Source organism: Mesoplodon densirostris, chromosome 2 (genome assembly GCF_025265405.1).
Source record: "Mesoplodon densirostris isolate mMesDen1 chromosome 2, mMesDen1 primary haplotype, whole genome shotgun sequence".
Taxonomy (NCBI): Eukaryota; Metazoa; Chordata; class Mammalia; order Artiodactyla; family Ziphiidae; genus Mesoplodon; species Mesoplodon densirostris.
The window spans coordinates 145,270,679-145,340,744 of NC_082662.1; the positions used below are offsets into that span (position 1 = coordinate 145,270,679).

At 49.7% G+C, this 70,066-nt stretch overlaps 3 protein-coding genes across 16 annotated transcripts in view; 1 reads left to right on the plus strand and 2 right to left on the minus strand.

The window, feature by feature from the left end:
* The first annotated feature begins 5,239 nt into the window (after positions 1–5,239).
* Positions 5,240–7,299, plus strand: MYOG (myogenin). Its single transcript, XM_060088467.1, has 3 exons — positions 5,240–5,710; positions 6,483–6,564; positions 7,178–7,299. The coding sequence occupies exons 1-3, from the start codon at positions 5,240–5,242 to the stop codon at positions 7,297–7,299; spliced, it is 675 nt and encodes a 224-aa protein (XP_059944450.1).
* Positions 7,300–15,224: 7,925 nt separating this feature from the next.
* On the minus strand, positions 15,225–50,765 carry PPFIA4 (PTPRF interacting protein alpha 4). Of its 10 annotated transcripts, none has more exons than XM_060088470.1 (29): positions 50,532–50,765; positions 48,390–48,491; positions 47,832–47,996; positions 47,443–47,517; positions 47,122–47,211; positions 46,353–46,544; positions 45,907–46,053; positions 45,503–45,610; positions 43,548–43,631; positions 43,107–43,238; positions 42,675–42,737; positions 41,893–41,984; positions 39,924–40,032; positions 38,156–38,364; positions 36,417–36,657; positions 35,920–35,955; positions 35,569–35,702; positions 35,100–35,266; positions 33,122–33,215; positions 32,547–32,628; positions 31,814–32,014; positions 31,047–31,109; positions 30,414–30,440; positions 28,063–28,238; positions 23,261–23,358; positions 22,336–22,511; positions 19,587–19,655; positions 15,876–16,053; positions 15,225–15,274 (listed from the first exon to the last, which is right to left on the minus strand). In XM_060088470.1, exons 1-29 carry the CDS (start codon positions 50,763–50,765, stop codon positions 15,225–15,227), a joined length of 3,594 nt encoding a protein of 1,197 aa, XP_059944453.1. The 10 variants fall into 10 exon arrangements, with proteins under 10 accessions (XP_059944453.1, XP_059944451.1, XP_059944456.1 ...); XM_060088468.1 differs by having other exon boundaries at positions 45,503–45,637; XM_060088473.1 differs by lacking the exon at positions 45,503–45,610.
* A 14,775-nt stretch (positions 50,766–65,540) lies between these two features.
* The window catches only part of TMEM183A (transmembrane protein 183A), a 13,796-nt gene continuing 9,270 nt past the window's right edge, over positions 65,541–70,066 (minus strand). For 2 of the 5 annotated variants that reach the window (XM_060088480.1, XM_060088479.1), the window contains exons 6-8: positions 69,344–69,424; positions 67,589–67,744; positions 65,541–66,241 (exon numbers count right to left, since the gene is read on the minus strand). In XM_060088480.1, coding sequence (XP_059944463.1) covers positions 66,056–66,241; positions 67,589–67,744; positions 69,344–69,424 — 423 coding nt within the window. In that variant the 3' untranslated portion in view covers positions 65,541–66,055. Of the gene's footprint in view, positions 66,242–67,588; positions 67,745–69,343; positions 69,425–69,953 lie in introns of those variants that run through there. The other 3 variants (XM_060088483.1, XM_060088482.1, XM_060088481.1) reach the window with 2 other exon arrangements.

The following is a 70,066-nucleotide window of genomic DNA, read 5'->3' on the forward strand; positions in this document are numbered from 1 at the left end:
CCTCTCAAAGGGCCGTTTGAATCATTCAATCCAGCATCTTGATTTACAAACAGGGGAGTTGAGAACCAGAGAGGAGAAATGACAGTAATACGCCCTGACTCCTTATCCGGGGTTTCTTCTTCCTCTTTCCCTGAACTTTCTCACAGTATTTGTCTCAACCAGGAGCTGAAGTTCCAGACCTCAAAGAGATTTCACAAGAAATCCTCACCTATATTTCCAAAGGCCCTCAGGTTCACACTGCCACACACTCTCCTAAGCTCTGGTCTGGTTATTTAAAAAAAGAGCTCTGTGCTTTGTGTCTACCAATCACCTCTCCATGACCCTAACTTCCCAAGGACCTATCCCCTTCCACCTCCAGACCTGCACTTCCCCACCCCAAGGCCAGAGATTCTTGATGAATGAGCCTGGCTCTGAGCTCCAGATTCCAGGCAGGGACGGATTTCCCAGCGGTTATTTGATGCTCAGTTCTCAATGGAAACAATGTGTGGCCTCTGGAGGCCTGGAGCCCTCCCCTCCCCCTCATCTCTCCACCCTGGCTCCCATCTGCCTCCAAACCTCTCCTCCTGTCTCAAGCCCTCAGGATTCCCCCTGGTCTTCCCAGCCTATTGTCTCTCACCCTTCTCCTGTGTCTTCTTTTCATCTCTCCATCACTACCTCTCCTGATGTCTCTCTGAACGCTCCACTTGAAACCTAGAGCACCTCCAGTTCCCTCACTGCCTCCCACCTGTGGCCTCAGGCTCACCTGGAAAGCATGTACTCACCTGCAGCACCCTTCTTCACCTGTCAGCCTCAGAGAGGGAGAGGAGCCACCTTCATTCAGCCCCGAGGCCTAAGAGGCAGTCCAAGAGCCTAGGAGGTCCAAAAGCCAACACTCTTCACACTTCTGACATTAGTGCTCTGTGCACCCAGTATGTAGAAGGAAGAAGGTGCACTAGCTGACCCTTAGACTACCTTACACCTCTGACATTCTATGATTCTGTGATCTGTTCTCACCCTGCTACAAAGCCCCACAAATAATGCTGATTTGCATGACATGTTCTTGCATCTAGGTCCTATTGAAATATACATGCATTCCCGCCACCTACCCCCCACCTGGTCCTCATCCATAATACCAGAGAACTAGCCTAGGCAAACAAAATGTGGGGCCTGTTTGGAGAAGCCAGAGGCTCCCACTCTTCCAGAATCTTCTCCTTGATCCTCTATACCTAGGCATGTGAGACTCTGGGATGGGAAACTTGCTTTGATGTGAGTCAAGCAAACTAGCAGCCCAGGTCAGCCCCACTGTGAGGTCTGTAGGGACTGGAAGATGCTGGGAGTCGGAGGGTTGGGACTGGGTGTGCAGCAGATGTGGAAGGATAGAGTCAGGAGCAGGTGAAGGGTATCGCTGAGCATTTTGAAATCCAAGCGCTACCATGCAAATGAGATCAGTCCAGCATGCAAATAGATAGAATCAAGTTGAGACAGTCAGGGTGGGGGCACAAACAACCTGGCCCTGGAGCCCCGGCCAGGGATAAGGGCTTCCTCTGGAGGGAGCAGGACTGCTGGAGGAGGAGGCTACAGTCAGAGCAGGGGGCCCTGAGTGCCCAAGCCAGCAGGGGTGAGGATTAAGGCCTGACGCCCTGCTGTCAAGTTAGAGCTGATGGATCACCACTGGTGGCAGAGCACAAAGGCTGTTCTGTGCTTGGCACCAATGTGTTCCCATCCATCAGAGGGCAGTTTTCATGGGCTGGAGGAATATGCAGGGGGAGCCTCTAGGGGCAGCTTTTCCTCAGCTCAGTTCTAAGAGAGGAACAAGGAGAGAAAAGGGTCAATCGCTCCATTAGGGTTCTGAGGTGAGAGAAACCTGGGCCACCCTGTCTTCTCAGTCCTGGAAGGGTCTGTGCTTCACAGCTGGGACTTGACATCGTCCCCAAGCCACTTATTTAGACAGACATACACAAACACATCCACAGACAGGGATTCATTGAAACCTGGACACACAAGGTCACCCCTAACCTCCCAGTCCTGCCCTCACATTTGGTCAGAGGCAAACGTCACACAGATCTAAGGCCAAACTCACACCCAAACTGAGGGCAGGGACTGATCTTATTTACTGCTCTTGCCTATGTCCAGTCACGCCTGGGGAATAATAGAGAGTGGGCTCTCAGGAAATTGAGTTGAGCAGAGAAAGGAGTAAATGAATACATTCCTTCTCTGGATTATATTAGCACTTCTTCTAGCCTACTCTATTATCATCTACTTTGTATAATCATCTTCCTCACTCAACTGTGAGTACCTGGCAGGCAGAAAGACCACATCTTATTCACATCAGTGACTCTCACACCCAGCACAAGGTGCACAATACCTGTTCCTTGAATGAAAGAGTGAATGAATAAATATATACACACATGGGGTGGGGCCAGGTTTTCCCTGCTGTTTTGGTCCCCCAGAGGCAATGAAGACAGCTAGGGAAATAGCCTGAGGGAGAGGCCAGGAGAGGAGAAGGGGACAAAGCAAGTAAGGGGACTAATGTTTTGGAGGTGTTTCCATGTGCCAGGTGCCCTTTCATCAATACAACCACCACTCCCCTATAATACACATGTACCATCCCTTTACCAGCTGAAACATACATCCTCTCCCAGTTGAATCCATCCTCTTGCCTCTGAGTGGCTTGTTCTGGTCTTCAGCACTTCACTCCTGGGTCACTGTCATGGTCTTCTGTACCATCTCCTTGCCTCAGATTTCAAGTCCCTCCATTCTGCCTAGGTGGGCCTCCTCTCGTCTTTTGCAGGCTTGTCCAATCATCCACTTACCTGAACCCTGAGCTCCATACAAACCCATCTACCCAATGCTCCCTTCACCCTCCTCTCCTCTTCTCATCCAAATCCTACCTTTTCTCCAAGACCCAGCCCAGGGCTCTCCTCCCCTTCCAGCCTTCGGTGACTTTGATTTTCTGTAAACTTCAACACTCATTTGATGAACCCACTCATTTACAATTAGTCGTGGCCCCCATGTTTACTGCTGAATTAAAATAGCTCTCTCTTGCATTGTAATTAAACATTCACACAGTGTCCACACTCATCAACTAGAGAGTAAGATCCTAGAAATAATCACAGAACAAGCCCGGTTCTCCTGCTTCCATTTTTAGAGAATGTGGGCACATTGCTTAGGGGTGAGGCAGACTGGATCCCAAAAGGACAAAATAGTGCAATTTCTGGGTTTCTATAGTAACTTCAACATCACTTTTTTTCTCAGCACTCAGAGGATTAGAGTGTAAACTGAGACAAGGGTTTTCTTTTATTTTTTCTTTTCTTGATGGGATGTATGTTAGAAATAGAGATTCTTCTTCAGCCTATCTGGTCTGAATCAAAGCAAGGTTTACAACCCACAGCCTCCAGGCTGCCACTCTGTATCACGGTGGTAAGGCCCAAAACCAAATTAAGACCTTGCTGCTCCCCCTCAAAATGCTTGGGTTTTTTAAAAAAATTGTCTAGTTATGTCCCCTCCTCATCTCTGTTCCTTACCCCAAAAGGACACCAGCATTTTCCTGGCTCCTCACCACAATGAGACGGAGGAAAGCTGGGTTTTTCGAGCTCCATTCAGATCTCACCTTCCCTGTGAAGTCTTCCCTGAACCCCTAGCACAGCTCCTCTTCTTGTTATCCTTGCCACTGGTTGGAACTTATAACATCAGCCTCATCTGTCTTAGGAAGAGGAATCAGACACAGTCCAGAGTGTCCTATAGGGAAAAAACTGGGACCACAGGATAGAAGATAGTAGAGGGAGCAGATCGCGGTTCAAAACCCAGAAGGCCTCCCTGCACATCAGTGGAATGGGCTGCCTTGTGAGGACAACAGATGTCGGACAATGGCCACCTGGGAAGGGGACTCGGGCATCAGGGGTTGGGTAGAACCAGGTGACCAGCAGGGTCTACCAGATGGTAAGGTCCTCAAGGGTAGAGACCCTGCCCTGAGCATCCCTGTAATCCTTCAGTCCCAAGATTGAGCCTTGTTCACTGCTGATTTCTGAGGCCCCCCTACTATATTGGGACCACTGTCCTCTCAGACCCCAAATCTTCTGCTGAGAGATGTCCGTGGACTAAGAAGCCCGAAGATTAAGTAGTTTCTCCTCCACCTGATATTTGAGATCTGCATGATATATATAAAGCTGATGGCTCAGAAGGGAAGACCAGAACAACCAAGCCAAGTGGTCAAGGAGAGGGCATATTTCAACTGAGTTTGAAGGTCTCTGCTTTCTCTCCTTTCTACCCCACCCACAGTAAGGAGCCAGGAAGATCCTGGTGTCTAAATGGGGCAGGAAACAAAGTTGAAGAGGTGACATAGGAGGACAGATAAATGATTCAGAGTGAAAAAGGGAGGAGACAGAGGGCTTAATAGGTCTTGACCTTGCCTCTGTGGGGAAGGTGGAGACGTGTAGACTGTAAGTTCTCATCTCTGCTCTGACCCTGGCCAGCTGTATTAAAGAGAAAACTTCCACTGATACATACCAAAAAAGAAAAATAAGACCAAAAGATTCCTTTTGCCTCAATGTATCCCCAATCACATGAGACTTAATAGACATATGATGTCAAAGCTTCTTTGAAAACCCAGAAGTGGAATCCATCTGCCAATCCTTGTCACCTCGGACACTGAGTATCAATATATGCCCCAAATTTAAAGCACTCTCACCCTCTGGGAGGGGAATCTTTCTAAGAGTTTCATCTGACTGATACAGTCTGGGTAAGGTGTTGTGAGGAAGCAGGGGGATGAATCAGTTGACTTCTTAAGGCCCCTTGCAGCCTAAACCTACCCCTTCCGTACTCCTCCCTCCACCCCCATCCCGCCTCTTTGGGACTAGAAGCAGGCGGGCCGCCCAGCTAGGAGTAATTGAAAGGAGCAGATGAGAGGAGAATGTGTCCTCCCCCACCTCCCCAGCCCCCATGGAGGCTGTTGAGAAATGAAAACTAGTCAAATTACACCCTATGGCCTCCCTACCCGTGCACAAGAGCCGGATGGGGGTAGGCTGGCTGGGGGCAGGGGTGGGGGTGTGCAGGGGGAGAGGGAAGGGGAATCACATCTAATCCACTGTAAACGTCTTGATGTGCAGCAACAGCTTAGAGGGGGGCTCAGGTTTCTGTGGCGTTGGCTATATTTATCTCTGGTTCCATGCCAGCGGGGAGGGTTTAAATGGCACCCAGCAGTTGGCGTGAGGGGCTGCAGGAGCTTGGGGGCTGGTGGCAGGAACAAGTCTTTTCTGACCCCATGGAGCTGTATGAGACATCCCCCTACTTCTACCAGGAACCCCACTTCTATGACGGGGAAAACTACCTGCCCGTCCACCTCCAGGGCTTCGAGCCACCGGGCTATGAGCGGACTGAGCTCAGCCTGAGCCCCGAGGCCCGAGTGCCCCTCGAAGACAAGGGGCTAGGGACCCCCGAGCACTGCCCAGGCCAGTGCCTGCCGTGGGCGTGTAAGGTGTGCAAGAGGAAGTCGGTGTCTGTGGACCGGCGGCGGGCAGCCACGCTGAGGGAGAAGCGCAGGCTCAAGAAGGTGAATGAGGCCTTTGAGGCCCTGAAGAGGAGCACCCTGCTCAACCCCAACCAGCGGCTGCCCAAGGTGGAGATCCTGCGCAGTGCCATCCAGTACATCGAGCGCCTGCAGGCCCTGCTCAGCTCCCTCAACCAGGAGGAGCGCGATCTCCGCTACCGAGGCGGGGGCGGACCCCAACCAGGGGTAAGTGGCCATCCCACCCACCTGCCCCAGGGGGAGGGGGGACAGGAGGCACCTGGACAGCCTTGGAGGACCCCGCGGTGGGGCTCAGTCAGATGGCTAGAGTAGGAGGCAGACAGGGTCTTAGGAGGCTGCAGGATGCCTTCCTTTGTTAGAGCTAGGCTGCCCAGCTGACCTCCTGTGTCTCTGTGTCCTTTCCAGACAAGACAAAGGCAGTGGGGAGAAGCAGCATGTGGAGGGGGGTGGAACAGGACTGAAGGAGGGATCCAGGAGCGAGTCCAAAGTCAGCTGGATGAGGGGGAAGACAGGGCCTAAAAGTCAAGGCCAAGTGTACCTGAGAAGACTGCTTTGCCCCTCACCCGACCCCCTCCTGGATATGGCTGAGCAGAGAGCAAACCCACTCAGTCTCTCTCATGGAACCCCAACAGGCCTGCACAAAAGTGGCCCTGGTTGGGCCAGACATTCTGCCTCCTTCACCCTTATCCCAGGGTCAAGAAAACCACAGACCCCCTTAGGCTGGGTGTCCTATGAGGGCAGAATCACCACGCAGGATGGATGCTAGGAATAGCCCTGAAGCAGGGGCTCTGTGGCCAGAGAAAGGCATGAAAGGAGGTGATTTTGAAGATTCTGGAACAGGGGGTGGGCCAGGCTGGAGGGCTGCAGCTTGTGGCCCACCCTCCAACCCCACCACAGGTACTTCTGCCCATTGGAACTGGACAAAGAGACCACCAAGAATGGCGGTGCCCTGACCTTGGGCCTTTGCCCTGTCTTGCAGGTGCCCAGTGAATGCAGCTCCCATAGTGCCTCCTGCAGTCCAGAGTGGGGCAGTGCACTGGAGTTTGGCCCCAACCCAGGGGGTAAGTGAGACCAGGACCCTGGTTACTTTGACTCAAATCCCACGGGCTATCTCTAAGCCCAGTTCTCCCCTCTTATCTTACTCCCTGCTCTAGTCCTCTTCCCTTGGCCTCTCTAGGGACCTTTTGAACCCAGGGCCCCAAACGGTGGGCTAGAAGGCCATGTGCCTCCCTGAAGTCTTGACCAGCTAAAGAGTTGTCTAGGCCTCCTGCAACTCCCCAGTTGGCGCCTGGTAGATGACCTTCCCCACGGAGAGGACAATGTCCCTGCCCCAAGGGTCCCTGGGAATTGCTGAGTCAGTGCTGCAAAACTGGGCCAGCAAAGGGCAGTTCTAGTCTCCCAGGATACACCATTCTGGCTCCACTTCGGAATAACTGCTTCCAAATTCTAACCCCACCAGGGGATATCAGAGAGGACACACTGGCGTTCGCACACACATACGTACACACACGTGCACATAGCACTAGGAAAGGCATGGGCTGGGGAGTAGGACCCTGAGCTTTTCTCACCCATCTGTCCAGGAAAACCTGTGCCACTCCAAAGGGCTCAGCCCCTGTCTTGGGTCTTAAGACACTTTTATCACCCAGGTAACATCCTCCTACCTTCTTCTTACAGATCATCTGCTCACAGCTGACCCTACGGATGCCCACAATCTGCACTCCCTCACCTCCATCGTGGACAGCATCACAGTGGAGGATGTCGCTGTGGCCTTCCCAGATGAAACCATGCCCAATTGAGATTGTCTGCCAAAATGGGCAACCATGAGAGCCCCCCAAGCTGGACACAGATGCCACCACTTCTGCAGCAGGGCTCTCCTAAGCCAGGCTGCCCTGATGCCAGGAAGCCAGCCTTGGGGCTGCCAAATGCCAGACTATCCCCCTCCTCATCCATATAAGGTTAACCCACCGCCCAGAGAGGGAATGGATGCTCTCATTTAGCTAACTCCTTAGAGCAGAGAGCAGTTCTGTTTCCAGGGAGATAAAGCAGGGGACCGGAGTGCCCCCTTGTGTAAGCCCCCTGGCTCAGGGGGCAACTCAGGAGCTTCCCTTTGATCATAATGCAGCCTCCAATTCCACCCCCTGAAAAGATACACTTTGAGAGACAAAGACAGTGTCCTGACCTGGACAAACTATGTACATCTCCTGTTGTTGTCTCTTCCTATGCCAGGGTTAGGCTGGGCCTGCCCTGAATTGAGAGAAGGGAGAGGAACAATCCTCTGTTCCCAAGTCACTGGGGGGGCCAAGCTTTTGCAGTGAATGCTGGGAACCTTCCAATGGTTTTATGTTTTGTTTTGTTTTGTGTGTTGTTTGTAAAGCTGCCATCTGACCAAGGTCTCTGTGCTGAAGTTGCCAGGGACAGGTGGGGGTGGGGGGTGGGCAGGGACTCCTGGGGTGATTTATTTTGTTAACTAAGCATCGTGTGGTTTTGCCATTGTTTTGTATATTTTTCTTTTTTGCTAACTTATTTGGATTTCTTTTTTAAAAAATGAATAAAGACTGGGTGCTAGAAGAGTGTCTGTGATGATATAGAGGGAGGAGATGACGAACGCTATAGCCTCTCCCACCTCAGTGGTCCAGACACGTGGCAGGGCCAGGGCTTGTGGAGCAGATGGGGCTCCAAAAGCGTCAGAGGCACCATGTTGCTGGTGGTCACTAGGCGCTGGGATCCCTGCTCTTTTTACCATTACAAAGGAGGCTAGGTCTGGTCCATTGGCTGGGCAAAGACAAGATTCTACAGAAATCCTTGTGGGACATGCAGGAAATTCTGTTGAGCATTCTGTTGCACTTTGATTCATAGACACTGTTCACAGTCTACTGCACTCCATCTTATACCCCAATAGGTCCATTCCCTTCCAATTAACTGAGCATGTTCATATGTCTAGCACTCAGGCCACAGCCAGCAGACAGGGGTGTAGAGCTGGAATTTGTGGGTTTCCCCTCTCTAATCCCTGCCTCTCCTCTGGTGCCACATTAGCAGGAGTCCTGTGAGGAAGTGGGAGGTAATTCAATCAGGGTGATTAGGGTCAGACACTATCACTTTCTTCCAGGCCAACTAGCATGTCCCCTCACCACACCCTTCCATTCCTCCAGGCTGCAAGAGATTCTGGTCCCTGTCTACAGCTCAGAGGATGAAGGCAATTCTGCTTGGGGTAGGGGAAGGGGCTTACAAAGGAAACAAAGCTGGGGCTCTCCTCATATGGGATGCTATTTTCCAAAGACTGGCTTCCTGAGGGGGAGAAGGTGGGTGAAGAATTGGGGAGAAAGAATTTGGATAGAGATCGCATAATATTAACTGAGAAGGCATCAGGAGCTAGAATTTGAATGGACTAAAACCTTTATTAATTCCAACTGCTTCACGCTAAACGTGTCTGATTTATTGCATCTTACAAGTTTTAGAATCATTACAGAGGTCAGGGAATTCAGAGTGTGGTACATTCCAGCCTGCATTCAATTCTTCAGGGCCCTTTATAAAACACTTAATGCAGTTTTATCAACCAGGCCCTGATACTCATTCTGCACTTGCTCTGGGCTCAGCTGGGCCGTCTCTACCACACCTGTCCTCTTGACTTGCTCCTGGAGAGGGGAGTCAACACACTGCTCCCAGAGGTTTCTCCAGAAACTCCATTTAAGCAAAAGGTGAAGTAGGCTCACAGAACTCAGGTGAGGGTGCAGAAGGGAGGGTCCCCCCCCCAGGGCATGCTCATCCCAAACCACCAGTCAGGGCTGGGCCTGTTGGGAATTATAAACTGGCCTAATCTGTCCCCATCTGTGGGATTTTCTTCTTGGGTTTTTGTCATTGTGTTTACAGCTGTGGACAGGGAATGTTGCCTGCCATTCCAGTAAACAACAAATGTTGCCTGCCATCAAACTATCATCCACTGTAGTGGCAAAGTACTCCCTGAGGGGAATCCAGGATGGAGAAAAAACAGGAGGCATTATGTGCTTTAGATACTGGCCCTAGATTGTTAAGATGCATACCTAAGGAATAATTTCAATGAGCCTGGACTCTTGCATCTTCCCATACATAGAAAAGCACTAAAATCATTCATTTGATATGCCTGTTTTTTGGGATTAGCAGTAATCTTTGACATCTGACTACATTTTTTTTTTCAGCAAAAACTCCAATATATCCTGGCTCCTCCCTTAACTCTTCAGAACGGTTCCTCAGAGCTATCTGAGAGGCTGTCTCCTGGGCTATAGTCCTCAGGAAGTTCCCTGAGTAAAACATATCTTGCAACTTTTAGGTTGTGCATTTTTCTTCATTTGACACAGTTTTACCTTCTTGGAAAGGCTGGAGAGGAATACCTAGGTCACTGCCACAACTCTTAGCTCTCCCTGGCTTACTGCCCTTGGAGATGAGGAGAGTAACATGTGTAGATGCAACACCTTGGCTGTCCAATCTATACTCACTCCCTTATTATGCACCAATAATACTGAACTACCCATTCAAGGGGGATCTTCTCCCCTCGGGTTCATTTCCCCTGCCCCTGGTACCTCCCAAGCTCCTAGAGTAGATACAAGCCTGCTGCCTTCAGTTGCCCTCCTTCTTACTGTGGGCTTGGTCTGGCCAAGAGAAAGGCACTCATCTCTCCTAAGGAACTGATAGGCTCTCAGGTTGCTGGATATATTTTTTAAGTTTGTTCCTCTTCAGTTACCATGTCAGTTGGAATCTGAGGTTCATATTCATAATCTGTTACGAATGAACAGTTCTAAGCAATGGCTATTAAGGTCGATTGTTCCTGCCCATTGTCAGGTGTAGTCATTGTCTGCTTATTTCTTTTTCAGTCTTTTAAGTCCTTAAGCCTCCAACCAGGAAGAAACAATTTGCTGGAACCTCACATGTGTGAATGGCAAACTTTGCCGAACTGGAGCCCAGCCTCACTCATTATTTTCACAGAAGAAACATTTGTCATCAAAGCACAGGGACTTTCTTAAATTAACAAGTGCTTGACCTGCACAACTGAATTACAGATAAGACTCCAATTAATGAGTAATGAGTGACAGTTCTTTGGGGAAATTAGCTTAAATCTGGTCTCCAGTGGAAGCACATGCAATAAATCAAAGTTAAACAAATGTTGCCTAATAATGGACTTTAGGGAATCTGCTAGAATAAAAAGATAAGATTTGAAATTGACATACCAATTGTCAGTGTGTAGAGAGGAACTTCTTGGAGTGTTTAGATAATTAGTGTGAATTGCAGAATGCTTAAAGTACTATTTGCTGCACTCCAATAAACATCCTTAGGTATCTAACTTCTCAAAGTAACCTATTTGGCAGACTGAAAAACCTTTTTAAGTGCTGCAGGTATAGTAGTAGGAGGTTGGACCAACTGGAGAGGGAGGTAAAGGGGGTAAAACGGAGGGTGAGAGAAGAGGGGCCCCCTCAGCTCAGGTATCTGTTTCTTGGATAAGACCCACCATGTCACGTCCCCTGGACTCGTCTGAATTCCTGGTTTCTGGGCTCCAGGCTAGGGCAGAGATGCCTGCAGGTGAGCTCAAGCTCAGAAAGAACTGAAGGCTGTGAATTGGGCTAGGATCTTGGCTAAGGAGGCACCACCTAGGCCCAAATGGGATCCCCAAACCCCACAGCGATTCTGGCTGTCCCTCACTGCTCAGCCACAGGCAACCAGCTGATCCAGATTCTCTGCCTCTCACTCTGCTGGGACCATTCCTAAGGAAGGCAAAGGAAAGTGTTCTAGGAAAGAAACCTAGAGTCTTCTTTCTTTTTTACAAATACTGACAGAAACATGATGTTGGGGTCTCATCTCAAATGCAGCATGTCCAATATCAAGCTCACATTTTCACACAAGCCTGTTCCCTCTACATTCCCCACCCCAGTAGATGGCAACTCTGGGAAACTGTGGTTTTCCTGGATTCCTTCAGATCTCACTCCTGTAGCCAGCTGCTCACCAAGGCTGATCAACTCTACCTTTGATCATTGAGAGGGTGGGAGGGGACCCCCAGAGGCTTGTAGGCACTAGGCCAGCATCTTCCCTTGCCTGTTTGGCCTCCCTGAGTCACAAGTTGCCTTGTCTTGCTCCCATCCTGCCATCTGTGCCCATGGACCCTGCCATCCTGAATCATCAGTGGGTCAGTTAGCCTTGGAGAGGATACAAGGCTGGACAGTGGATTATGCTGCCCTCAGGGAGTTCACCATTCAGATGAACAGAAGAAACAAGGCTCCATGAAAATCATCAGTGGGTCAGTTAGCCTTGGAGAGGATACAAGGCTGGACAGTGGATTATGCTGCCCTCAGGGAGTTCACCATTCAGATGAACAGAAGAAACAAGGCTCCATGAAAATCACAGGAGCCAAGTACCGCATGAGTGGTACAGATGTAAGAGTTTGAGAAAGGGAGCTGCGAGAGGCTTAACTTCAGGGCAGGGTCTTGGGCTCACTTAAAAGAGAAGCAAGTAATATCTGTTAAGCACTCCTGGAACTGGGCCAGAAGTTTTAACAAACATCTGCACATCTATCTTACCAGCTGCATGGTCTCAGCTTTAGAATTTCTTGTTCTGCAAAACGGTGATGATGATACATCACAGGGTTGGGAGGATTTAATGAGCTAATACATTTGGCATGCTTAGAACAGTGCCCGGCACACAACAGTTCTCAATAATTTTTAGATTTATTTAATAATAATCCTTATAAAAACCCTCTGAGATAAGGTTGGTTCATTTATTCATTCAAGTATATACCTAACCCTAAAGGAGCTTCCCCACAGTCCAGTGGGAAACAGACAAAGAGAGGACAATGACTAGGCAGCATCACAGTGTGCACAGAGTGCCAGGGGCGCAAAAGGTTGCTGGTTATCTAATTCTTCTGAGGGGAGGCAGGCAATGCCTCCCAGGTGATGCTTGAAGTGGGTCTGGAAGGTTCACAGCTGCAAAGGCAAGGAAAGAAGTATTCTGTGCTGCCTTCTGGTGATGGGCCTGGGTAGACACAACATTTCTGAGTTAGGTGGACTCAAGACTGTTAGGAGGAGAGGGCACTGGAACAAGTCATGATGGCCTCTTGTCCTACACCGAGGAGTTGGACCTCAGTGGTGGGGAGCTGCTACAAAAGCGAACAGCAGCGTGATATGACTAATGGGTGTTTAGCTTCAGTAACTCTTGCATCAGTATGAAAGTCTATGAGGATAGTGAAGCAGGTGTGTACAGAGGAAGAAAAAGAAATCAATCAATCCCAGCAGTCAGGACTCCTCACTCCTTTTCCTATACTCCCTTGGCACAAGTAGCTCAAACACTGACCTATCAACCCATGGTTATGTGAGTAAACAGAAGGTTACTGACTACAAGTTTAAAAAACTCTGATATTTACTTTCCAGATTACAGCAGCCCTTAGGACTGTGGAATAAGCTAGATGTATCAGGTAAGCTCAAAGTTAAAAAAAAAAAAAAAAGACCAAAGCCATATGTATGTTGTCTCAAAACCAGGTTATTTATTGGTATGTACACACACACACTCACACTCATACACACCCATACACCCATTCCTGATGCACTGTGTCAGCAGTACGGTACTGAGAAGGGACCTGACAAGATACAGGAGGCTGGTGAGGGGGGATGGGTCACAAGTGACTCCCCAAATAAAAAGTATATTGACTGTGAGGCAAGGGATACACCAAGACAAGAGCCTTCCATCACTGTATGCATCACCTCCCTGCAATAATCCCAAGATGCCCCGAACAGACCTGGGTCCTGCCAGCTGCTGCCTTATGACATGACTAATTAAGATAGGGTTGAGTTGTAGAGGAGAGGCTGGGGCTGAATTTCCCACTATGCTAGCCTATCAGAGTTCCCTGAAGGAGTCAGATGGCCTTGTGGTCTCCAACTTCACCAATCTTAGGAATCTGGGGTTTCTCCATAATCTTAACATCCATTACCCAGGGATAGGAGCTCTTTCTCTCCATCCAACTTATTTTCTGCTCAAGAACTCCTCCAGCTCCATTCCCAGTGGCCTGACAGATAGGAAGGGCAGGGAACAATGAGGGAGAGCAAGGGAAGTTGGATGCCTTGCCCATACCCATGGGAGCCCACCCAGCCCCACCACTGGTGGACCTCTCCTCTACTGAAAAGCAGCAGAAACCTGTAAGCCTGGTACTGCCCCAGGCTCCAGCACTCCTCCTGGACAGGGTGCTCTGACCCATCATCCCGCCTGCTAGCCTAGCCACCACTCAGAATCCAAGTCATCAGCTTGCAAACCAGCTGCTCAGCCACCTGCAGGGTGGCACTTCACTGGCTCCTCTCCAGGAAACATGCTTCAGGCACTTTTCCTCTCCTTTCACTTGGATGAAACCTTAGGTTCCATCAGCTCACCCTGAACTTGGGTCCCAAACACTTCCAGGCACCTTGGCAGGATGAGTACATGGGTTAAGAAGAGGGATTTCTTGGAAATAACATTCTTACCAAAGCGGGACCTGTATCCCTCAGCCCTGGATGCTGCCGTGCTACCGGGGAAAGCAACTGAAACTGGGCAGGTCTCAGGAATTTCTGGACGAAGCAGTCCCTGCACACCGCAAGAGCCCTGAACAAGGGGGTAGTGGTTTGGGGACAAGCAGGAGAATGACAGTCTTCACCAACAGTGGATTTCCTGGACCTAGGATATGATTCACTACAGGGGAAGCTTTATTTTCTTCCTAGGAGATCAGAGGAAGGAAGCCTCAGATTACCTTTTTCCCAAACCAGACTTTAAGGTCAATGTATATACTCAACCCACCCATTAGGTATATTCTTATGGGGCTGGGATTATCAAAGAAGTGGGGCAGAGGGGGACAGAAAGGGAAGGAATATTGGGAGCATAGCTGGCAGTGCAAGGTTAGCTTGATCCAGAGCCAAGATCCACACAGTTCCCTCTCCCCCCAGCCCAGCAGCAGCTCTACCCTACAGTTGGGGCAGGAGGCATTCCCGCTGCCATTTGGGCTTAAGGCTACCACAGGCCATTGGCTCTCCCTCTAGCTGACCTGCCTGCACCTCTCACTGGGCAGGAGGGCTGAGTTTCCCCATCCTTATTCTTGGTGTTTGGGATTCAACTTAAACCAGGGCCTAGAATCTCCACCTTAGCCTTCCCTCTTCCCAGGTTCATCATCCTGAGGAAGAATGGGGCCTTCTACAGCCCTTCCCAGCCCCCAAGGAGGTCCTGAAGGTGAGGCAGGAGCTGCAGCTATGCAGATGAGTTGGGGGAGGGATAATGGCGAAGGTGCCAAGAGCAGTTGTAGACCATCTAGTACAACCAAGAGGTGGACAGAAACCAGAAAGCCAAATAACCCAAGCAAGGCAGTCTGAAGTGCCATTTTCTTGGAAGGGCCATCCCCAGCCCTTGACGCTGTGTCCTGGTCTCTGGTGGAGTTTGCAGTCCAGACCAGCTAGATGCAGAAGAGGGAAGGTGGAGTCCATCCATCTTGGGCTGCCTTCCTCTCCCTCCCGCAGACCCACAAGCATGGACAAACTGGTTGCCTCCACAACACCAGGAAACCCAGCCACATCCCAGAGAGCCTTACAAGGGACACACGTTGGACTTGGGGTAGAGGGATGGCTAGGGGGTAGACAGTATATTCTGAGATATGAGACTAGGAGCCGTGGGAGTAAGGGGACCGAGCAGGAGGGTTAAGGGCTCTCCGAGCCTGTGAAACCAAGCAGGAGGAAGCTGGCCTTGGGGGCTGTAGCTAGTCCCGGAAGGCGGAGAGCATGTGTCCGTAGAGATAGTGAGAGTGGGCTAAAAGAGAGAAAGAGACAGGCATTGCGCGGTGAGCTGGCAGTGAGTCCCTGAGAGACGGGTTGCAAGGTATCTGCGGCGTGCTTGTAAGCTCCAAGCGCCCAAGGCCAAAGAAAGCAGGAAGGGCAAGCCGGGCAGTGGGCGCGAGCAGGGCTGGAGCGGCACGGCCGGCCGGAGGCCAGGGACAGGCGCGGGGAGGCCTTGAGCCGGCGGAGGGCGGGCCGAAGAGCGCCCGTGCCCAGGGCCTGGCCCACTTACCCCGAGCCACGGGCAAAGCCCCGTCAGACCCGGGGCGGGAGGCGGGGTCAGCAGGACTAGGTCCGAACCGTGGAGGTCTCCAGTCTCTGCGCCCCCGCCGTCCCGGCTGGGAGGAGTCGGCAGCCGCGGGAGAACACAGAGCGGCGGGTTAGTGCGCGCACAGCTCGCCCGTGGGGCCTTCCCGGCCGCGCCTGCCCGCGGCGGCCATTAGTTAGTGCAGCGGCGGCACGGGAGCTGTGCGCCCGCCTCGGCCTCGCCTGAGCGCCAGCGCCCGTCCCACTCCGCCGCCCGGGCACCTAGGTCCTGCTGGGCCGCGGCCATGCCCAGCCAGCCTGCCACTCACCTTCAGGCATGATCTTCTTTGGCGGGGCCGGTGGAGGCTGCAATGGCCCCAGGGTGGACACGCGGAAGCCTACCGGAAGCGTTTCGGCAGAGGTGCTCAGCACGGCGCTGCCGTGGTGGTCCCGCGGCCGGAAGCGTTTCCTCCAGGAGGGCGCGCGGCGGAACACCTTGTCCTCCCCCTGCACCGTGGGGACACGCAAAGGACCAGGGCTACCTTGGAACTGCCACCCTCACTCCCTGCCTGGGGTAGGACAGTCAATGGCTGGTTCTAGGGGTACCTTTCCCTTCGGAAAGAAGGGAGCAAGGTCACGTCCGCTTTTAGGCCCTCAGCTTTTCCTTGTGTAAAGTGAATGGGGCAAAGTGGATGACTCCGGGGAGCCCTTGTGACTCTGAAGTTCCCTGTCTTTAGGCGGGGTGGGGTTCCCCTGTTCGGATGTGGCATCCTACAGTTGAACTGTGTTTCTCTGCCCACCCCAATCATCTCAAACTGGGCTTGGGATGCCCATTGACCTTTAAAGTATTCCTCCTCTCAGGCTCATCCATGGGAAGTAGTCACCAGCCAGCCTCCATTCACTCCTCCCTGACTTTCTGAGCCCTCAGTATGGCTGCAGCACCGGTGTGCTGAAACAGCGCTGGGTCAGGAGTCAGGAGACCTGGCTTCCATTTTATCAATACTAGCTATGTGACCCTGAGCAAGTAACCTCTCTGAGCTTCAGTTTCCTTATCTGTAAATGTAAAATAGGAATAACATCATCTGCCCTACCTATTTCTCAGGCTGCCTATCCCTGAGGGGATCAGGGGAGAACATTGACCCATTGACAGTGATGGGTCAGGCAGATGGCCAATCAGCGGCAGGTTCCTCCAAAGGCTCCTGCTGTCTGCCCTCTCACCCATGCCAGCCAAGTCTCCAAAATAACTATCTCTGCCAGAGGGCACCCAGAGCCATAACTCTACAGGATGTCCCTCTGCACAAGCCTCCCACCCCACCCTTCAGAGCCCACATCCATCCTGCTTGGCAGCCATGCCTAATCCCCCTCAGCGCTTATGTTCTTGGAACTGGTGCAGGTAGAGTGCTAGCAGCAGGAATAAGAGACACAAACCCACCAGTTCTCACCTAAACAACCTCTCCCAACCCCATTAGGGTTTGTTGTTTGTGCCCTGAGTAGGCCAAATGCCCCCATCAGTTCTTAGCACCATGTATCTCTGTCATAGCATTCATCATAGCATTTTAAAATGTACTTATGGGATTATTTCATCAATTCCTTTCTCTCTCTCTCTTCCTCCCCCCACCCCACCCCTTTCAAATTCTATGCTTCATGGGACAGAGGTGATGATCTTTTTTGTTCCGACCAATATATCCGCAGACCTGAGTAGTGCCTGGGAACACCGTAGGCACTCAATAAATATTTGATAAATGGCAGCTGGCTCCCTATGCAGGCATCCCATCCCTGAGTTTATCAGGAACTTTCCTCATCATTTCTGTCTTCGCCATGATCCTATCTTTAACCTAATCTAGAGACCCTTCTCTTCTGCATGCTCTCTCTCTCTCCATTTCTATCTTCAGCCAACCCTAAGGACTTGTTTCTAATAATAATAACTTGTCCCCTAATAGTCAGATGTTCTTTGTGTTCCTCATCTCCTCATTTCCCTTGAGTCCTGACATCCATGCATGGGAGAACCGGATATAGCCCTCCAGGGCCTTGAAGCTTGAGAGGGGAAACTGAGAACCAGAATTGTCAAAGGAAACAGTTGCAAGAGACAGCTCAAGGTTGCTGATGATGTGCTGGATGGCTGGACAGGAGGCAGTCTCTTGGATCTCCAACCTCCCACCTGCCACTCCCCCCACCCCCAAATCTCACCTTATTCCTAGGACCTGGCCTTCTACTTAAGCTTCCTTTTAAAGAATCAGTTCTCTCCAGCCCCACACCTAGCTGCATCCCAGAAAGCCCACTACGTTGCCAAGATGATGTCACCTACTCAGTAACCACCCCGATGCCTGAAGCCTGATAGGACAGCTATCTCCACTTTTAGGAGGCAGCAGGAGGTAGGAAAAAGAACACAGGAACCAGATACACTTTTGCTCCAGTCTGGCTCTGCCACATGTCAGCCTGTGACTGCAGGTAAGTTATCTGCGACAGCAAGTAAGTTACCTCTTTGAGCTTCAATGCCTCATCTGTAAGATGGCATAATAACCTGTCTCACATGATGATGGTTAGCATAAAATAAGATGTCTGTCATCACTGCACCACCATGCCTTGCCCAATGCCTGGCGCAGAGTAGGCATTCAAAGCATATTTTTGTAAGGATTGAAGGAGTAAAGAGCTTTCTAAATTAGAAAGCACCATTCAAAGATATATGGGAAAGCTGTATCAAAGAAAGCTTAGAACCTAGTGTGTGGGGAATAAGTAGGAGGGTCCACCGTGCAGGGGCATTGGGAAGATTCAGATCTCAGAGTGGGGACATCTGGTGGGGTCTGGCAGTTTCTCTCCTTGAGTGGAATACACACACACACACATACATATGTAATATGTATGTAATATATGTGTGTGTGTGTAAATAACACACTCCAAATTTCAAGGCACCTCTGTGAAGAAAACACCCCTCCACAAATTCTGTATGTTTCTGAGTGTGTCCTATCTACCGAGGTGCAGTAGTCATTCCACAAAGGTGGGTTTTAGCCCTGTTAAACCCAACTAAGAAGAGACTAGTTGATAAGTAGATAACACTAATGGTGTCCCACAAGGAGGCCCAGAAGTCTAAACAGAGGCATTGGTAGAGGTAGGGGTGCTGCAGAGAAAATGGGGATCAGAAACAGTTCTGATTGAAGATGGAGAAGCTAAAAATAAACAGTCTGGGCTCTTTTTTAACTTGTTTGGAACCAAGGCAGCTAAGGCAGACCTGACAGTGAAGGCAGGCAAGGTTAATGGTAGGAAAGTGAGTAGAGAGGAGGGAGGGGAGAGGAGGCAGGGGCTGGGGAGGGGGCTGTGCCCTCAAGAAACACGTATGTTTTAGGAGGAGCACTGTGCTAGGAGCATCAATCTAGCATCCTAATGCTAGATTAGGAGCATCTCTAACAGGAGCATTATGGCTAGAACTTCGGAGTCTTCCAAGACATAGTCCAACCTAAACTCAAGGAGAAGGCCTGATGAAACTCAGTTGGAAGGGACTGTTTCTTCAGTGACCTGGGGCATAAGAGTAAAACTAGAAAGGAAGCTGGGATGATAGAAGCCTGAGCCATGTGTTTAGCTGTGTCAAACTGCACTGAGGAACATGTGAGCAAACCTGTCATTTAATGACCTCAGAATAATGTCTACCTCCAAACAACCACACTACTGGATGGGTGGGAAACTTAGCAGGCTGGAGATATGCTGTGCTCACAGCACTGAAGAGAGGGGCTCTAAGAGATAAAGAAAAAGGTATGATCCCAAAGAGATGACCTTTGGGGGAAACCTCTGATCCTGTGTGGTTAGGAGGTTTAGGGCACAGAGCTGGAAGAGGCTAGAGGTACCCAGAAGGAGTTTCATAGAGACTTCTCCAGGCCTATTGCTAGGCCTGTCCCTGCCTCCCCAACCCCCTGATATCATGCCCATCCTCTATGGCTCTCCTCCCTTAGGCCACCCCACCAATCACCAAGGAAAGCAGAACTCATGAACTCCAACAAACCAACAGTGACCAGATCCTCAAGGTCCCCAGTTCACAGCCAGGTACTCACATCATCCAGCTTCCGGTCTGTGCCTAAGGCCAACAGGTTGTTGAACTCTCTCTCCATCACGTGGCGTGCCTGGAGTCCACAGGGTGAAAGAGGGAGAGAAGGGAGGGGCTATAGTTAATGACCTCTAATGCCATCTTTCACCTGTTTCCTAGGGGGTCCAAGGGCAGAGATGGGGTTTTCAGTGCATTTAACCCATTAGCCCTTGATGCCGCTCCTTTGAGCTAACCTCGGTGTCCTCTGAGAAGTCAAAATGTTAACCTTACGATTTTTTTCATATGGAGCAAATTAGAAAACTATAATTTTTTAAAAAGTAGGATCATAGAACACGTGGATGGACACACTTCACCTACTGGGGAAAAGACCCCCACAGTTTGTCTCTATAAGGGAATATCATGCCATACTATCTTTCTGGAAGGGTAAATAAGCATGTAGACCATGGATAATGAAGATTTAACTTATTTAGATTATATAAATGTATTTTATAAAGTTCCACATAAAAAATTAAACTGAGGGGGCTTCCCTGGTGGTGCAGTGGTTGAGAGTCCGCCTGCCGATGCAGGGGACACGGGTTTGTGCCCCGGTCCGGGAAGATCCCACATGCCGCGGAGCGGCTGGGCCCGTGAGCCATGGCCGCTGAGCCTGCGCGTCCGGAGCCTGTGCTCCACAACGGGAGAGGCCACAACAGTGAGAGGCCCGCGTACCACAAAAAAAAAAAAAAAAAAAAAAAAAAATTAAACTTAGGAAAACTGCTCAGTCATGGATATTGGTGGCCCTTGGGCTGAGTGGGGCATAAAGGCCTTGTCTATAGGCTTCCCAGCAATTTCTTGCTAGGAGATTTGAGAAATGCCAGAAAAAAGAAAATTTTCAAAATTACCACCTGATATTCTGAACCATTTTTAATGAACGATTCCATACTGGGTCAGATCGTACTTCCCCTAATAGCTAAGCTAAATGAACGGGTCAGAAAAATAAGAACGGTTAGAGAGCAACAGAGAGTAGCCCTGCTACTCTTTACAGATGTACTGCTGTCCACAAAAACTGGATGTATTTAGAGATAGGAAATGAGAGAAAAACAAGCCCATTTCTGGGTAGATAATATTAACCATAGCATTCTGTGGGGACAGTCTTTGTTGGTATTGGGAACATAATATTTTTTTAAGTGATCAGAAAGGAGAAGCATAGTTAATTTTCAAGTATCCAGGTGACACTGTTCCTCTGGGTAATGAAAGGTGACTATGACATTTACAAACTTCAGAAACATTTCACAAAGTTGTATGAGTGGGCAAGAAAGCAGCTGATGGGGTTGGAGATGGGCAAGCATAGAAAAATTGCATTGGGATTTCCCTGGTGGCGCAGTGGTTAAGAATCTGCCTGCTAATGCAGGGGACATGGGTTCAATCCCTGGTCCGGGAAGATCTCACATGCCGTGGAGCAACTAAGCCTGTGTGCCACAACTACTGAGCCTGCACTCTAGAGCCCACGAGCCACAACTACTGAGCTCACGTGCCATGCAGCCATAAATAAATAAATAAATAAAATTAAAAATGATTGCAGCTTGGGGGAAATCTCAGCTCTTCCTAGAGAGCGAGGGGAATCTGTGCTATCCATTCTGACTGGTTGGGATGGGTCATTGCAAAGAGACTGTAGGACGCCCTGGCCCTGTGTGCTGCCATCACCCCTAAAAGGCCAACACTCCACCCAAAATTACAAGACAACTCAGCCCTATCCTCACACAAGCGAAAATTCGTCTGCTCCCAGAATAGCTTGTGCAGCTCTGGTGGCTGAATTTCAAGAGATCTGACAGCTGCAAACAGTCCAGACAAGGGCAGCTAAAATGATCAGGGCATGGAGACAAGTCTATATGAGGAAAGGCTAAAAGAATTAGGACCACTCTGTCTGGAGAGACAAAGGCTTGGACCCAGAGGCAACACAATCAGAGTTTATGAAATCACAGAAGGTGAGAACTAGTCAAATACAAATATCCATACTAAATCATAGACAATTAGGATAAGGCAATTCTCTTCCCTGGGGGGAGCCGACTGTGGGTACATTTAGGACAAATAAAATTAGGTAGTACTTTACACAACAGGTAGTAATTCTAGAGTCCATTACCCACAGGAAGTTAAAAAAGCCAAACATATAAATAGGTTCAAGAGAATTTAGATATATTCTTAGATGACAGCTCCATAATAATTATCAAATGTAATGGAAGGAGATGTCTAATCTTTTGAGCTGTTGACAGGGAGACAAAGCCCTGGCATGGAGAAGCTCTGGGCTGTGTTATTTGGTATATTTAGCTTTCTAGAACCTAGGGACCCAGGAACAGATCCTTGGGGGGGAAACAAAGGGGATATGGGTTCTCTGGTCCTTATGGGCCCCAGGGCTAGTTTTCTTCTATGAATAGTCAGGTCAGAGAAGCAAGTAGAGGAAAAGTCTCAGCTGTAAAGATGGGGCTGGGAGGAGATGGGGGTGCCCACTGCAGTGTGGGGATTAACAGTATTCCAGGCCTGTGCTGAACGTGCTCTGTATGTGAAGGGCATTGGTTTCCTAGGGGGCTTGGTTATGCACAGACCACTTGGAGGTTTGAGGACGTTTGTGATCCCCTCTAGAACAGGCCTCCAGAAAGCCCTCCCACCAATCCATAAACTTGCGCATATCAGAGGGAGAGAGAGCAAGAGAGTGGGGGAAAGGGAGAGTCGAAGATTGAGACTGATGACCAAGATCAGACTGATTGAGACTTACAGCCTACCTGGGTATTCTGCGTGGGTATCTGGAGGACCAGGGCCAACGTGTTGTGGTCAAAGTTCTCGTCCAGGGCCAGCAGAGCACCATGCACACCACTCTCATGCAGGTTTCCTGCATAGTCCCGGAGCCCAATAGACTGGACCCAATGAACCACCTGGTCGTTGGTCCAGACCAGCACATCTGGAGGGCAGGGGAAGAAAAGGAGCAGAAAGAGACAGGTTTGGCCAAGGCCCCTCCAGGGACAGAAATAGAGGTCCCTAGACCCAGAGCCCCAGTCCACCCTGTTCTCTTGGCTCCAACCCCCCCCCACCCCCCTCAACTTTCCACATCTTCTTTCTGTCCTCCCTGGCACCTGGGCGCTTGGAGAACCAGCCCCATACCACTCCATTCTTGCCAGCCTGCGAGACTCAGGGTCAGGGTAATACGCTTTCTCCCCAGAGCCCCTGTACCAGTCATCCACTGCCCCCAGGCGGGAATGGCCCTCTTCTTATTCTTTCTACCTTCAAGGTCTCTTCTAAGACTTGCCTTTCTTTCCTGTCCAGCCCCACCCAGATCACCAAGTTCCACAAGCACTTTCTCACACCAGTCTATAGCACTATCCCAAGGGGATCATTGCATTTGTCTGGTTGGTGGCCATTGTCTAAGGTGTTGGGGAGGGGGATGTTGCAGCTGATCGGGCAGGGGCTATTTTTCCTCCACCAGATGGCAGCATCCTTTGGGCATGGATTGTGTCTCCCTCATCAGACTGGGAGCTCCCTGCTCCCTAAGGGCTGTCTTCCCTCTTAGATTTGGAGCTTCCCTGTGGCACAGAACGCCTCTTCTCCCTTCACTCAGCCCAAGGCAGGGATCAGTGAGGCAAGTCCCTGCTCCCCCAAGGCCGCTCCCACCACAACTTTCAGAGGAGGCTCCATTGAGCCTGACAAGCTTACCCTTGATCTCATGCTGGCTTTCTTCCCGCCTCTTCTCCAGCTCCTTCCGGTCATAATTCAGCCTCTTCAGACACATGATGCCATACTGAAGACTGGTTCTGCAGGCACACAGCCCCCCTGAGCCAGAGCCTCAGTGGGGCCACGTTTCTACCACATCTGCCCCATATCCAGCACCAACCACAGCCCATCAAGACCTATATCCTCCAGCACAAAGAGCATCCCAGCCCACTCCTTCTCCTCCTTCCCCCAGGGCTTAGACATAATCCATCACAAGGCCACTTCCCTCTCTCTGCCTATCCCAAGTCCTCCCTCTCAGCCAGGGTGTGGGGCTGATTGACAAAGGAAAGTTCTTTGAATGATAGCAACATGTCCCTCCCTCTCCAGGCACTGGAATGACAAAGAACCCTACAGATATTCTTTTGTGTCCCCATTTCACTCAGAGTCCTTACAATGGCCTACAGTGTGATACATGATCTGCCCTATACTGATAGCCCTGCTGTTCCTCAAACATGGCAGGAAGGCTTGGCCTATGTGCCTTGGGGCCTTTGCAGTGGCTGCTCCTTCTGCCTGGAACACACCCCCTCCCTGCCCCCCAGTCTGCTACATGGCTTACCCCCTTGTCTCCTTTAAGTTTTTGCTCAAATGTTGTATTTTAAATTCAGTAGTTACCTTGTCCACCTGATTTAAAACTGCAACATCACCAGCACCACCAATCCCCCTTACTCTGGTCTAATTTTTTTTTCTACCACCTTTTATCTATTAACATTCTATATATTTATAATTCCTTGTCTGTCTCTCCCAGTTACAATGTAAGCTCCACGAGGGCAAGGAGGTTTGTTTTGTTCACTGATGTATCTCAAACGCCTAGGATGGTGTCTGACACATTCTACAAATGTAAACACCATAAATGCTAAATGAATGATGTGAAATAATTCACATAAAGTACTAAAAGTACTTTAAACTGTACCAAGTGCATAGTAAGCACTCAATAAATAATTACTAAGCCAGGCCACAAACCAAAGAATCCGTAGGTTAGAAGGGACCCCACACACTCTCAGTCCAAGCTCCCCACCTAATGCAGGAGTCAGCTCTGTAACATCCTTTTGAGTATTATGAACACCTGTGCCTAAACGCCTCTGGTGACAGGGAACTACCTCTGGATGCAGCTCATTCCATCTTGGGCAGCTTTCCCTGTAGTGTTCTTCTTTAAACTTGAACACTACTCTGTCATTCAGCTTCTCGGGGTTTTGTCATCTACAAAGTGGAGGAATAGAATAGAAGGTCTCTCCCAATTCCAAATACTTTTGACTCTATCATGGAGGTCATTGCTTTGTGAGATTAAATTATGCTTGAGGGCTTCCCTGGTGGCGCAGTGGTTGAGAGTCCGCCTGCCGATGCAGGGGACATGGGTTCGTGCCCTGATCCCGGAGGATCCCACATGCCGCGGAGCGGCTGGGCCCGCGAGCCATGGCCGCGGAGCCTGTGTGTCCGGAGCCTGTGCTCCGCAGCGGGGGAGGCCACAGCAGTGAGAGGCCCGCGTACAGCAAAAAAAAAAAAAAAAAAAAATTATGCTTGAGTGCTCCCTACTTCTCTCCCCTCAGTTCTACCCAGGTAGCCCATCTGCCTAGAACAAACCCTTATAGCTCAGAGACACCACTTCTAAGGAATCTGGCTCAAGGCCACTGGTTTAAGCCTTGGTCCCCTGGAGGGGGCAGATGCACACATACCTCCTAACTGGAAATGCCTCTAATTTCAATGTCACTTTCTATAATTTTCAGTTCAGTTCCTATGACTTTCAAAGCTGTTGCACAGCTTAGCAAAAATATAAAGGCCTGGGGCCTCCCTGGGGGCGCAGTGGTTGAGAGTCCGCCTGCCGATGCAGGGGACGCGGGTTCGTGCCCCGGTCCGGGAGGATCCCACATGCCGCAGAGTGGCTGGGCCCGTGAGCCATGGCCGCTGAGCCTGCGCGTCCGGAGCCTGTGCCCTGCAACGGGAGAGGCCACAACAGTGAGAGGCCTGCGTACCATAAAGAAAGAAAGAAAGAAAGAAAGAAGGAAAGAAAGAAAGAAGGAAAGAAAGGCCTTAAAGTCAGATCAACCTGGATCTGAATGCCAGCTGTACCACTTCCCAGTTGAGTGGCACTCAGCAGATGTGAGATGGGGGTCATAACTCTCCTGCAGAGTTACTGTGAGCATTCCAGGTGATCCTGTATGAAAGGGCTTAGACCAGCCCCTGAACATCAGAGGCATTCAGTAACGGTACCACTTTTGGAAGGACATGACTAATTATTGTGTGTGCTTTCCCTCCTATCAAAATAGGAGATTCTCATGGAAACCTGCTCAATAGAACACTATGGTCTAAGGAAAAGAGCTCTGAGTTGGGTGTCAAGAAAGAAGGATGCTGGCCCCATTCTGCAACCACTTGGCTGAGTGACCTGGTGACACTCAATCTCTATTGGACTTGTTTTCCCCATCTGTGTAAGGAGAGTTTTTATTTTTTTTATTTTTTTATTTTATTTTATTTTTTTTGCGGTATGCGGGCCTCTCACTGTCGTGGCCTCCCCCGTTGTGGAGCACAGGCTCCGGACGCGCAGGCTCCGGACGCGCAGGCCCAGCGGCCATGGCTCACGGGCCCAGCCGCTCCGCGGCATATGGGATCCTCCCAGACCGGGGCACGAACCCGTATCCCCTGCATCGGCAGGCGGACTCTCAACCACTTGCGCCACCAGGGAGGCCCAAGGAGAGTTTTTAAATAACTCTTTCTCATCGTTAAAAAAAGTATGATTTAAAAGAATTTTTAAAGATATAAGAACATGCTTATGAAATATTAAGTGGAAAAAAAGCAGTTATACCTAATTGAGGTAAGGAATGTGGAAATGTTTTAGAAACTGTGAAGTACCCAAGATTTAGAGCTAAATCTTGAACTGTGTATACAGGCTGAGAGTCTCTCATGGGCAGTCGGGGGAGGACTTCCATAATGCTGTATAGGGTTGGGCTGCCTGATCCTCTAGCAGCCGAGGCACATCTCAGTTTGGTGGGGAATGGCCCTTCTCTCCCCAGCCCTATCAATCACTGAGGAGGGAACAGGTGCAGCTAGGCCTGGCAGCCTCCCAGATTGACAGAAACAAAAGATTCCCTTTCAGCCCCGGTGGTGAGGGAGGGGTGGTGCTCAGGGCAGACACAGCTGGGGGTTCCAGCATAGGCGGCTCTGCAACGTGGTGGCAAGAGAACTGGATTTCAGTCAGGAGACTTGCATTTTGCTAGCATCCCTGAGTGACCTCGGGCCGCTGCTCCTTCCCATGCCTCAGTTTCCTCACCCATAAAATATGGAGGCTAACTAGATCCCTTCCACATATAACTTTCTGCTGTTTATGAGTTGGAGAGACCAAGGGACACCTGCAGAACCCTAAAAGAACCTTGAAAAGCCACACACTCCCAGCTCCACCCTTTGTCACATTAACTACTCAAGATAAAAGACCTGGCTCAAATAGCAGCCTGTGTGATTTGAAGTTGGATGTTAAAAAGGACTTCCTAGTGTGTTAGTCTGAGATTATGGAATAACTGTGCTTTGGAATATTTTGTGTAAGATTGGAATTGTTTGTTACCTTAATATTTAATAGAACTATTTAAATAATACAGCCATCTGGGCTTGATATTTTTATCCACTGCTTCAATAATCTCAGACTAACACACTCTTGACACCAAGCCTGACAAGAACATCATAAGAAATGTAGAGACCAGTATCATTCATGAACATAGATGCAAAACTCCTAAACAGTGGGGGAGGGAAGGACTGGAAGTTTGGGATTACCAGATACAAACTAGTATATATACGATGGATAAACCACAAGATCCTACTGTACAGCATGGGGAACTATATTCAATATCCTGTGATAAACCATAATGGAAAAGGATATGAAAAAGAATATATAAATATATAACTAATCACTTTGCTGTATAGTAGAAATTAACACAACATTGGAAATCAACTGTACTTCAATAAAATTTTTAAAAATTAAAAAAAAAAAAAGGACTTCCTAAAAACTGTCAACTCCTAGAACCATTACCGAAAACCTATATCTTAGGAGGGCTGCCTCCTTAGCTCCAGCTGGTTGTTTCCATGCTGGCAGGTGCCCATAGAGCTTTCTCTTTTTCAAGAGAAGCCAGACATCCAGAATTTTGCTTAACATTTCCTAGTGTTTAAATATTGGCAGCTAAGGTCATAATTTTAAAAATACAATGTAGGCCAAACAAATTACAGGTGTGAGCCAAATTCTGCCCACAGGCTACCAGTTTGTGACCTCCACTGCAGATACTTTTGCACAGAAGACCTTTTCAACAAAGAGGAGGAGAACACTGGATGACTTCCTGTACAAAACGATGTGTGTTTAAAACTGAGAGGCTCAGATCTGGGATGTTGGCAGGGCAAGCATCCAGAAAGAACGTTCCTCTCATCTTGTAAGGAATTACACACCTAAAATAGATGCTGGGTTCAGTGTACATCTTCTCAGGGTAAATGTAGAGAATTCAGCAAGCTCAATGACAAGAAATAAAATTCATATCTAGGGGAAAATTTTCCAAGTGAAGCTAAAGAGAAATGACTGTGTCTTAAGGGTTGGAGGTGAGAGGACTAAACCCTCAAACTGCAGGGGAGACAAAGATTTGGCTTTCCCCAAAGGGAGACCTGTTACCACCCAGAACAGGCAAAGAAAGAGATGGAAGCACCTCTGTTCCTGGAGACAGACCCCCAGAGTTGGGGGAGAACTGTGTAGGGAGGTGGCCCCGGGTTCCAGGCTGGCTCACCGGTGGAAGCTGTCCACCATCTTCAGGTGGACCCGCAGATCCTTCTTGGTGAGGTGATCCAGCATGCGAGCGTCAACAAGGCACTCCATGAAGTAGCTGCGGTACTGGGGGAGCCCCAGGCTGGGCAGCCACTGGTTCCCAATCCACTCGTGGTTCATGTCCCCATAGGCCAGGGTCTGGAGAACAGGATGGAGGAGGCTGGGGGCAAAGGCAGTGCCGGCAGGTTGCAGCTAGCAGTTCAATAAAATTTCAGCTTACTTTCACTGAGGGGCTGGTAGAGGCGGGAGGTGAAGATTTTAAATGGAGCTTTTTAAGATCCTGGAATGATATATTCCCACTCACTTATCAATTATCTACACTAATGAACAGAAGCAACCACCTAGGCAGCAAGTCATAGGAAATCCTTCCCATCGACTCTGAAATGCATCTGTGGTGCTGTAAGGCAGACTTGCCTTCCCGATTTTCAGTCAGCCTCAAGCCTGCTGAGCCCAGTGGATAGGCTGCATTACAGGGGGCCTGCAGAGTGACAAAGAAAGCCAGTCTCACTTGGGAAACTGGCCTCACAAGGTCCACAGGGAGTTACGTTTGGCTGAAGATATAAAAAAATGAAGTAAGGTGAACTGAGCCTGCCAGCGCTCTTCTCTAAGGCTTGGTTGTCTCTCCAGAGATTCTCTAGGTCCTTCGTGTGCCGCCTCCCCACCCCACCACACACCGTGCGCCCCACCTCCCACCCAGTCTGGTTCTGAGAGGCCTGCTCCACTTGATCATTGCCTCCTGCCTTGCGGGCAGGGACCTCCCTAACCATCTATCCTTAGAACGAATTTTAATGGTAACCCTCCATCACTCTCTTTCCTTACCCAACTTGTTTTAGAATTGAAAATTTTGTTTTGTTATCCTTTAAAATAAAACGATTGATACATATAAAACATATGTAGCGTATGTTCATTACTAAGCATAAAAACGAAGTTAACATCCTTGGACACCATCCGTGTTATCCACACTGTTGCATCCATCCTTACGTTCTTCTTCCCCATGTTATGCCCTACTGCCCCTCTAGAGGTAACCACCATGCTGAGTTTTCTGTCCATGATGCCCCTGCTTGAAAAAATGTTCTTATAGTCACCAAGGTCTATTTCTCTAAATAATATGATTAAATTTGCTTGTTTTTGAGTTTTAATAGAAAATCTTTGGGGACTTACACTTTTCACTTTACACTGTATGTCTGAGTCATCCATTCCCTTTGCTAAATAGTGTTTTACTGTGAGAATATACTATAACTGGTCTGTCCAGTCTCCTGTTGATGGGGTTGCCCAACAAGTATAAACAGTGCTACGTGCTTCTTTTTTTTTTTTTTTTTTTTTTTTTTTTTGCGGTACAAGGGCCTCTCACTGTTGTGGCCTCTCCCGTTGCGGAGCACAGGCTCCGGACGCGCAGGCTCAGCGGCCATGGCTCACGGGCCCAGCCGTTCTGCAGCATGCGGGATCCTCCCGGACCGGGGCACGAACCCGTGTCCCCTGCATCGGCAGGCGGACTCTCAACCACTGCGCCACCGGGGAAGCACCGTGCTTCATTTTTATTCATGGCACTTACATCTATCTGATATATTGTCCATTTATTTGTTTGTTTACTGTCTGTTTCTCCCCTAGAATATAAGCCCCATGAGGGCTAAGTTTGCTCACTTCTGTATCCAGAGGGCATAGAAAGGCCTAACACCTAGTAGCTGCTCAATAAATCCTTGCTCACCAAGTGAATGAATGAAAGCCCTTTGCTCAGTTCACCAGGGGTACCCCTGAGAGGGACAGGAAGAGGAAGAGGATTCATACTAATCTAAGTCTCATTACTCCTGGGAAGAGGGTCGAACTGAGGGGAAGTGGCAGGCATGCTGGGGGCACAGCCCTCCAAGGCTCCACACCTGCCATGGTGAAAAACCAGAAGTAGCTAAAGGGGAATGAGGAAGAATGGAGGCGGGTGGCTTCAGCGGAGGAGAGAACCTGTGCCCAGGACCCTTTGTGTGAAGAGGGACCTAAAAGACTGGGGCTCAGGGGCCTCCCTGGTGGCGCAGTGGTTGAGAGTCTGCCTGCCGATGCAGGAAACACGGGTTCATGCCCCGGTCCGGGAGGATCCCGCATGCTGCGGAGGGGCTGAGCCCGTGAGCCATGGGCGCTGAGCCTGCGCGGCCAGAGCCTGTGCTCCGCAATGGGAGAGGCCACAACACTGAGAGTCCTGCGTACCGTGAAAAAAAAAAAAACAAAACCTGGGGCTCAGAGAGTCCTGCAGGGGAGCAAACCTGCTGGGAGAACACTACCCCAAACTTCTGAGAGTTGGTTCTGGACAAGGGGAGGGGGTCTTACCTGAGCCCAGCTGCCCTCCTCACTGTCCTAGGAATGAGTGCAGCATGTCAGGGGGAAACAGGCAAAGTCAAGAAACCTGGCAGCCTCCACCCAAGGTCCCACCAAGAAGGAGGAGCAGACACCCCAGTAGCTGGATGGGTGACTTGGGAAAGCTTGTTGGGAAGGTTAAGAGAGCACAGAAGGCTGGTGCACGTGCCTGTGTTTGCAGTGAGAGGGGATCAAATGTGTATGTGGCAGAAACACAGTCAGGCAAGGTGCCAGGTCCTCCCAACCCTCCCTGTTCCTCCACCAAGGATCAAGCACAAGGGTTAAGGACTCTGTGGCTTCATGACAATAGCAGGGCAAAACGCTCCCAAGCCCTGCTCTTCTTCACTGGAGTATACCGGTAGCCCAGGGTGAACTTGTGACCCCCTGGAATAGACCACCCACACACACACACACACACAAACTGTTCCTATTCTCACTTCTTTCCCACCCACCCACCACCCTGAGAAGAGAACTCCATCACACATCAGGGAAACCAATCTCGAATTAGATCAGCTACAAGCCCCTTTGACTTCCCACAACCTTTCCCTCATCCTCATGCAAGTCATCAGTCCTAACCCCAGGCCCAGGGCCCAGGGCCAGACTCACTGTTTTAGTGGATGTTGCCAGAGTTTCCATCTCTTCATGGGTGACCCAGACATTCCCAGAAGACTGTAGGCAGAGAGGAAATCTAGCTGGTCCTGCGTGTGAGCTCCTTGGCTCCCCATCAGGCTGGGAGCCCTAAGGACAAGACATAGCTCCCTTCCCCTGAGTCCTCCCACAGGCCCAGCCCAGAATTCTGCACATTGTCTAGCTCTGAGCAACTCTCTTTTATTACCATATCTGCACTGCTTAGCACAGTGCCTGGCACAGAGAAGTACCCAACAAATGTTTCCTGAATGAATATGAATAAATGGTGTGAATCTGGAATAAGGGCTGACCCCAATCACAGAGATGGACTACAGTGAAAGATTTTACCCTGGGGGTCCATGGAGAGGTTTACATTCTTGTGGAGAGGTTGGAGGACCAGGATTTACAAATGCCCCCTACTCCCTCTGCTACCCCAATCTGGCAAAAACACAGAACCCAGAAGTCCTGTCTTTGGAAATTCTGCCCAAAGATCTAAAATTACCGGCAGAGTAGGTATGGGGAGATGGAGCTCATGAGTGGTACGTGGGAGGCAGGGAACTAGGCCTGCTGGGATTCTGCTAGCAACAGTGTTACCTCCTCTTGGAGACCGGGTGGAACCCTTTGTGGGGATGGGAAGTAAGGGGCAGGACTCAAATGCTGCCATCTTCCCAATGACCAATATGAAACTTTGTAAACACTATTTCGGGGCTTCTGAAAATGTCCTGGGTGAGGGAGAGGTCACTCACAGTCCTGGAGGTGGGCGGGGCAGAGGGGCTGGTCAGCGACACCATCTCCTGGATAGCCAGCCGGAGCTTGAGCCGGTGCAGGGCATTGCTGATGCCAATTTCCCGCTGGATCTCTGTGTCCGAGAGGGCTGACATGATGGCACCACTCTTGACGTTGGCCCGGCAGGCTGCCACATACCAGGCAGGCATCCCCACCCAGAGCTGCAGATATGGGGCACAGAGGGTAAATTCAGCCCCTTTCCCAAGATCTGGGCTCCACTGCAAAAGTTTGGCAATACTGAGAGGCAAGGGCCAGGCCTCATCCATGGTCTCAGAACAGCAAATGAAGAGCAGAGGAATTTAGAAATGTGGAGATGACCATCATCAAATGCCTCTTTTTCCCATTTTACAGATGAAAAGTCTGAGGCCTGGGAAGGTGAAGGGATTTTACCAACATTGCATGGGTGATTAGCTCCTGGGGGCACCTACAGGAAGAATGAAACCACCTGTGAAAGTCTTAATGGCTCAGTGAAGATTAATTCCCCTTATCCAGACTTAGCTACTCGAGAGGCATGAGTATATAGCATCGATTCTGGCTAAGTGCTAGGTATGGCACTGTGCACTTGGCACGGGAGAAACATGCTGGGAAAATTCTAGGAATACCACCCCTTTGCCCAAGGAGTCCTTGTCCCAATCCACACATCCTTCCCACCAGACCCCTGAGTAGACTTAGACTCCCTTTGCCCATGTTTACCTCTAGCCAGGAGACCACAGTAGGGCCGTCCCACTGAGCAAAGGGCATTCCTTTTCTGCGGGCATCTTCAAGCAGCTGGTGTCTTGCAGGAAGAGGAACAACAGACTCACTAGTCCTTCCTTCTTTCTCAACCAAGCATACTCCCAGGGATCAGGGGCTGTGCCAAGAGCTGGACTCCCACTACCCCTTCTCCCCACCATTGGACTGCCACCCCTGCTCTATTCCTGAAGCAGTGTGACACCAAGACATGAAGCAGCAACACCTCTCCATCCCCAGAGGTGAGGGTTCTTGCTTTGCTTGCACATGGTCTGAAACACAGACATTCTACTCTGTTCTGCCAGAGATCCCCAGGTGCTAGGTCACTCTCCCACAGCACCCTTGTCTCCTTCTCACTCAGGTCATCCTAAGAACAACCTCCCAAACCCTGCTGTTTCCACTTAGACCAGGCCAACTCAGTCCAGAAAGGGCCTTGCTGGGCTCTGGCTGCCTGAGCTCAGTCCCATGGCAGTCCAGGGAAAAGACAGTGGGTGAGGGGTTGGACCCCACCCTGGCAGAGCCCGGCCGGTGGTTCTTACTTCTTCTTCAGCCGCCGGTCCTTTTCTGCCTGGGTCCCCAGCTTGGTAGGTAGCATGGGCTCCTGCAGACCGAGCTCAGAGTCTGTGAGCAGAACTAGAAGGGAAGGGATGGCATATCAGCTAGGCCCTCTCTGCTTCTCCTCCCTTGGCCTGGGCCAGGACTGGGGAGGAGACCAGCAGGAGGCTCCTCAGCATGTGACAACCCAAGGGTCTGATGGGACAACCCATTATTCCTGGAGCCTCCACATGACATCCCTACAAGCAGGCAGTCCTACAGTGGCATCAAGTGGGTCACCCCAAGCCCAGACAGCCTTCCCCTGGGAGCCCCAGCCCTGGAGGTGTTTTTCAGCCAGATGGATGGAAGTCGTTCCACTCTAACGGCAGCAGAATCCTAGACAGAACTTGTCCCTCCTCCAAACCAAGGGGAAAAGGAAACCCAGAGAGCCAGGGTGGGCTTCGAGGCTCAGACAGAATTATCCTGACCTGGGTTGAGGGTGGGGAAAGAGGCACGTTCAGAGATGTGTGTCTGGGCCCCTTTCTCAGGGCCACTCACTTGCACAAATCGCAAAAGGGAACATGCATAGCTCTGTCCTCTCCTGTTAAGGATCTCCTGAACTGATGCTAGAGCTCATGGCAGGGGCAGCATTTTACAATTCACTTAAGCCCTGGTCACTCCTCACAAGTGCATAGAGGACCGAGGGTGTTGGTAATCCAGAAGCCAAGCTGGGATGCTGTCTTAGGTTTAGGTGCCAGTGTGGTGTGGGGAACATAGGAAATCATAAGGCTTCAACACGAGATGCTTCTTCCACTGACCAGACCTTCTCAGCCCTGCCCCCTTCCATCTGTGGCTGGCTCCACAGTATATTTTGCAAGGCCCTTATGAGCTGGCCCCAGCCTAGGGTCTAAACTCACCTCTTCTGCTCCCCCCACCCACTTCCCTCCCCACTCTGAATAGACTCAACTGCTTACAAAACTCTCACACCCATGAATCTTTGCCTTTCTCAGACCCCCCCACACACACCCCGCTTCTTCCCCTCACACACACACACACACACATACACACACACTTCTTGACTTGGCTAATTCCCACTTAGCCTTCAAGCTTCTGCCCAGGTGTTGCCCAGCAGAGAAAGCTGCTCCTGTCGCTCCCACCACTCCATGGCTGACCTCTGAGTTCCAGAAGCACCCAGAGCATATTGCTATCTTAATATTGTTTTAGAATCATCTCTTTAGTTTTTCCTTTTCGTTAGAAACTGAGCTCCTTGAAGGAATGCACTATTGATCCGATACCTAATACTAAGCCTTGTTTACAGTAGTTACTCAATATATGTCTATTGAACAAATAACTGAATAGATGAGGGAAAGAGAAGGAGGAAGGGAGGGAAAGGAAGAAAGGAAAGAAGGAATAGGGGAAGGGAGAGGAAGACAGCTAACATTTACTGTGTACCTACCACACACCAGGCACACACTGGAACTTTATATCATCATAGAGGTGTTAATAATGCTACCCTTGCCCAAGCACTTACTTGACTATCATGTCTACAAAGTCATGATGAGGCATTGTGATATTTTGAGTCCTGGAGGCAAGATGTACTAGGAATTAAGAACTGACTCTCTTAGAGAAAGAACTAAGAAATTTCTCCTGAAGGTCCTGAGCCCAGTACCTCAGAAAACCTCCAGATTGGAAGAAACCTCGGAGGTCCAGCCTCACACTGAATACAGGAACCCCTTCTACAGCATACCAAATAAACAGCCTGATACTGATGCCTGACTCTCCTCGTGGCAGGAGCTACCACCCCATGAGGTAGCCCTTCCCGCTGTGAAATAGCTCTAAGAGAAAACTTCTTCTCCGGAGCTGAATCTCTGTGTCTGTGGCCTCTGCCCGCTGGTCCCTGGGAGGCAGGCAGAGAAGACTGCATCCAAGGATACCCTCCTGCTTCTGCCCTCTACTCGCACCCATTTACTAGGAGACAGAGACCATGGCCCGTGGCTCCGTCCTGGCTCAGCTGGATCAGCCTGCCTTTCTCCTTCTTCCCAAACAGGCGGCCGATGGATGATTTGATGCCCTTGCGCTTGGCGCCCTTGTGCAAGGAGTCCTGGCTGCTGTTGCTGCTGCTGGGGTTGCTGCCTGGATCCTCCAAAGCACTACAGGATGACAGCCAGGAGGGGGTGGAATGAGAAGAAACAGACTTAAATTACAGCATGAGAGATGGAAGTTAGACTTCAGGAAGAACTTACAGTAAGTGTCAGAGTTGGGAGGGTTAAGGGGACATGATCAGAGCATGTGACCAAAGGAGACATGGGACTGTCCTTCCCTGATGGTGTTTCAAAGACAAGTGAGATGTTCAGACACCTGGGACAAGTGAGATGCAGCCTGTGCAGAGGCAGAGAGAGGGACGGACAAACTTGGGAATGGAGAGGCTCGATATGGGGTCTGCTCCACTTACCTCTTGCCTTCTTCCTGGCTCAGGGCTGGGTGGCCAAGCTTCTCTGGCTGCAGCGTCCTGGGTGAGGAAGGAGGAGAAGTCTCACATTTTATGGTGGCTTTATCCTCTCGGTTCTCTTCCCGAGTCACTGGTGACTGAACAGACAGTGGAGCTGTCAGGGGATAGAGGGAGAGATCTGGGGCCTGCCTACCCAGCCCAGACAGGCAGAGGAGCATGGAGAAAAGCAGAGGGGAGGCCCTAGGGGCCTCTCAGAGTTCAGACTCAGACTCAAGGGCCCAGTGGGGAGAAGCCAAAAGGGAAAGGCCTGGGAGAATTAACCTATTAGTACCTGGGTCATCAAGCAGCACTCACCAGCAGCTTCCTCCTATGCTTTCTTAAGTCACTGGGCTGGAAGAGAGAGTGAAGGATGAGCTTGGACTCACCCTTTGGTTGCTTGAAAGTCTAACCCAAGGGGAGCCCAGTGGTCTTAGGATGAGAAGATAGGATTTAGTGCCTCACACAGGCCTGAAGAGAATATCACAGCAAAGCAAAACAAAACAACAACAACAACAAAAAACTGGCTTGAAAAAATAAATCAGGGCTCCCTCTGGAAGAGAGAAAGAGGTATGGGCACTGGGTGAGTTTCTTAAGCACTACCCAAGGGAGAGGGTAAGGAAGATACTACATAGCCCTTTCCAGACCCAGAAGGACATGCTGGTGACCTGGTATGCCAGGGTCTGCACACATCATGAGAAGAAGATGCTGGGGCCCAAATGAGAGAGAGTGAGCCCTGCTGTGCCTTGTCAATTCCCCTTGGCCAAGCCCAGTGATGACACAAGGTTGTTCATCAACTGCCCCAAGACTCTCACCAAGGTCATGACCCCCATTCGGTCCAGGTCCTGGGTAGCACCGCGGGAAGTAAGCTTAGGTGTGGAGCGGCCGCTGAATGGAGGGGATGCGCTGGCCAGGGACAGGGCAGTCAGAGAGGTGGGGATGGAAGCACGTTTGCGCAGCTGGGTCAGGTTTAGGGCCTCCGTGCTGCCACCAGTCACTCGTGTCTCAATCTCCTCAGCACGGAGCTCTGTGGACTCCTTCTCTTCCTGGATCATCCTGGGAGGCAGGCAAAACCAGATCTCACGATTAGCCCCAGAGAGGACCCAGCAGGAGGCAGATGTGGGCACTGCCTGCAGTCACCACCCAGTGACCCCAGGTAGAAGGCAATGGCCAGGGGTGCCCCATTGTTTTCGGCATTGCAGGGACATACAGGGCCTTGTGGGCAGAGTTGGTTCTAGCCCACTGCAGCTTAGACAATTTTCTCTCTTTCTTGTGAACTGGCCTAAGGTAACAAAACTCCCTAATTTAACAAAAGCAGTTGCTGGGAAAGGAGGCAATTTAGTCAGTGGAATATAAATCTTCATGGAAGTCAGAATTCTTGACCTACCACTATCTATAGGGCCTCAGTTTCCCAATATACCCAATGTCAGGAATGGTCTAGGTCAGTATTTCTCAAACACAGGACCTTTAATTGATACTGATCCCTGATGGAACTTTCCCTGTTCCATGGAAAAATTAGAATAATATTGATAATGTTATGTGTATGAAGGGGGCACTCAGAGAGGAATGTGTGTATGCACACTCACACACACATACACACACACTCTCTCTCTCTCTCTCTCACACACACACACAAACTAATGTAAACATGCCAACTATCCTTTAGGAGCAGGACCTATCTTTATTCTCAGAGCATGTCTTTCCAACTTTAGGGATGTTAAAACATCCTTTCTTTTGTAGAATGGTTGTGATAGGAAATGGTAATTCTCTTTAATGTTTCATTTTGCAGAATGAAAGTTGGCAGTCCTATGTTAGTACCCTTCTCTTTCTGTGTGTGTGTGTGTGTGTCTAGTGTTTTCTTCTTAGCTGGTCTGTGAAATCCAAAAGTGCGGGAACCATTGAACCAGATGACCCCTACAGCCCTGTAAAGCTCTGATGTTCTCTGGTTTGGATTTTCTCTTGCTGTTTGTCACAAACATTAATAAACTCTCTACAAAGGCAGGGTAAAGTGCAGGTCTTCATAACATTCCCTGTCAATGGTTTCTGTTTGATGCCTCATTAGAGACCAGAGGCGTGACACAGTGCACTGAGTTCAGACCCGAGTTTGAATCCTGGCTCTGCCACTTACTGCATCGCTTTGGGCAAATCACTTAATCTCTCTGGTTTGTTTCCTTGTCTATAAAATGGAGATAATGCTGTCTCCTCCAGTGACTGTGATTAGACCGACAAAAGCCCTCACCCTGAGTTGGCCTCAGTATGTGGGAACTACACTCTTAATGGTTATGTTTAGCCTCAGGAGCTTCAGGAACACAGTCTCCATAGACCTGGGAGAGAAAAGGAAGCCTAAGAAGTCAATCTGAGGTCCTACCCCTCTCTGTCCAGCACTGGGTCAGAACCTTGCCCGATGCTCCACACAGGGTCCCTAAACTGTGGCACTCTAAGGTGCAGCTGTAAGAGACAAAGCAAACACATGTAGAATCTCTCCTGCAGTGACCAAACACAAAGAGCCTCTGTCCTTCAAGGAGCCTCCCAGACCCTCCACCCTTGCCCTAACCTGATCTCCTCGTTGATAGCATCCAGCTGCTCCTGCAGCATCATGGCCAGGGTCTGGGCGTCTGAGTGGCTGCTGGGGGAGACAACGTCCATGGAGCCCACCAGACCCCCTGGCTCATCCTCATCCACATCAGAGATCTCAGGGTCACTGTCAAAGGCAGGGGTGGCTGTGGGGACCAGCACCCCAGGCAGTGGAGATGGCTCCCAGTCCTTAGCAGAGAAGGAGGGGAGAGGAATAGTAATAAGACACACCAGATGACTAAGGAGCAGGACCCTCCCAACCTATACCAGCAGCACTGGCATCTCCTAGGAGCTTGTTAGATATGCTAAATCTCTGGCCCCATCCCAGACCTACTAATTCAGAATCTGCTTTTTAACAAAATCCCTGGGTAACTTACTTGTATGTTAAAGCCTAAGAAATACTACTCAAACTCAAGGAGCCAGATAGCAGAATGGTTAGGAACAGATTCCAGAGACTGCCTTGCTTTGAATCCTGGCTCCGCCAAATACAAGCTATGAGAGAGTTGTTTCACCTCTCTGTGCTTCAGTTTCTTCATCTGTAAAGTGGGAATAGTAATAGTACCTACTTCATAGGTAGCTCTGAGGATTAAATTAGGAAATGCATGTAAGGCACTTAGTACAGGGTCTGGCACCAAGTAAGCATTATGTAAAGGCTATCTGTTTCTACTCACACAAAAGGTGACTAGATATAGGGAACGAGAAAAAGCCAAGCAGGCCTGACTGTCTTGTGTCTCGGAGTTTCAGCATATTACAGGACCCTCTGATCAACCCTCAGAGGAGGTAGCTTCTCAGAAATCATTTTACAAACCCCTTCGGTAGACAAAGGCCCAGAGGCACAAAGAGCACAGAACTGGGCTGGGAGTGTGAGAAGAGCAGCGGAAGAAAAGGAAAGAGGCCATCTCTCACCCCATCCTGTATGACCCAGACCCCCAAGATCCCCTTAGGGCTCTTTTCCTGCTCCTGCAGCCTTTAGACTGAGGTCCTGGGCAGCTGCTGTGCTCTTATAAACAGAGGAAAGGGAGAGAGGGGAAAGAGAAAAAGAGATGACTTCAGACTTCAACTCCCCCCTCACACTAGGGGTTTCCTAATGGCAGAGATGAATCTTCCACCATCAGACTAGGAGTTCCCTCCTTCTCCACCTATATCTTCTAGTGCCCTAGAGCATGTAGAGGATCTGGGCTCAAGACAGAGCATGGTTAACAATTATGGGGCTAGGAAGGAATCAGACTTCCCCAAAAGATTGAAGTCAGTCCTTTTCTGCCCCTCATCTTTCCTGTTCCCTCGAAATCTCCCTAGGCAGACTCCACATGAACTATATGCTTCTCAGAAAACTTCAGGTGCCGTCCCATGGCCAGTTAACTTGTCATCCTCTCTCACCTACCCATAAACCACAGCTTTTGTTCCAGAAAGCTTGCCAATTCCATCCCCCACCCTGCATCCCCCACCCCAACCACTAGAAATACGTGCCTGCACACCCAGGTACACATGCACAGGCTTCAGTGGGGCCTCAGGGACTCGCTGACCACCCACCAGCCTCTACCTCTTGCCCACCAGGAGGTCGAGGCGAGACACAGCTGTTGCAGTGATGGCCCCAACCCCAAGGCTGCAGCTGTCGTTGACATGGGGGAGGGTAGGGGGAGGATTTGCATCACACCAGCCGTCTGTGAAACTGGAGCAAGGCACGTGGCTGAACTGACCCCAAACTCCCCAGGGGAGACCCATCCACACTCACCCCTCCACCCCCTCACCTTGGCAGGCTCTTCCCGCAGTGCTGAGTAGGAACGATGAAGACCTTGAGGTGCGTGGGCGGTTGTGCTCAGGGAGAACCGCACATCTGCTGCGCTGCCTATGTGCGCCCTTGAGTGGCGGATGGGGGAGAAAAGACGAGCCCTGAGGACTGACAGCCCCAGCTTACACCCACTGGGCCCAAAGAGTTAAGGGATCTTCAGCTTGGAAAAGAGAACTCTTAGCAGGACATGAGCTTTTGTTAATGACTTAAGGGCTGCTACGTAAACAAGAGATTAGGTTTATTCTCTGGTGCTCCAGGGATCAGTATGATCCAGGGAGGCAGCTTTCCACTTAACACAAGAGGCACCTTCAAATAGCAAGAGTTGGCTTATGATGCAACTGGTAGCTTTAAAAAAAGCTGCACTCCCCTCAGAGAGGTATTCAGGTGGAGACTCTCTGGCCACCTGACAAGAATGTGTGGGAGGGATCATGGCACCAAGAGAAGTTGGAAGGGATGATCTCTATAAGTCCTTTGAACTCTGAGCGTCTTTGTGTCTTGGTCTTCTCCCTAGCAACTACCTCTGGCCTTCCTCTGGACTAAGTCCCTGGCCAAAATTCAAGCCAGGCATACTCCTTATCCCCAGGAAGCTTCAGGAGGCCCTGCCACTGTATCAGAGACATGGGCTAGAGAAAGCATTTTGACTGCCCCAAGGGTCTATCCCAACCCTGAAATTTTAGGATCACGGTAATGATCCTCTGGAATATCTGGAGCCTCCCCTACTGACATTTCTTCCCTATGCCTTCCCAGTTTAGAACTTGAGGGAGCCCAGAGCAAAGGGACAGGGTGAGCCTACAACAGGTTACACCAGGTATCTGGAGGGATGGGGGAGTTTCTGCTTATTCCCCCTTTTCCCTGCAACTCAGTCCCAATTCCGTGATGGGGCCAGTGCTTCTATAGTCAAAGCCAAGAACTCCCAAGCATTAAGGAAAGCAAGCAGTGCCCAATAGCTTGGCGTACTCTGGGCTATGCCTTTTTAATTGGCGTAGAGGGTTGGTCTCTTCTGAGCAACCTACAGGAAGGGAGAAGTAGGAGGAATTCCAACTACCATTTTCTGTCTCTATTCCCTGCTTCTCTCTACACTCCTATACAATAATTCCTAACAAACTTGAAATTGATACCCAAGTCTCTAACACCCCAGAAACCCACAGGCTTCTCTTCTTCAAGTTCAACATCTCTTTCCCTAATTTAAGCCCTACCCCTCTGCGTATATACATGTACACTTTTCCTTTAACCTCTCTTCAAAGAAGCAGGTCCCTATTTCCCTGATATAACAAGAGCATGACCATAGGGAACCTTATGTGTTCTGATCTAAGAGACTTTGTTTCGGACAGAAAATATCCAGGAGCCATGAACCTTGAGTGGCATCATCTACTTCAGTCTCCTCGATTGTCAGCCTGCCTCTCTGGGCAAAGGACTGAGGGCAGGCTTGAGGTCTGAGTTCACTGCCAAATGCTTCACAAAATATGAAGAAAAATCCAGAAGTTCCCTAAAACATGGGCCTAATTTAAGCATTAGGTTCAGAGCCCTAAATAAGGTGTCTCAAAGTAACTAGAGTGAACCAGATACTCCCTGTGAGCAGGCCCTGTGGGACATGGGTGAGCACGTAACTCAGCAGACCCCTCTCAAGGGCGTGCTGTCTGTCAAGGAAGCAGGAATCATGCCCTGTGTCTCATGGCAGCGGGGAAGGATCATCCTGTGCTTTACTTGCCTCTCAGCATCCCTCAGAGGACAGGTGCTCCCTTCTAAACTGCCCAAGTGAGCTGGATGACTTTACAAAGTTCTCTAAGCCTCAGTGTCCCACCCTGAATATGAGGAGGACTCTGAGGTCCTGGGCGGTATTTTGGTGGGAGGAAGTCTCCTCCCCCAGGGTCCATCTAGGTCTGTCCAGGACTCCATCACAGCACACTCAGCCTCCTGAGCTCCCGTACCTGGAGTGGATGCCATCCACAAATGGCCCTCCTCGACCCTTCAGCTGGTCCACCTCTTGGCGCAGCTTCTCAATCTCTTCAGACAGGCGGCCCTGTGCCAGGCAGAGCCATGGTGGGGGTAGGGGCAAGGGAGGGGAAGAGAGAGGAGAGAAGGACAAAGAGAACAGCAGAGTTGGGGAGAAGCAGAAGAATGCGCTGCAAAGTCCAAAGCCAGGGACCCAAGGCCAAGCCCACAGATGACACCAAAAGAGAAGAGGTCCAACTGGAAAGTGAGTAGAAGGGTTGGCAGGGGCAGGGCCAGAAGGAAGGTCTGTCTGGAAGGACTCTACCAGAACAGGCCTGCTGAGCCCTCACTAACAAGCAAATGCATGACAAATAAGGCTGGGCAGCAGAGGGGCCCTCAGTGAACTCCCAGACCTCCCAGACATTGCTAGCATAGGGATAGTGGCTGATCCGCCCCCAATCACCGGAAAGCAAGAGCTTCACCAGGTCTGAGGCGCCACCAAATCCTTCTGTCGAGTCCTTCACAGCGTCCTGCCTCTCTGCTACCCACTCTCTGCTCTATGCTTAGGGCTAAGTTTCTTCTTTACAGGTGGGTGGCGGTGATGCATCTACTATGATAGGCTTCAGGGAGGATTAGTGAAATAATGTGTGTACGTGGACTAACAAACTGGCTAGCACGGTGCTGGGCTTTAGGGCAGCTGCTTGAAACACAGGCGTGTTCCTTCCTCACAGCAAGCTCAGCCCTCCCAGGCTGGCAGGGCTGGCCAGCAGCTGGGTACCTTGTGACGGTGCTGCTCTTCGATCTGCCGCTGGGAGCTCTCCAGCTCTTGGATCAGTGTGTTCTGGGGGAGGACAGCTGTGAGCCGGGAAGCCCCCTTCCCCTCCACCCCGGCTCCGGCCTTCCCCTTCCAGCAAGATCTGCCTTCCGGTCTGCTCTCCCAGCCCTACCTCTCCTTGCCAGACCGCCCCACCCCCAGCCCAGGCTGCTCCACTCCACACCCCTCCGCAGTCCCCGCCTCGCCCAGCCCCCTACCCACGCCCGCAGTCCCCGCCTCGCTCAGCCCCCACCCCCGCCCGCTCCCGACTAAGCTCTCACGTCCCAGCCATTCCTGCTCGCCCGGCTCCACCCACACCTTTACCCACCCCGCCCCTTTCCGCCAGCGCCGTCCTTCCGGGCAGCCCTGCCCATCCAGGCCCGCCCTCCGCAGCACCTTCTCCTCCAGGGCCGCCATGCGCTCCTTGAGGTGGAGCTGCAGGCGCTCATTCGACTCGCTAAGCAGTCGGTCCACGGTGTCTGACAGTCGCTTGTTGTGGTCCTCGTTCATCTTCTCCCGCTGGCGCACCTGCATAACCAGACCACCTTGCACCAAGCCACCCGAGGGCCATCTCACTGCAATCCCAGGGAGCCACTCGTTCCTGCTGTGGTTCCAGCCCACTCACCTGTCCCCTTCTTATCCTCTGGGGAGCCCTGTCTGCAGCTTTGCTGACCACCTCCTCCCACCCCTCTGTGGCTCTGTCTCGGTCCCTAGCCAGGTCCTTCCCTAGCTCTCGCTCTTCCTCCTTTCCCCTATCCACAGACCATCCTGGGATGCCGCCCTGGGGTTGAGAGGAGGGTTGAGAAGAGGCTCGAGAGTCTGGCCCAGTAAGCTCACCCTTGCCAGCTCTTGGTTCTTTTCCTGCAGCTGTCCTTCCAGCTGCCGCAGGTGCTTCTCAGTGTTGCCATGTTGCTCTTCAGCCTGGAGGGACGAATGGGTCAGTGCAGCCTGAAGATCATCTGCCTTCCTGCTCAGACCTTGTATCCCATGCACCCAGGTGCCAGAGCGGCACCTTGGGAATCGGCCTCAGGGACCAATGAAGCCAAGCTCTCCACTTACCATCTTGGAGCATAATTGCCACCACCATTGCCTTTCTTCCCAAGTACCCCAACCCTGCCGCTTTCCCCCCACCCATACCCTCGCCTTCCTGCTCAGGGTTAGCCTTGAAACATCCCAGAGCTGGCAGCTCAAGAGGCTAAATTCTCCCTACGCTTCCAGAAAAAAACTCCACTTGAAAGTATGAGCGACCATAAATCTCTATGCCTCCAGATAGATGGAATTGCCCTTAAGAGCATGGACTCAAACCAGACTGGTTCAAATCCTGGCTCCCTCCCTTCCCAGCTGTGTGACCTTGGGCAAGTTACTGAACCTCTATGGAGCCTTTATCTCCTCAGTAGTAATAACAGCACCTATGCCCATTGCAAGGACTAAAGGTGATAATCCATGGCAAACACTTAGGACACAATAAGCACTCAATAAATGTTAGCCGTGGTGATTACCTTTGTTATTAAAGCAGCCTGGGTAGAGTGGTCTCCCCTTCCGTTCATGCATCTTCAGAGATGGAGACCCCACTGCCTCTTCTGACAAGGTATTCCAGACTATCACACATCTTACAGTCAGGAAATCCCTCCTTAAAGCCCTTCTACTATGACTCCCTTGAACATATTAATCTTCAGTCCATCCCTTTCTGTCAGTTTTGAGAGTTACTAAACCTGACTGCTCAGCACCCCACACATAACGTCTTCTGCTGCACTTTAAACTCTGCCCTTCATTCCTAGGGGCCTGAGAGGCCTTAGAGACGACCAGATTCAACCCCATCATTATAGAGATGATGACATCATCACAGAGACAATGACACAGACACCCAATTAGGGAGGGAGTGACTTTTCCCAGGTCACAGAGCAAGTCAGTGGCAGAAGCAAACGTGGTCCTGAGTCTACCGAGGTACAGCCAGGCTGCAGGTTCCATCCCCAGAGCCCCCAAGCTGCCACACTGGCACAATGGCCAGCCTCTATCCTCCAGAGGCTCTGGGGTCTGATGCATATTAAATATTGGTTTTCTTCTCTCCGTTGCTTGAGTGGGTAGCTATGGTGATCCCACATGAGGCACCCCTGAAAGCCTCCGACCCACTGTAAACACTCCTAAATTCTCTTGATTAAGCCACCACATGTAGATGTCCATGCATTTACATAGCTCTTCCAGACCTAGGATGTTTTCAGCCTGCATACCTCCATAAAGTTAACTATCCATTCGGTAAAGTTATATTCCCTTTTATTTGTCCAAAAGCTGAAGCCTTCAAACAGCTAGGGATGGTCCCTAGATCTAGAATGCTTCCATTTGACAGAAAAAATAAAAAAGATATGCTCAGCCTAAACTCCCACCCCATTCAGAGATGTATAAACTTTGATCATATTTCCTCTCAGATTTCACCTTTCCAGAAATGAAAGTCCTATTTTTTCCACTTCAGACGCCCCCCCCCAAAGGAAGTATTAACTACAATGGTGTAAATGATAATAAAAAAATTTGCATCAGCACAGTTTCTTCTACTTCTTAAAGTACTCTTACATCCCTTCTTATGGGATGTCACATCCCTGTGGGGTGATGAGGGCAGGGATTACTCTTCCATCTGACAGACACAACAACAAAGTGTGTTTCCTGGAGTCACGCAATGAGAAGCAGTTTCCTGGCCCCCAGCCCAACGTGCCTCCCACTCTCTCCATTCACTGCCTGGCTACATAAGAGCTCAGGAAGCAGGGAACAGAGGAAGATTCCCAGGCCCTTGGCCCGCTTGCCTTGGTGAGGGCTGCAATCCTCTGGGCCAGCTCAGCCTCCACCTCTGGCAGCGTCTCAGCCTTGCGCATCGTCTGCTGCAGTTTCTGCTCTGCTACCTCCAGTAGCTCCTGCAGACGTTGGGCTTTCTCCTCACACTAGCAAAGTGGGGGGTGGGGAGAAGAGTCAAGAGGGAGCACTGAAGCTTCCCCCACCCCCTGGCCCATCCTCAGTAGAGAGCAAGTGATAGGTCAGAAGCCACAGGGAGCAATCTTGATTCTTGGCTACCCAGAGACACCTGACTTTCCCTTTCCCAAGGTGACCAGCACCTCAGGGTCTCCTGGGCCACCAAGGGGAGGTTCCAGCATGATCGTTAGGACCTCCAGGGTCAAGTACAGTGTCCCCCAACCCCATCTGCAGGAGTTACCTGGCGGTGCAGGGACTCCTGATTGGCCAGCTCATTCTCCAGTTTGTCGTTGAGGTCATGAATCGATGTAGCCTCACGCTGAGCAGCCAGGTAGCGCTTCTCCAGTGTGGTTATTCGCTCCTCCATGTCCTCCTTCTGGGCTAGAGCCTGAGCGGTACAGGAGAGGATGAGATGAAGGTCATCAGCTTTTTCCTGCCCTCATCCTGTCCGCACCTCCCCACCAAATCTGGCTGGCTATATCTCCTCCACATTACCCTATCAGTTTCTGACCTTGACCCACCCCTCCCACCACTCCTCCCCACATTGGACCCTACCAAGTGTTCAGTCTTACACTCCTCAGCCCTTGCCTGGCTCTCCCTCTACACCCAGGACATCCAGCAGCTACCTTCCTGAGTGCCAAATACCTGCACCCAGAAAGATAGGGTCAGGCCCAGGCCCTTGCTCACTTCCCGGAGGTCCCGCTGATGCTTGCTGCTCAGCGCCTCCGACTTGATAAGGTCCCGGCGGGCCGTGCCCAGGTCCTCCTCAAGTTCGGCCACGGCTGCTGTCAGGATGACCAGTCGCTCCTGGGCCTGGCTCAACTCAAAGTTCTGCTTCTCCAGGCGCTCCTGCAGCTCTTCTACCTGGCCCGCGTCAGGCTCCAGAGACAGTGAACTATCAGTCAGTCATCAGAGCCTTGGGCATCCCATTCCCCTGCCCTGCCCTGGGGAGGTGGGAAGAGGGACAGCACAACCAGAGCAGATCACAGCTGTGCCCCCAATTTTAGAGCACACCTCCAGGTACACCCTTCTTCCTCTGGCCTCCAGGAGCCCATTCCAGACAATGACCAAACACTCTCACCCTCCTGTGTATCTCTTGAAAACTAATCATGTCTAGTTTTACCTGCTCTTTCAGCCTCTTGTAACCTAGAAAGGGGCGTGACTAGGGGAACGGAGGCTCAGAAAGAGAAGTGATCTCTTAGGTACATGGCACCTAACAATTCAAGTGAACAAACACATTATATGCTTAGCAGTGTATGTACTGGGCACTAAAACAAAAATCTGTAGAGTTCTTTGCAGATGGGGTAGGGAGAGGAAGGAAAGAGAGATGGTACCATTGGAGAAAAAGCTCCAAATTTAATTCAAGCAGTTGCTCTACTGTACTAAGGCAGGGCAGGGCCCCCATCTCCTGTCTGGGGTAAGACATGTCCCCTCTATGCAGCTCCCCATGACCCACCTTCCACAGGCATTTCGGTCCCAGTTCCACAGCCCCCTCCTCTTCTGCCACTCCATCCTGAACCCCTGCCTCCTGCTGTAGGGCAGACACCTGTAGGGCACAGTCCCCAGGGCAGTGAGTCAAAGAGAAGAGAACCTCTTCTATATTCCAGACCCTTCCAAGTCTCCCACCTCCTAGAGAGAGATGTCTCCTGTTGGCTAACAGTCTCCAGTTAAGACAGAGGGGAGAAATCTGATGAGGAACAGAGTGGGGAAAAGGGGTAAACCAGCCTTGGCTTCCAGGAGCTGCAGTCTACAGATGGAGGGAGGGCAAGCAGCTTACCTGCTGGTGGGCACCCGCCAACTGCTCTTCCAAGGTGGTCACTCTCTCCAGGGCCACCCGGAGCCGCTCTCGCACCTGTCCAAGATAAATGGGGAGATGAAGAAAGAAACAGGGACCCCGCTGGACTCAAGTTGGAGAAGCCGGGGCTTGGTCTACCACCACTGAGCATAAGGCAAAGAGAAGGACCCGCCAAGAGGCAAATTTCTGAGAGGGAACCTAATAGGAGGATCTGGAAATTGGATTAATGGTAGGAGGGAGCCAGTTATGAAGCTAGAAGGCAGTTTTCCCTAAACACAGGATTCAGAAATCTCAGAGAAGGGATGCACGGAGGCTCTGGGGAAGCCTGGCTGGATTGGGGGTGGAGGCAGGCTGTGGGCCAGCCCAGGTACCTTCTCATCCAGGGCCTTGTGGTGCTCAAACAGTGACTTGAGAGCCTTCAGCACCTCCACCTCACTGGAAACCCCTGAAGGTGACTGAGCCTGACGCTTCACCACAGTCATCCTCAGTGACCGCTCATGACGGGACACTAGGCACTCCAGATGTTCCAGAAGCAACTGGCAGAGAGAAGGGGAGGGCAAGAGGAAGGGCTGTGAGCCTACGCCCCAGGGGCTATAAGCAGGGTCCACATGAACACCCAGCAGACACGAGTACTGCCACGGGTACCATTGTTAGAATGGTGAAATACTTCCATGTGGGTAAACAGCTGCTGCCCCAACTGAATAATACCTGCCCTAGCCTCTCTCCCAAGACCCCGACCTTTCCCATGACCCCGAACTAGAGGTGAAAAGCCTAGCACGGATGGTTGAACAAACTGACTCTCACCCCAGAATATAAGGCAGGAGGAGGTTAGGACAGGGCTGGGGATGTGCTGGCCCTGGCCATGCCTGCTCCCTTGGTCATACCCCCCACCCCCAAAGCACAAACCCACGCCAGGTCACCCCACTTACCCTCGTGTTATTCCGCTCTGCTTTCAGCTCTGATATCTCTTCCTCCCTCTCTAGAAGCTGCTCCCGAAACATACTCAGCTCCCGGGTTAAGGTGGCAAATTCCTGAAAACCCCCAAGGCCCCTCAGTGCTCGGGGATCCACCACCTAAGCAGTATCCTGCACACCCAAGTCAGTGGTGGGGTCCTCTCACTCGTCCCTTACTTGCACCAACTGTCCCCAGAAAAATCCCTATCCATCCATACTACTAGCATGTGCTTCTCCAGAGGGGAAGCATTCCAAGTATGTGGTAGGGTGCAAGGGAATACAGTTGGATATGAGTGAGAAAGTCTCCGAGTCTGCTCTGCGGCCCCTTCCCCCTCCAGCCACCAATATAACCTGCTTATGTCCTCCCTCCCGTTTTGTACTTCTGTTTCTCCAACAATCCAGTGACATTTCCCTTTAGAAGTGGATGGAGGGGAGTTTCCCTTCTGGTTTGGTATTAGTAACGTCCCTCCCCAACTCTAAGCCCTCTGACACACTGCTGCCAGGGTCATCTCCCAAAGCACAGTGTTGTTTTCACCATTAAATACAAGCTTATTATCCTGGTTTCCAGCTTCTCTCTCACAGTTCCTTTCCATACACCCTAAGACCTGGTCCACCTGGGTAACCGCTGTTTACAGTCACAAGTAAACTTCTTAATTCCACCCCTTTGCTCAGTGGGCTCCCCCGGACCCCTGAAAGCCCAATCTTCTGTCAACACCTGATCTGTCAAAGTCCATCTCAAAGGACACACCTCCTTGGGACCTTTCCAGACTTCCCAGCGGAAGGCTTTCTCCCTCCTCTGTAAACTGTTACGGACACAGGCACGGTGGGCACCTACCATGTACCAGCTCCTGCGCTGGTCACTGGAAACACAGTAACAGAAAAGACATGATCCCTGCCCTCAGGAAGCTCCCAGTGAGGGGTTGAGATCAAATCTCAGGTCGGCCAGTTTGTGACCTTGGACAAGACACCTAACCCCTTGGAACCTCGAATCCGAAAGACAATCCTCCCTCAAGTGTTGCTCTGAGGATCAATTATCTGGCAGCTATTTGAGGTATTGACACTGTTTTAAGCAATCCTTCGGGGGCCCCTCTTCTCTTTCTCCACATTTTCTTCCTATCTTTTGGGCTCTTGTCTATCTCCTTTCTAGTGTTCGAGCTCCCTGGGGGCAGGGACTGGCTCCTTCATCCTGGGGCTTGTTCAGGGCTCCGAACACAGTGGGGTAGGATGGGCCCATCTCCCACCCCAATTCCTCACCAGGGCTCCATATTCCTATCTACCAAGCATCACAAGACTCTGCCCCCCGAACCCTTCTGGACCCTGGGTAGGAAACTCAGCCACTCTGGTTCTTCTCCCCACACGTGGGGAGAGGGCCTGGAGCTGAGTCCTGAGCTGTGTGGCCCCTCAGGGCTGCCTCCCTAACCCTTGCAGCACCCTCACAGGCAGGGTGGCCATGAGCAGTTTACCAGTCTCCCCAAGTCTCAGCTTCATCAGTTGAAAAATAGAGATGATGGCGATAACAGCACTAACTTCATCACTGTGGAATGTAGTGAAGGAAATCCCAGTCAGAGTGCTTAGCACACAGAAAACACAACAAAGGGTGACCATTATTGCTAGTAGTCATGTTGATTGAGGAGAATAAGAGGGGTATCACAGCCCTGCCTATAATTTTCCATGTGATGCCTCTTGTTTTTTTCATCTGTGCAATGAGAGGTGGACTAGATAACCTCTAAGGCTTCTCCCATCTCCGTTCTCTGGGGTTCGCCACCCACCACTTCCAAGAATAGGACACTGTTGAGGAGCAGCCAAGGTGGAGGTGTCTTTCCAGGATAGCCTGCCACCTTCTGGCTGCATGGGTTCACTGCAGTTGGCAACTAAGGCTGTGTTTTCTTCCTGCATCAAAGTCCATCCTTTTCTCCAGGTGGAGCAGATTTCAGCCGGAGGAGCTTGGGAGTAACAGGGAAAAGTATTCTGAAGCAAGGCGAAGAAGAGTAAATGCTCTGTGAATTCCATTTGTTGAGATGCTAATAGACGAAGAGAGCTGAGGGCCCAGAAGCTGAGGGCTCTGAAAGGCTGGGTGAGGGGAAGGGGATGAGGGAGATGCAGACTATCGGGCCTTACCTGGGGAAGGGCAGAGTTAAGGTGGCACTGGAGCTGGTCTCGCTCATGCAGGGCATCCTGGAGCCGGCTCTGTGTCGCCGCCAAAGTCTCCTGACTCTCCCGAAGGGACTCTAGCAACTTCTCCCGCTCATCCAGCATGTTCACCATCAGCTGCTCAAAGTTGGCGTCAGCATCCGTTCCATGGGGAGGCCCCAGGGGGTCCCCCTCGTTAATTGTGGGCATCACTTCACACATGGTGGGGGTGGGCGGGGCCTTCTCAGTGTCAGGGCACAGGGGAGGGGTTCACAGGGTTGGCACCTCCAGGGCGACCCGTGTAGGGGTCTCAGAGCAGGCAGTGCCAGGTGAGTGAACAGATGGGCAGGGGCTTCTCCCATGGCATCAGTTGCTCTCGGTCTGAAAGGGGTCTGGTGCCCAGAGTGCCCCTGTGAAACGGAGGGAGAGGGCCTGGTTTAACCTCTCAGCGCTGGGGCTGGGTGCCCTATGTCCCCAGGCAAGCAGGCAGCGGCTGAGTGTGGCCATGACAGGCAGGGAGAGCAGGGCTGGAAGAGGGCCCTTTCCTTAGACTGCGCACTGGAGCCTGGCGGAGTCCCAGCTGGGTCCAGTGACAACCATCGTTTCTGGAGGGCAGTGGTCTGTTGGAGAAGAGACTGCTGTGAGAAACAGCTGAGCAGAGAAGGGCATCCAGGAGGTGGGTGAGGGGAGAGGAGGCAGGAACCTGGCCCAGAACGTGGGGGAAGAGGGTGAGGAGTTGGCGCATGCCCCTCCTCCGGGCTTACTCACTCAGATGGTGCCTTCCTTAGTTCTCCCAAGAAATGCACATGCCCACTGCTGTAGTCTCTGTCACCAGCTTCCCCCACCCACAGCTGTCAGAAGTGCAGCCGCAGTGGAGTGGTTCCCCCACCCACGTGGCTTGCTGGCCAAATATACAAATAATTCAGTAAGCGGCAAGGGAGCAGCCGGAAGGCTGCCCAGAGTCCTCCTGAGACCTGGGGCTGTGAGAGTGGGAGGAGAGGAAATAGGGTCCCTGCCCCACCCCATAGGTTTCTCCCCCACATTCAGGCCACGGCAAGCACAGAAGGGGTTAAAGGGCTCTTAGTGGGTGTGAGTCCCATACAGGATGGACTACTGACCACTACCCTGACCACTGGCACAACATGGCTCCTTGAAAAGGCACAGGCTGGACACTGGGGCAGGCAGACAGCCCTGACCTGCTCCATGCCCATCATTCAGGGAGGAGGCTCTGGCTCAAGTCATCCCCTACCCCTGAAACCTGGCAGACAGCAGGCTTCCATTCTGAACTCATGGCCTACCACCTCTGGGTTGGAGCGGAGACAGAACGATGCAAAGGGTTGATGTTGGTAGGTGGGGGAGATGTTACTCTCCTAGGGCAGGGCTTCCATGTGGGGCCCCTGCTCATGTCTGGGAATCTTCTCCCTCCATGTAACTGCCCAATGCTGGCACTGTCAGAAGTCACCAGCTAGGGTGGTTAGCATGTGCACAGTCTGGCAGTAACGCCTTGAGCCTGGCACAGGGAAGCCCAGTGGTCAGAGCAAAGGAAGGTGAACCGAGGAAGGCAGCAATGCAGCTAAGGATTTCTGCCTGCCATCAGCTTCCAACCTCCCTGCTCACTGCTGGAAGGCTACCACCTTAATCAGTTTTCAGAGGGAGCTGTCTTCAGAGCTCCTGTTTTATGAGAGATGGGATGTGAGACACCCAGCACAGCAATGAGCACTCAGAGAAGCCCCGTAAATGGTGCTTTCCTTCCTTCCCTACCCCAGCCCCATTTGGGAGACACAGGGACAGCTTCCTGTTCGCCCCTCAGGTAGCAGACTGGGGAACAGGCAGACTGGGAGGGTCAGGGAGAGGACAGGCGGCATCTGGACCCAGTGTGAGGTGAAAAGTCAGACACAGGGAACCTCTGGCCTGTGGCAGGGTTGAACCTAGCAGGGGAACCAAAAACGGGCCATGTCTCTTCTACCTGAACCCCCCTGTCATCCCCTTATCCCCTCCCCCAGAAATGGGGGATAGCCAAGGTGAGGCTGGGGAGGAACTTGGGTCTGGATAAGATAAAAGTTAGAGTGCCAGCTTGAGAACTCCCAAGCTCATACCCACAGCCATTCCCAGAGGGCCCAGTAGTTCAGGCAGCAGGTAGGCGTGCCCACACATGCACACAGGGAGACACAGGAACTTGGAGACTTAGGACACACACATGTTCCCAGACACAGAAACTAGATACACACTCTGATCCAGGGATCCATTCCCCAAGCCGGACAGCCACCGTAAAGGGCAGGGTTCCAAGAGGTGGAAAGTAGCACCTTGGTCTGCACCCTACCTTACCCCAACATCGCTGCCCCACAGAGCAGCTGGGAGCAGGTAGGAGGGGCTGCTACCCCAGTCTTGCCAGAGGTGCTATCTCACTAATGCTAATAACAGCAAGTCCTCTGACTCTCCTACCCACTTCACCCTAAAGCTCCAATCTGTGAGGTTTAAAGGCCACATTGGCCCCACCATACCTCTCCAAGCTCATCAACAGCCAGGCCCTCATCCCTTCCCACTCCCCTACCCCCATCCCAAGAAGAAATGAGAAGCAGAAGAGAAGGGCAGTCTGGGGAAAGGGCCCCCTATGGCAGAGGCTGTCTTTTGGAGAAGAGTATAGTGTGCTCAGGAGCTCAGGGACTCAGTCCAACAGATCTCCAGGCAGCCTGCAGTGCGATATAGAGGAAGGAGCCCAGAGCGGGGACTCTGGAGACCTGAGCTGCAGTTCTGCCACAGACCAGCTGAGTGACCTTGGGCTTGCCATGACCTACTAAGGCCTCTACTGTAAGACAGAACCCACAACCCTTATTTAGTCCACCTCAGAGGGATGAGATCATGGATAAAGAGTTTGGAAAAGCAGAAAACACCCCACAATTGTAGGGGAGTATGAATTACCTTAGTAGTGGGCAAAGGCGGGCCTGTGGGTGGGTTTTACCTCTCACTGTTGTGGCCTCTCCCGTCGCAGAGCACAGGCTCCGGACGCGCAGGCTCAGCGGCCACGGCTCACGGGCCCAGCCGCTCCGCGGCATGTGGGATCTTCCAGGACCGGGGCACGAACCCGTGTCCCCTGCATCGGCAGGCGGACTCTCAACCACTGAGCCATCAGGGAAGCCCTGTGGGTGGGTTTTTTATGGTTCCTTATAGGAAAGGGGTTGGGAAGTTCTCAGGAAGGAAACATAGGACCTCAGGCTGCCTACAGGGATGTGCTGGCTATTTGGTCCCACTTGGCCTCCTCAAATCCTCCTAGTCATTCTGGTGACTGAGAAGCTGGCTTCAGTGCTATCAGCCCTTTCCCAGCCTCCTTCCAAACCAAGAGCCAGGTAGCGACTCCACTTACCCTAGTGAACTGGCATCATGTAGAGCAGGTTGAAGATGAGCCCAGAGATGTATGCCAGACAGATGCCCCTGAGATGACTGTCCAGGACTTCCTCTCCCTGTCCCCACAAACTGCACAAGCATGGTGAGCAGAAGGGAGCTTGAAGACAGCCACGCCGGGACACCTGGCTCTTTCTGGTTCCATCGCCATCTTTAAATAGCACAATTATCATCTCAGCCTAACAGAAGCCTCCTCAACTCCTGCATAATTTCTAAGTAACACTCACAAGTCCTGATTCAGAGGCGAAAGCTACCAGCCCCCAAAGCAAACATATGTGAGGGGTTTTGCCAAGTGATGAGTGTGGGCAGGCTGTGACACAACAGAGAATGGCTCCAGACTGAGCCGACGTGTGTGTGAGGAGGGAGGGGTCAGATGAAAACCAGGCCTCTGGGCTTTTAAACACAGAAGAGGCAGACTCTGAGGCCTCTTTGGCTCCCCCCAAATCACCCCCATCTTTTCCTAACAAACAGGAGGGATGGGCACTTGGGTCTGATGCTCTAGCTGGCCACACGCACACACAGACAGGCTGGCTCCCCACTGCCCTGCCAGATGGCAAGCCCCACCATGGTGAGACAGCTCAGCAAAGGCAAAGCTACCAGCTCCCATAGAAGCCAAAGGGCCAGGGCAAAGCTTCCAGGAGCTGTGCTCACGTCTAAGTGGGCCAGGACCCCCACAAAGAGGGTGCTTTGAGGTAAAGAGGTAAAAGAGGGCTTCCCTGGTGGCGCAGTGGTTGAGAGTCCGCCTGCCGATGCAGGGGACACGGGTTCGTGCCCCGATCCCGGAAGATCCCACATGCCGCGGAGCGGCTGGGCCCGCGAGCCATGGCCGCGGAGCCTGCGCGTCCGGAGCCTGTGCTCCGCAACGGGAGAGGCCACAGCAGTGAGAGGCCCGCGTACAGCAAAAAAAAAAAAAAAAAAAAAAAAAAAAAGAGGTAAAAGAGGAAGGTCAGATACCCACCCAATTGGGGGAAGGGTGAAGACCTGAGGAAATGGGGAGGGAAGTGGTCATCTAGGAAAATAATAACAATTATAATAGCAACTATGATTTATTCAATATTTACCATGTGCCAGACACTGTTGTCAGTGGACATATATTAACTTACTTTAATCCTCACAATTCCTTGCAAGGAAGACACAATTCTTCTTCTCATTTCACAGATGTGAGAATCGGGACTTAAGTCATGTAATCAAGCCTATACAGCTAGTAAGAGGAAGAGCTAGGATTCAATTCCAGTCTGTCTGACTCCAAAGAGGGGTAGGGGATGGAGGAAGAGGGAGTGGACATGACTCCTTCAGGCATCGTGTTTCTTCCAAGAGGCCAAGGCACTTGGGCCCCGGCCCTTCTCACCTTCATCCAGGGAGATGGCAGCCTAGGGATAGCTCACCTCGGCCCTCCTCCACTGATCCTCCTCTAGCTTGAGTGAAGGCCTCTGTGTAGCAGGCATCATGGTCATGAGGCAGCCACTTCCCCATTGGAAGTGACCTGTCTCCAAAGCATCATCTATCACCTATCCAATTCTCTCTCTCTACCGCCTAGCTGGCTCCATACTGAGTTGTAAGGAGACTGCCTGAGTTCCCCATACCATACCACATTCCCACAGGAACTACAGAAACACTTTCTTCTGAGCCCTCAGCCCCCCTCACCCTGGGGGGTTTTCAGATACCATCCTCCCAGTAGAATGAAGTCTCACTCCCCACCTCTCTTTCCCTCTAATCCAGAAGCTTCTCCTCCTCCCTTGTTCCTCTCCCTATCCAGCTCAACACCCCAAGAAGACTTGCCCTCACTCATCCTCTTCTCCAAAGCCCCAGTCAAGCCCTTTCTCCCCTGCTACTCCCTAGCTCTGCCCACTGTCATGCTCCCAGAGCCCACCTATTGCTCAGGAGCTTCTAGCACCTCAGCTGGTCTGCCTCAGTCTTCCTTTCCATGTTAGTCTAAGGAACTCCTGATCACCCTTCTAAGCTCATCTTAAATACCACTTTCTCTATGGAGCCTTTTCTGATTCCCCCCCATACATAAGATTGGCTCTTCCACTGACCCAGCACAGCCTTTCCCTCTGTTTGTGCAACATAGACTCATCTGAAGACTCTAAGGTGAGAACCATAACCTAATTATCTTTGGATGCTCCAACACTTACCATGGTCCTAACATACAAGGAGCTGAATGGATACATGTGACAGAGTCATTCTGGGAAGTGCATCTCTGGCCAACTTCAAAGAAGGGGAACTCTAAAATAGAAAAAACTGACTCAAGGCCTGGGAATAGGTTCATTTGTCTTCCCCTCTGAAAAATTAAAACTTCTTTACAGCAAGATGGAGGCCACTCCTGCCTTGAAAGGAAGACTCTGGAGCAGGTTGATGGGCTGGCTCCTCCACTGACATGTGACTCTGGAAAGATACCTAATCTCTCTGAGCCTCCGTTCTTCATCTGTGAAATGGAGATGACAATAATATTCACCTCACATAGCTGATGTGAGGATTACTAGAGTTAACATATGCAAAGTGTTGACATCAGTGTCCAGCCAACACTCAGTAAGTGTTAACTCTTAGCACCCCAGTCTCCTGAAGCACCTCAAGGCTGGGCCCACTCCAATTACAATAAGAAAGCTAAAAATCTATATTAGCTACAGGAAGCCTTCCAAGAGAAAAACGCTCTTGGAAAAGCTTTGACAGTTTCTCACTGTTGGCCACACATCACTTCTAAATCATCCAGTTCCCTGGGCCCCTAAAAGGCCAGCAGTTAGACTTTCTCTGGGCATCAGGTTCCCAAATCTGGAAAATGAAGGTCGTAACACACAACATGATACAGTGATCTTACAAGGTGTCATGAGGGTCAAAGGAGTTAAGAGACATGAAACTGTTCTGAAAAGTATAAAATGCTACCCAAGCACAGGTTAGCACTGACTGCCAGCCCAGATACTCAACTTCCGAACGTCGGCACATTCTGTTGATTCAGGAAGAGGCCTCTCTATCTGACAGGTTCCTCTGGGCCTGTATCTGTGAAGCCCGTCCCTCCAGCTGCTCCCCAGGAGTTATGAACCACCTCTTGCTAAGACATGGCCTATCATTTGGGTAAGCAAACAACTTTCTGTCCAAACCAGGATAGTAAATGGATGCACCGTTAACAATCACACCAGGACACAGATATAAACTGCAGCTGCCCCGGGCATGCCTAGCCGTATGGTTACTCGCACTCTCACCACCCCAGGAGGACTAACGTCAAAGGCTAGTGGGGAAAGGAGGACTGCAAGTCTCTGTGCACCTCCAAAATAGTTCCGCTTCTAAAATAAACAAAATTACAGCCATCACAACTACATCTTTAAATTAAGCCAGGGATTTGCAAACCGGGCTTTATGATAGGGTACCTCTGGGGCAGCCCGGGATGAAAAAAGGGGAAAGAGGTGAGACAGACACAAAGGGCTCTGAACTCTCTTTCCTTTCTTTAATCTCATCAACTCCAAGTCTGTCCATTTTACTGGACATGTGATTAAGGTTTCATTTGTATAAAAGGGTTCCAAGCCTAAAAAGAGGTTAGAAGATCCCTGGTAAGTATTGTCTACAGAGACCTCTGCTAAAATAAATACATGTTCTCTCAGAGAGGCGGCACATCAATGCAACAGAGAAAAAAACCCGGGAAGGCTACACAGGTGACACTGGGGGCCCACATCCTAAATGTCTAGTAGAGATCACTTATTTACAAAAGCTAAGATAGGCAGGACCTGGCTTTCGTTGAACTTACATCATTAAGTACAGTAACCCTAACCATCTTCTGCTAATCAGAGCCATTGATTAACACTTATAGATGTCCTCAAATAATGTTTGCAAAAGAAGAAACAAAGTAATACATGTCATTTATTTGGAGGATAAAAATCTTTCAAACTAGAGGTCTGTGTGGGACGAATATGGGTCCTCTGGCATTCACGAAAAACTCCTCAGAAGTTTCTGCGTTAGTAGGTCAGCCCATCAGATTAGAGAGCTGTCACATAGCAGAAAACAGAACTGCTCAGAGGTAATTAGGAACACCAGAAGGGAGTGATGCCAGGTGCTGGGGTGTGAAAGGTCCAGAGTACACAGAACTACCCAGAGCAATGTAGGCACCACAAAAAGTGTGTATGTGTACGTGGTCACAAAAGTATGGGGGCTATATGTGGTTATGACACAGAGAGAACGTGGGGGAAGGCATGTATATTCACACAACAGAGTGTGTAAGTGCATAGTCATGAGAATTTGTGGTGTAAATGTGCAATCATCAAAGAGAAGCATGTGTGTGTGTGTGTGTGTGTAAGAGTATGGTCATGAGAATGGGGTCCTGAGTACATGTGCGTGAGAGAGCATGAGTGGCTATGTATAACAGTGAGATTGCGTGTGGATGTGTGTGGTCATAAGTGTATGTCAGGGCTCATGATGGTATACGACTGTGGTCGTGAGAATGCATGTGTGTGTGCAGTCATGAGAATGCATCTGGGAGTCATGAAATCATGTATGTTCATAAGAGCTCATGGGTGCCGTGAAAGCTTTGTGGGTGTGCATGATCGTGAAAGCGTATCACTGGTCATGAAAGAGTGTAAGTGTATATGTGGTCTTGAATTTCTGTGGGAAGGTATGAGAGGGAAAGGAGGGAAGGATGAGGATAATAATGAAGGAATGAAAATTCCACTTGTTCCATATGCTCTGTCCCAAACAAGGGCCAAAATTTGGGGGTACTCCACAACTGGCCTAGTGTGAGCTGAGGTCAAGGAACTGGGCCCAGCCCACCCTTCTACTTACCACCATCCATCAGAGCTCCACTGCCTAATCTCCCGAGCCCAGGGCTCCGTGTGCATTAGAGATGGCGGTGGTCACCCCCTAAGTCTCCCAGAATGCTCACTCTTCATGGAACAGTCAACGCCAAGCTCCTGGCCTGGCCACACTTCCCAGGCCCTCCTCTCAGCAGCTATCCTCTAAGCCAGCGGTCCGCAACCTTTTTGGCACCAGGGACTGGTTTCGTAGAAGACAATTTTTCCACGGACAGGGTTGGTGTGGGCATTGTTCAGGTGGTAATGTGAGAGATGGGGGGCGATGGGAAGCAGCAGATGAAGGTTCGCTCACTGGCCCGCCACTCACCTCCTGCTGTGCTGCCTGGTTCCTAACAGGCCTTGGACTGGTACCTGTCTGAGGCCTGGGGGTTGGGGACCCCTGCTCTAAGCCAAACACAGGAAAATCCTCTTCTGTAGGAGCTGTCAAGAACCTCTATCATCCAGTGCCGACCCCCACCCCTGCCCGTACTTGGAACTGCAGATTCCTGCTTGAAAGGTTTTCTGACGTCATGCAGGCTAACCTCCCACCCTGGGAGGGAGCTCCTTCCACAACATCCCTGACAGTTCAGACTTTACTTGATTATCCTTCAGGAATAAGGAGCTCACTACTAAATGAGGAATCCCTCATTGTCCTAAGGAAGTTTTTCTTAACTTAAATGGAAACCTATCTCTCCTTTAAAATGACAGTTATCTATCTGAAGACAGTGGCCATGAAGTCACATCAGACATGCATTTAATTTATGAGAATAAATAAAATTCCGCTGGCTGGGCAAAGTGAGCAATAAAGGTCTCTAAATGCAAACCAGCTATTTCATCTGACACTTAACTACAAAATTATACTTGTACTTAAATACTCTTTTAAATCATTGTATACATTATGTATTTTTATAATTACTATATAACATATACTATATCTGTACATTAGTATTATTATTCAGAGTTATAAACCTAAACCACATACCATGGCTTTTTGGGAGATTTAGGAATTTTCACTTCACTGCCTATAGAATCGAATTCCCCTCCTGATGTAATACCACCGTATTGGGTCCCCAGAGGACCCTCTGCTCCTGGTTAAATATTTCTAGTTGCAAGGAGGTTTCATTGAACCCAGGGGATCTGAAGACAGATCTCTTTAATTCAATCCAACGATTACTGTGAATAGACTTCCTATGCTGTAGTAGATTACTTACTTAGCTAGGAATTGTTATGGATACAAAAGGCAAGTAAGATACAATCTTTACCCTTAACAAGTTCACAGTCTACCTGAAAGAACTTAAGATATACAAGTAATCATTTGGGAGCAATACGGAGTAGCATGTGATCAAATATTCAGTCTCTGGCACAGCCTGGGGGTCAGCACTGAGCACCACTTGGAGTATGACCAACTGAATTAACTGCTGATAGTTTCTCCTCCCGCTCTTTGAGAATGAAGCAACCCCAGCCAAGGCCTCTTAGCCCATGACTGACAGGCAAGAAGCTGCTCTGGATTAGAACTGACTTCACCTGGGGAAACAGAAGACACTTGAGGGAGGTGGGGGGCTGCAGCTCCCATTGCTCTCTGAAAGCAGAGCAATGAGCTGGGCAGCAGTCATGCTTCTTGTGTGACTGGTGAGCCAGCGGCCAGGAGATAAGAGGGGAGTCCTCGGGCTCTGCCAGTCCTGGAGTTTCATACCATCCTGGCTTAGAGCTCCTTCTCCCACTGCCATTTCCCCATGACATTCTCAGCTCCTAACAGGCCACTCCCAATTCAGCAAAGGTCCCCTAGAAACGCCCCCTCTCAGAGTTCGCCCAGCACCAGCACCTCTCTGAGTGCTCTTTACCCTGCTGGCCGTCCCAAGTGCCACACTCCTGTGAACCAGCACCACATGCCCTCCAGAGCTAATTACAGCTCAGTGACCAAGCAGGCCAGAGGGGGGACATATGGTGACTTCACGTGGCTGCAGTACACACTCATCCCTCCCTCTGACCCCACTCCCTCCCTTCCATTTCTCCCACTTCCCTACCTGGGACCTAGACTCTGAGGCAGCTTTCACTCGGTCCTCCCTGCTCCATACCAACTCCTCCTCTCCAGCACACACACACACCACACAACTCCCTGCCACTCAGAAACCACACGTTGTTTCTATGTCAACCCACCCAAGGGCCTAAAGCCCCAGAGTAGAGTATCCGTGGCATAGAAAGACCTCAGCTATCTCCCCCATATCCTAAAGCCCCATTGGCCCCCACCTCCCTGGCCCTGCTCCTCTCCCTAGCTCTCACCCTGCTATCCTCAGAGGCTCTCTCTGAAAGGATCCATAAGCAATCCCTGACAGCTCTTTCCAGCTCTAAGATTTCAGCAGTCTCCTAGAGAGGAGACCCAGCAGCCTGTCTGCCTGCCCTGCCCGGCCCCTCCAATCCCTCCTTAGCACCCAGCTGCCAGACCTTCCTTATACATGCCACAGTTCTGGCATCATGACGTGCTCAGCTGCACATGCCCAGATACCACTGGACGAGATTTCCCTTTCACATCCCCCCACCCCCACTCTTCTATCTTCCAGAGATGGTGTCTCCCATTGTGCTGGGTGTCTAGTGCATTCTTGGCCCCCGGTAACCATTGTGCCATTCATTGCTTCATTTTATCTTGAGATACCTTTTATCCCAGGCAGCCTCCTCACACCTCAGGACAAAGTCCTAGAAAATAGCCAAAGGAAATCATTCAAACTGTTCCTTTTGCTAAGGTAGTTTTCCTTGGGACTGCCCGCTAATTAATAGTGATAGGGGGTGGATGGGTTGGAATCCAGTTCAGACAGTTATTTGAAAGGATGTGGACAGGGCTCTGGCTTTTTCTAATCCAATAGCAATGTAACAAAATTGGGGCTGGTGGAGGGCGGGGAGGGGGTGCTGGTGGTGTGCAGAGCTGTTAACGGAGTGTCTACTGTGTGTACCTTTCAGGTGCTCCATAGCCCTAAATTGCCTTCAGAAGACTTAGCACCTAGCATGGTGTCTGGCATTATAGTAGGTGCCCAACAAATGTTTGTTGGATGTCAAACAAAGTGCTAGGTACCAGTTCCAATGGGGAAGACTGGGGGAAGAAACTGAAACGTGGCTACTGGAGGAGCTCCTTAAGCTCCCGCCAGGAGGGGATCTCCATGCTAAGCAGAGTCTCCTCCTTAACCACTTGCTCACCACATACGACAGCAGCCCCAATTCCCCCACCCCTCTACCAGCATACCTCTCCTCAAAGGTGACTTTAGCACCTGGTGGCACCTTGTCCTCAATCCCTCCTCCTCAAAACAAAAAACCCAGCCACACCTCGTTTCCAAGTCCTTCAACCGGACCTCTCTCTTCCCACCCACCACCAAACTAAACTGTACGGGGAAAACTTCCCTACTGCGTGGTCGAAAGTCAGTTCCCCACTCCCACCCTCCCAGCACAGGAATCTGTATTCCAGCACTCTTTTATGGTTGCGCCCACACTCAACCCCACCTTCACCAGACCTCGGATTGGCCGCTCCTTCCACCCCACCGCCCTGGCACTGCAGAGATGGGGGCATCTCTGGCACAGCCTGAGGCTGGCAGTTCGAGGAATGGAGAGCTAGCAATATTAAGAACGGGTGATATGAGCAACGTGGGAAGGAATAAGGCCCCGGGGAAGAGCGAAGACCTCAGCACCTCTTGTGCCAAAGGAGCGGAGCTGGCCCAGGCGCTTCTTTTCTGACTCTGCTGGAGGGGAAATGGGGGCGCAGTCCATCCAGTTCCCACCGGGAGAGTTGCCAACTCAGCCCCCCCTCCCCCAAGCTGATGGAGCTGAAGGCGAACTCCACGCCCTCCCCGCAAATCGGGCATCGTCCCCCCCATTCTCACCTCCAAGGGCACAGGGCACTGCAAAGGCTGGTGAGGGGCGGCAGAAGAAGCAGTAGCGAAGTCTAAAGTAGCGTCTCTAAAGGAGACGACACATTTGAGTAAAAAGGTGCTGTTTCCCAAGAACCGCTAGACTGAGACGCCCCTCCCCAAACTGTGAGGGGAGCTGGAAGTGGGAAAAAGAGGCATCCTTCCCCAACCCGGGCTCTGGACGCTCACCTGCCTGCAATCACTGAAGGCCGGGCAGCTCGTATCCGAGCAAGAAGCCACCCCGGACCACGGGAGCCCGACGCGTCCTAGGGAGCCGAGCAGGCGCGGACGTAGCTGCAGCCTCCACCAGCGCTGTGGCGCCCCTCCTCAAGGTCCTACCCGCTCCTTCTGCTGACAGTCCCTGGCCCCACCTCAAGGGCGGGACCTGACCGACCCCCTCGAGGCCACGCCTCCGCCCCGGCGCTCCCTCACACGTGACACAGGAGCCTCTTTGTCGCTGCGCGCCATCTTGGTTCTGCCCGGAGGGTCCTTTACGAGGTGGCGGAGAGCCGAGGTTTTTACCCAACGCCAGTTAAGTTTCAGAGCCCCCCGGAGTCCTGCCTCCTTCCCAGTGGGGTGCAGCACATATCCCTTTGAACTTACCTTTGTCTCTAACCACCTGCTCTCTAAATTGGCCTCAGTACTGGCCTTGTAATTGTTTGCCAATGTTTGTCACCTTTCACACTCTCTTGCGCCCATTTACTACTTTTACTCTGGTTGTACCCATTTTTTAAGTGGAGAAACTTAATCCAGATACATTTCCATAGGGTGCACGTCAGTGAATTGTGTCGCTTGCCTGAATTCAGGTATTTGGCTGTGCTAACACTTACTATAAAATGAAATGTTTGTCTATTATATATACATAGTATGAAGACAGTCTCAATGCCAAAATTCCTGAGAAATTTTGGTTAAATCTGTACATTTTCTTGAATTGCTCCTTACCCTGTCACCTGTGGCTATTAATGCGTCTTTCCCATCTGGTTTGCGAAGTATCATCACAGTGCCTACTCAATCCTTTACAATACCCAGTACACACTGCTAGAAGTGTGACGGATTTTTATATACATGCCATGTGTACAGACTTAGACACACACGTTCTATATCAGCAACAAATGCTGTAGTTGAGATCAGTGGCACATATAACCATTAATTAATTAATTTTTTTCTTTCCCGCAATATATTCACCTTTGGGCTTAGTTTCCTTGTATCTTTGGTAGAAGGCAGGAAAATCTGAGTAATTCTGATTTATTTGAGGGGTAAGAAATGAAGCTAAATATTTTGTTTGTCTGACCCTTAGAGCAAAATCAAGGTACATATTTAATGAAGTGACGAGTACAAAGCAGTTTTTACAAAAGCAGTTCAGAAAGTTCCAACTCTTCTCCAGGTAGTTTCAGGTTCTCATCAAAAGGAAATCCCTGAGACACTTCATATCCTTTCACTAATAAAACAGGAATCATCCTAGAAAAGGCAACTCAGTCAGTGCAGAGGGAAGGCTGAAGCCATGGTAACCTTTGACAACATACTTTACCAAGTGTTTGTCAATATTATACTAAGAGAACAGCTGAGGCAATATCATCATACCATGGAGTTTCATACAAAAACTAGGAAGATCAGTCAGAACACAATTATTAAGCAAAATTTATTTCACTCCCCTTCTAAAAGTAACTCCTAAATGGGGGACACAAAATCCACCAGGACAACTCCCTTCTGCTCCATGGCATCTTTAATTCAGGGAACTAGGGACTGTGTGCTTCTCTCCTCTCGCCTCAAAGAGGCAACTTCTGATTGTAGAGATGGTGCTTATTGTTCAGGGTTTTTTTATTTTTATCATTTAACTGCCCAAATTCTGGTTTTCACTGACCCAGGCTCACTTTCTATGTGAACAGCTTTAGTACCACCCTCAGTGCAGGGTAAGGTTAGCTGTTAGCAGCTGTATTAAGCAGGTGCTTCCTAAGAATATTCTTTAAATAGCAGGGGGTAGGGAGAATGGTAAGGAAAAAACAACACACTAATTTAGCAGTCAAGCTCATGATAATAACTACCCCCATGAGATTTTCATGTTTAAAGAATATGATCGTAATGCCCACCTCTAGCTAATATCCAGCTCCCCAGCTAATTTGGGTGGGGGGGCAGGTGGGAGGAGACAAGCAGCAAACTTATCTTGTTAGCAGAAACAAAACAAAAACATGATCCTCTTCTCAGAGTACACAAGCTATAGCAGGTCCTCTCACCAAGAGGACGTGAGCATTTCTGCAGGGATAAAAGGCCAAACTCTCATAGGCAGCACAGGGCAGAGCAGAGCAAAGGAGTCACTAAATTCTTATAGTGCAGAAGTCTGGTTTCTATATGAGAATGCAATTGTTTAATGACCTTCATACTAAATACCTTTCTAACAATTCAATGAAAATATCACTATCCTTCCTGCAATAACTGTCTTGATTTGTTTTACATTTTACTTGGAAACACATATTTAAGATTCTTTCATCAATCTTATATACCTTTTAGGCTGATTAGGGATAAGGTATACCACAATCAACTTTTTACTCACCCTTTCACTCTTTCTACCTATGTACACTCTGCCTACTCCCCTGTGCCACCATGTACCACAAGAATAATGAGACTGACCTTTTTAATTGTGGCACAGCAAAAGGACCTGGGTCAGAATTCTGGCTCTGCCACTTGTTGGATAGTATGGCCTTGGGTAAGTCACTGGTTCAGCTTTTTCAGCCAGAGAATGGGAATAGTATCACCTACCTTGCAGGATTGTGAGAACTAGAGATATTATGAAAAGTTCCTAGTGTAGCACAAAATCATTATCATTACTATCAGCTTCATGCAAAAAAAAAAAAAAAAAAAAACACACCTAAAATCCAAAACCGGCAAAAAAATATTTATGTGACAAATATTTTTAAAGAAAGATACACAAGTCAATCTCGTAAGTTTATGAAAACCCTGTCACCTGCTTTATTTCTAGAGAGGGGTAAAGGGAGAAGAGGAAATATTCACTTGAATTTGAGGGGCAGCTAAATTGGAAGCAACAGTAGCAACAATTTTAAGCCTCTAAGGTTACTCTGATCCATAAGGGAATGCTGAAATTTCCTTGTTCGGAGATTTAAGAGTTTAATTTTCCCCTAAAGCGAGATCATCCACTTTGGCTGGGATAAAAGAATAAAGAACAACAAACTCAGTAGCACCAAATGGGGTTTAACACAGAAAAGAGGGCCAGGTTTCACCTTTCAAATGCAAAATTTTACATTAAAATATGTTTATAAATCATAATGTTTTTACTCCTGATTCAATCCTTCTCCTTCCCCTAGCAGGAGCCCCAGAAACCTGAAGAGCATGTGTATTACTGACCAGATAAACAATCCAGCTGCCCCTTCCAAACTGGAATCTGATTACAAATGGACTGGCCTAGCTCTGGGCTGCCCTCAGTGATGGGAAGCAGTATCTATGCTCTCAGGGAGAATGGATACTGAGGATGCCACCAGTCAAAAAGTCGAATGCTGTGCACTGGGTCCAGGATGACTTGCACACCCTGTTCACTGCGCAGTTTCCGACCTCCATGGACAGGAGAATCTTGGAACACCAGTCTCACTCGATGATGCCGCATGTCCGTGCTCACACTGATAGTAAACTGGGAGGGAAAAATAAATTCAGTACTCAAATTAAACAACCTTGTTTTCCTATGACTCACTCTAAAATGAGACAATCTAGACAACTGACATGAACTAGGCCAGAAAATAATCTCTAAGTTATACCAACAGCACTATACTATCTTTTTTTGCAAAGATATTAAAAATTAAGGGTGATTTTTATAAGTTTTTCTTAGCTTCACATATTTAAACTGTGCTAAAGAAAGCCTCTCAGATGGCTTAACAAATTAGGATACATGCACACAGACTACCTTAATGACAATTTTAAAAAATTGGATTAGAGCTATAAGAGATGATTTGAAGGGATTCTGATGAGCTATTGTTGAGCAAGTTAAGCAAGATGCATGAAACTGATCTGATCACATTGTTTTGGAAAATAAACCACAAAATCTCTAAATATGTTTATGTATACGTAAATCTGTATAGAATTCTGAGTAGGAAGTATATGGAGTATAAGTATATAAATAAGTCATTAATGTGGCTTAATGAGATGCCTACAATAAAAACAGATATATGACATAATCTCAATTATACAAAATTATTTAAGAGAGTGGGTGTATACATGTATTGAATATATATTAACAGATATATTAAAGAACAGTTCCCCAAAAGTTAACTGCAGTTATAGGATAGCGGAAGTCTAAGTCACCTTCACTGTTCTCAATGTGTTTATGTATTATTTAAATTCTTCACATGAAGTATGAATTATTTATTTTACCATTAAAAAAAGAATAAAGCTTTTTTCAATCTGGAGGGGGAAACATATCTCTGAACATAAGCTTAAAATACAGAGAAGATAAATTACGTGAACTCTCCAGTTGCCAATCCAGTTAAAAATGTTAAAAACATGGAAAATACACCGGAAGCATATTTGTTGTTTACTAATCTAATTCTTAGCTAAAATCTAATTCTTAGCTAAACCTTGAATAGTCAGAGCATCACACAAAAGACAGAGCTGGTAACCCTACATTTTAATATTCCATTTATGATACCACATGCATGCCTCAGGTCCTGACATACAGTGTTCATGTATAAGCTTCATCATTAACCTTAACGGGATAATGTTTCTCAAACATTAATGAGCACCACACAGGAGATGCAAAAACATTCTGTTCACTATAGGGAAGGAAACAGAAGTAAAATATTCTCAGACATAATTAACTTCACGAATATGTCTGTGCCTAGTATATAAGGCTGCTTTCAGACTTTGTTTAAAATTATTCTTCAAAGATTTCTTCCTCAATGGTTAAATTTACAAATTTCTTTCAAACCCTAAGTATAGTGAGAGTCTATGAAAGAGCTGAGGATGACAGCCTGTCTCCACTTACCAGGGTAAATATCATTCCCATGACAATTGGAATAAAGATGAAATTGAGGGTGGTGACCTGCAGTAGGCAGCAGTCCTGGTCTGGGTTGGTATGAACATCTTCGTACTGAATGGGAGGCTGCAATCCTCCCATACACTTGCTCTTTAATCTAGGGGACTGAAGAGAATTAAGAATTACTCTAATGGGTTAGAGGAAATGTTTATGGCTCTAAGACTCCACCAATGAAAATGCTATGGCTTAACTAAAGCTGCTGAGATCCATTTTTCTGTTATCTCTTCTCTCTTTAATATACATATCAGTTTCTATACAGATCAAGGAAAATCTGATCTTTGAAAGACGTGGAAACACATCTGGATGAGAAATGTGACAGTGGGTGCTTCATTTAGATGGTGTTTCCTACCATCTGGCAAGAAATGGAAACTTTTAGCTCTATCAGAGGCTCTCCAATGTTTGAGAGATCACAAATTCCTTGTGACTTGTCAGACTCCAAAGAACATCTGCTGCACAAAAAGGGATGGAAGCAGAAGTGACCATCTAATTCCAGGCATCATAAAACAAGAGTCACAACTCTCAGAGCTAGAGGAAATCTTAGCATTCACTTTCCTGCAGCAGTTCTGGTCTTAGCTTGTATACACTGCGAAGACTGCCCCTCAGTTCCCTCCCAGAAAGGTGCTATGGTGGACTTTCTACCAACATCTAATGGATATCATAGATTGTGGACATCTTATTAAAAGCAAATGATCAGAGCCAAAATTTGTCCCTAGAACCGTGTTTTTGAAAAATCAATGTAAAAATATGATTTACTTTAAATACAAACTTATCTGGAACACACTTGTCATCAAGTGAGGGATAACTGCAATTTTATTTGTAATGTGTCACCTCGGTGAGATACTAAGTAAGGGAGACAGATGGAGGAAATGAGGCTGCTGAGGACAAGAAGTAAAGACATGCAGAACAGATCCTCACTGTAGCCAAGATCTCAGGTACAGTCCAAGAAAAAGGCAGAGACAAAGGTGCAATAGTGTCTACTCTTCTTATAAATAGACTCTTGGCAGTCCCTCTCCCCATGGCTTGCCCAAACTGCCTCAGATATAAAACCATATGAATTATTGTTGTTTACAAATACATTTGCTTTGAAAAACAAAAAAATTCTTAGTCAAATAACCTCAGTACATTGTTATAACAAGTTGTTCCCTTTTCCCCACTTTTAAAGTCTTCAATATATAGAAAAGTTAACAAAACCGTGCAATAAACTCCTGTATACCCTTTACCATTGGATATTTTGCCACGTGTTTTCTCTCCCCCTCACCTCTCATTTTATATATATTCACATATTAAGAAAAAAAACACATGAACTCTTGGGGTGGGGGAGGCAAAGCCATTTGAAAGTAACACTGGCATTCCATCCTTATTCAACATGAATAAAGATACATATATAACCTCAATAACATTATCACATCTAAGAAAATTAACAATAATTTCATATAATCTAATATCCAGAGCATACTCAAATTTAATTGTACCAAAAATGTCTTTTATTGATCTTTGTTCATTAATCCAGGATACACTCAAGGTTTACTCTTTGCATTAAGCTATTAAATCTTTGTGCCTCTTTCATATAAAACAGTTCTTTCTTTTCTTTTTATGACATTATGTTTTAATGTGTATTATCTGATTTTAATGAGGCAATTTTATGTCTAGTAAAATTAGAGTAAGATATTACCTGAAAAACAAAGAGATGATAAAAGCACACACCTGCTTTTTGAACTTGAAGTTGAATTCCCACATTGGCTCCTGTCTGTTCCCAACAATCTTTCTGCACCAGAAAAGTAAGCACTGTAAGAAAATAAAAATAACCTTTCTGTTTGCTAGCTCTAAAGCCAGCCACGGTCCCAATGCTGAGATTTTACTTTGGCACGGATAGAAACCCCCACCTCCCCCGCACCACCACTACAATTTGACACTGGTGCAACATGAAAAGAGACAATCCCAAGACTATTCAGTAAAGAGAAGAGGTACCAATATAAGTCAACCTCAGATGCTATTGAGGTCAACCCCTATTGTTCTCATCTTTAAAGACAGAAACATGGTCTCTAGAGACTGGGGCATTATCTGATTCAGCAGGCCACTCCTCTATGTTAAAATATAAGGGCAGCCAGTAGCCACCAGACAAGATGATAACAAAGCCATAAGGCAGGCAGAGACAGCCAGCCCTGTACGTGATAAGAGCAAACCACTCAGGACCTTCTGGGAGCAGACAGCCGGTATGGAAACTACAGAGGTGAGCTGAATTCAGTCTAGAGTAAGCCCCTCAAGGAAAGTCAGGCTACAGCTAGGGTTAACACAAGAAGTTAAGTACCTCCCAGGGGATAAGGGGTGGGTCGTCCGCCGTGCCAGCTGTCTTGCCCTTCAGACATGCCCTGTAGGTCCTGCTGTTCCATCAAAAATAATGGGCTTGGCTTTAAGGGGCAAACACTT

Bases quoted from the DNA above. Each gene is read 5' to 3' on its own strand.
- MYOG (XM_060088467.1), top strand. From the start codon at position 5,240: ATGGAGCTGTATGAGACATCCCCCTACTTCTACCAGGAACCCCACTTC. The intron at 5,711-6,482 runs GTAAGTGGCCAT...CCTGTCTTGCAG, and splicing joins GGGGCGGACCCCAACCAGGG to GTGCCCAGTGAATGCAGCTC. The intron at 6,565-7,177 runs GTAAGTGAGACC...TTCTTCTTACAG, and splicing joins GTTTGGCCCCAACCCAGGGG to ATCATCTGCTCACAGCTGAC.
- PPFIA4 (XM_060088468.1), bottom strand. From the start codon at position 50,765: ATGTGTGAAGTGATGCCCACAATTAACGAGGGGGACCCCCTGGGGCCT. The intron at 43,632-45,502 runs GCAAGCGGGCCA...TCGTCCCTCCAG, and splicing joins GGATTGCAGCCCTCACCAAG to GCTGAAGAGCAACATGGCAA. The intron at 22,512-23,260 runs GTAAGCTTGTCA...CCTGCCCTCCAG, and splicing joins AAGCCAGCATGAGATCAAGG to ATGTGCTGGTCTGGACCAAC.